General features: G+C 35.1%; 1 protein-coding gene across 2 annotated transcripts; it reads left to right on the forward strand.

Moving 5' to 3' along the window:
• The first annotated feature begins 14,218 nt into the window (after positions 1-14,218).
• LOC124222966 (odorant receptor 13a-like) lies at positions 14,219-59,218 on the forward strand. 2 transcript variants are annotated; one of them, XM_046634511.2, is made up of 9 exons: positions 14,219-14,258; positions 52,402-52,607; positions 53,037-53,435; positions 55,359-55,634; positions 56,677-56,960; positions 57,097-57,196; positions 58,285-58,392; positions 58,575-58,730; positions 58,813-59,218. In XM_046634511.2, exons 3-9 carry the CDS (start codon positions 53,127-53,129, stop codon positions 58,861-58,863), a joined length of 1,284 nt encoding a protein of 427 aa, XP_046490467.1. In that variant the 5' UTR covers positions 14,219-14,258; positions 52,402-52,607; positions 53,037-53,126; the 3' UTR covers positions 58,864-59,218. The 2 variants fall into 2 exon arrangements, with proteins under 2 accessions (XP_046490467.1, XP_046490472.1); XM_046634516.2 differs by lacking the exons at positions 14,219-14,258; positions 52,402-52,607 and having other exon boundaries at positions 53,326-53,435; positions 55,342-55,634.
• Positions 59,219-60,948: the final 1,730 nt, after the last annotated feature.

Here is a 60,948-nt window from a genome sequence, read left to right on the forward strand (position 1 = left end):
CGTATGATCCGCGCCGTAGCCATTAACACACTGAATCTAAAACCGTTCGATTTTTTTGCCCAGACTTTATTTCTCAACTTTTCTTCAACTACCATTCTCATGTGTAAAAACTAACTGAAATGAATTAAAAAAAATCTTTATATGTATTTCGGGAGTGTATTTATTAAGTGTAACAACTTATACATCGATATTTATAATATAAACGTAAAATAGGCTTTATTTAGCGCGTGTAAATTAGGTAGACCCATTTAAAACATTGCAAGATAAAAAATTATGTAACTTTCCACCTGCGATAGCGTCAAATTTCAACCGTTCAGCTGTTTCATTTTCAAACAGCGTCGGTTTGGGGATAACGATAATACCTTGTCATAAGGGAAGAACCACCATTCCTTTCTATTTATGTAAATATTATTCGTTTGCCCGTTGACAGCAGAGATTCATAATAACTCGGCTTCTACATCCATTTGTTAACCCGGATTCGAAGCGATCGCATTACGGTATGATATATGGTATAAGCTACCACCCGTTGAGATCGCTTTATTTTATGCTAATCAGATAAGACACTTGTCACTAGGCAGACGGTGAGTAGATTTTGCAATTTGGTACGAAATTTTTTTTACCACCTGAATTCAGTCCGCTTGCTTATAATATTAACCGCTATGCTCAATCTTAATTATTCTCGCACGGTGGGAAAGGAAATCTTGAACTAACAAAATAGATTTTCTTGGATTCCATTGACTTTGACCCAGTATCCCTGATTTGTTAGAAATACGATGACTTCAGTTCAACAATTTCGTACGAGTTTGTTTGTCGAAATTTCTTTATTCAAAAAACGACTTTCATAACGCGAGATTTTTACAAATTTTGTAAGATTTCAACGTGTAACAAGAAACTTCCAACAGACTTCAAAACTTTGATCTCATTTAAAAGAGACTAACGTGATTTAAAAAATTTCAAAACATTTCTTCCGACTCGGAAATATTTCGTGCGATTTCAAAAGATTCAACGCTGTCTGCAAACGATTTCGAAGTTTTAAAATATTTTCAATATTTCAGCCGATTACAAAAGATTCTTGCCAACTTTGAGCTCGTTGTAATTTTTTTCTAAGTTCACGACTCTGTTTACCGAGATCATACACCTTCGACTTTGGCGTGAAAAAATTAAATTTCAGATGATTGCGAATCACCTATATAAGTAAACTTATAAAATATGAGCTTCTTCGGGAGGTCGTTACTCTGCCAGTTCGCGTCTTTTCATCCCTCGTTTTTTGGGTTTATTCAATTAGATCCACAAGGGGAACGTTATACTAATTATCAAGCTGAACGGCGCTCACCTGAAAATGATTAGTGAAAGGCAATTAAAATGTTCACCACCATTCAGGCTACGTAACGCTTTTCTCAACTCCCTGTCATTTCTTTATTTTTGACATCGGTGTTACAAAACGGTCACATTATTTACCGCTCGAAGATATTGTGAAAATTTTATGTCGTTTTGACTTTGCTTTTATCAGAAAAGTATTAGTATAAAATTAATATATATATATATATTATTATATACAGAGTAAATAATTAATACATACACATTGAATTGCTAATGACAGAATGATCCGTCGTCCTTTATAGTTTGATGCGCATGCGCAGCATTCCGAGAGCAGCCAGGATGACCAACCGTCACAAATTTAGACGATAGTTAGCCGCGATGTATGTAACCTCTAATAATGACTAAAGATAATCGATTTTCGATTAAATCGACTATTTTTTATTATATTATTTTATATATATTATATTGTTATCAATTTACGTGATCAAAGTATGAATTATTATCATTGTCTTACTTACTAATTGTAAGTGCCTATTTGATATGACAGGTGAAAGACGAATGAATATTTTCACCTGAAATTGAAAAATATTTCAAATGAAACTATAAATCATGAAAAAACTTTTCCACCATTGAGACCACATACTGAAATTTACGAAATTTTTATTTCATATCCACCGTATCAAAAAAAAAATGCGATATGATCGATCGATTAATTTTTACCGATTCAATCGCGTCGTGTCTGATTATTTTTTTGGACTCGATTAATCGATCGATTATTTTTCGCTTGGTGACGATCGCTTAACCTAAAATAAGTTGACACTTGTAAGGGCGGAACACAACTGCCCAGAGACGAATGTCAAAATTTTAGAGGTTACGTTCATGACGGTTGGTAACCCTGGCAAACAACTGCTCTCGAATCGAAGCGCATTAGCCGTTAAATTTTAGCAGACGACGGAATATCCTGTCATTAGCAATTCACTCCGTATATTCTCAGTCAAGTTGAATCACCGTAGATATAATTAGTAAAACTAATAGCGATAATGTGCATAAAAATTAACGAAGATCACTTGAACTCTATCGCGAAGTAAGTCATAAATACCGACATAACTCCATCACTATCAGCCGATAACTTTTATCACGTGTGAATTAACGAGAAATTCTCACTCACGATCCTAATTCTCACGATTATGCGAGCAGCTGGGACTTTAATGAGGGTGATATTCGCAAAGATCGCTTGTGTTCTCAATGAAACGCTATAATCGCGTACTTTCATCAGCGTGCAAAAAATCGGAATCACGTCTAGGTATTAATTGAACGGAGCTGAACAATCAACGTCACACGAGCACGTAAACGAGCAAGAAAAAGCCGAAAACGAAAAACGTAACAAATGCAAAGAAGAAAAACAGAAGATGTGAAAAAAAAAAAAAATTCTGCCGAATTATATTTAATCACTAACATGGCAATGACTTCAGACGATTTTCTTCGTCAAACAATTACGTTGGAATCGTACGTTCGAAAACAGGATACGAAACGGACGACCGAAGAGTAAAATTAGATGCGGTTGTTGATAAAAAGAAAAAATAATGCTGTAGAATTTTTTAGACGCATACAAATAAATCCATCGTATGGAGAGACAGTTTTGTCCGCATGGAAATGAAGGAATAAGAAAAAAAAACAAAAAAAAAAAAAAAAAAAAACACTCACTTTTGAACCCTTGAATTTGTTTGTATTTTATTTGCACCAGAAATCAGATTCCGAAACGCGGTAAATAAATAAAAGCTGCAAGATCAGCTCCGGAAAGTCGTAAGGCCTTGAATTATCTCACGGGGGTTGTTTTTTTTTTTTTTCTCTCTTTTTACAGCTCGGTTTTAGCTCGGCTGTTAACCGGAGTGAAATCTTCAGGTTGAACTGAGGGATTTTGTGGGATGCGACCCCGCATAGTTGAAAGCTGTCAAAGTAAACGCGGTTCTCGTAAAGTGGGGGGATCACATGATTCATCGAAGATCTTATTTCGCCCGTAATTAGATCGTTACGAAGCTTCCCTAGTTTCAAAGGTCAGCAGCGAAGAATCGAGGGTCTCGACGTCTTACGTTGAACCTGGACGCATTTACTTCAACTGCGTCTAATTGTAAGATCCAGAGCTTTACAGACACCCTGTTTTACCTGCTGTAGTAAGCCGTCGTGATGAAACGCGGTCGTGAAAATGATGCGAAGGAAAAAAACGTAATCCCTTCGAACACCCTTACAGTCGCATCTTTGAACTGAGCTTTGTTCGCAGCTTTCTCAACATATTTAACCAAACGTTCAAAGGTGGGGATGAAATTTGGGGTTCTTAATGTTTCGACGCATTTATTCGATTTTTAAGATAACCGAAATTTGTCGAATTTAGAAAATGCGATCCTTTCAATTTTAATTAGTCGAATAAAAATCAATAATGCAATTTTTAATGGAATGGACAATATAATTTTAAGGTAAGTCAAGATACCTGAGATATGAATTATGTTTGCGTAGTGCGATCAACTAAGTATAAAATACAATATGTTACATTTGCATTTTGTAATCAGAAAAAACAAAGTCTAAGACGCGTTTGCATTTTGGATTTTTGTAACGAACTAAAACGGAAATAACATTTACAAGAATATTGAAATTCGTTCGAAATTTCAATTCGATTAAATGATTGATCAGGATGTTAAGAACTTTGATGGAATGAAGTTGTTAACTGCATTTGAAAATTGTAACTGAACCGAACTTAACTTATAAATAAATAATGTAACTTGTATTTTGTTTTTTTTTTATACAATATTGTGCGTCGAAACGATTTCCAGGAAACTGTGATAATGCATTGAGAAAAATCTCATTTGTTACAGTAACTAGAAAAATTCAGTAAACAAGTATCGTTAAAATAACCGTTTGAATATTGTTGGAATTAGGAAAAACGAGGTACGCGTAACCATTTTGCGCTATCGTCGATCCTTTTTTGGTAATTGCAACGCAAAATCAGTTTGTGAGGTTTACTCTACTTTTTTAGTTAAACAAGGCTTTAACGTCAATTTATTCTTGCACAAGCATTAAATTTTCGCAACAGTTGCAAGAAAATATAGCAACAGTGATCGTAATGAGAAAGAATAGCAACGGATACCAGACTTTCCGGTAACAGCTAGAAATCTAATTTTCATTTTCTACCTAGAACTATATTTTTTGATTGTGGTAAAGAATGAAAATCCTTAAAAACTGAGCGGTAACCGGAACTAAACATTTCTCTCAGTGTGGTTACAAATAGCCTCAATTTTGCCTCGCCGATTCAGATAAATTGTAATATTAGATCCATAAAAAACTGCGTGATAAATTATCAACCCGATTTAGTCGTCTGTAATAAACAACCGTAATCAATACCACAGCGGAGCTTACTCTGCCAGTCGACATTCTTGAGCTTGCCAAATTACATTCGTATATGTATAGTTTTGACAATGTATACAGGGTGGCCCATTTAACTCTGCCACCGCGAACAACTTGGTTACTATCGATTGTACCGAAAAGTGTCTTCCGAAAAAGTTGTTGCATTTCAAGGGGGAAAATGAGTTTTGGAAGTGAATGTCATCCGAAGGTCATATCTTATGAGCTTTCGGTGTTTGCGATGGTTTTTTTGAACGGGACTACCTATTTTTTTGCTCACTACAAGGAAGCTGACATCAAAACGCGTCCAACCATGTGCAACAACATGACCTTCTGATAACCTTCGGCTCCAAAATTCATGATTAAGTAACGGAGGTGGAAATTCAAGGAGAACGAATCGTATCGGCACATTCGATACTTTTTTCACGTAATTCATTTTATTAAATGCTCAAAATGTTGTCCGTCAACCTGAATACACTTGTCGATACGCATAACGAAGGATTCCCTGGCTTCACATATCATTTCAGGTAGTCCGGTTTAAAAAACCATCGCAAACACCGAAATCTCATAAGATATGACCTTCGGATGACATTCACTTCCAAAACTCATTTTCCCCCTTCAAATGCAACAACTTTTCCGGAAAACACTTTTCGGTACAATCAATAGTAACCAAGTTATTCTGAGTTATTATCTCCGAGTTATTATATAAGAGTAATTTATTCACGACCGTCTGAAATTATCCACGTTTTTAGTGTTGAACTGCAAACGATGTTGACAAGGCTCCCCGGTAATTGATTTCATCAAATCAATGAAAATTCCCTTACATAAATCACCCGGTTCGTAAAGAGTTCGAATCCACTCGCGTGTATGATTGATCGTCTGGCCTCAAATTGACTCGTACTACTTGAACGGAGAGTCAAATCGTAACACGAGTAACGGCATAAAAACATAATAAATAAAAGTATAACTGTTTTTTTTTTTTTTTTTTATTTATTTATTTATTATTTTTTTTTTTTGTTTCCGTATCAAGGCTTCTGAATGCGTTCCATATCCTTGAAATATTTACGATATTTATCGTGACACCTTTTCGATACAACTTTGGAAATTTTCGGATACCTGTAACCTAGATATTTTCATGGTTTGGTACAATTTGAATAATCGACGAATCATAATTATCAGTATAACTGTTATTCGAAAATTATTCAACTGCAAATACGCGGTATAATTTATTCGGGATGTTTTCAGTCGTTACTCTGACTTGATATGTATTGTATAAGTTAGATAAGTATTTTTCAAAGAAATATACAGCGCATTGCCTAATAAAAGGTAGAATAAAAATGAAATTTAAGTAGTCTTTCATATCGTCGTTTTTAAAATTTCATTTTTCTTAATCCGTCAATGCAGTCAACCGATCCATCATATTTTATATACTGTACGTAGAAATAAATCCAATCGGTTCGTTAGCAAACTATATATAATTTTTTAAATAAAATAAATGTTACAATACGCAATTTTATTTTCTAAATTTGTGGTGAAAAACGGAGTAAAATAAAAGGAATTAGTAAAATATTGAAAAAAAAAATAAATAGTAATAAAATATGACACCATCGTTCACCCACATCTATTACTGCAGTCATGTCAGATTATTGCAATGTGAATTCATAAATGCATTGTTCTGATAATGACGGCCCGTTACTTTGGTAATGATTATTGCAATTCGAATCCATTACTCGTTACTTTAGTAATGGTTAATGCTATTCGAATCAATCAATCAATACTTTGGTAATTATCAATTGTCAGAGAATGTAAATTCAAAAATTTTGGTTATTTTGAAAAATTAACGACGTGGCTTTCGTCAAAGTTGTGGAATATAATTATAAACATGTCACCTACGTACAGATATTCTATAATTGTGCTCTAAAGAGACGAATTTCTTAACATTATCAATTGCGTTATCATCTATTGTAAATTATTCAAGTAATTACAAATTGTAGTTTCGATGCATTACCCATTATTTTGGTAATGGATAAGGTATTCTTTTTCGATTAATATTTTTTCAATCCTGATCCGGGATGTTCACCAATTTCCAAAACGCACGTCGATCAGTTTTACTTTCATGTCACTTTCTCGAATCAAACTTTGATTTTTCAATTTTTGAACGTACACCATTTCCTGTCGTTCAAAGAAAATATGATCCCGATGTGCATTTTTTGTGTAAAAAATTCTGATCCTTCTGATCATGAAATGTAATATCAATTGCAGGCTCCTGGGAACTGTCAAAAAATATTTTTGTTTCGATCTTTTTGAGTTCTGCACACATGCGAATAACTGGGCATATTTTTTTTACGTAAAAACGTAAACAGTTATTCATTGAATGTGTAATTAATAATTCAGCAACGTCCCATTGTGAATTGTCAAAAAATACACAATGAGAAAGGAATACAATAATCATTCAAAAATTAATGAGTAATTAAATGGATGATGCATTAATAAAACAATGCATTTTTCACATTAATCCCAATTCAATCCGGACATGTGTTTCCTCAGTTTTGGTCGTCCTTTCATGCCTTGTTCGAAAATCGTGATTCCCGATCAGTTTCCAAAAAGCTTATTGGCAACATCTCGATTCAAATCTTCTCCCGCAGACTTCCTTTCGAAAAGCATGTAAAACGATACTCGATTTTTCAATGAATTTAAATCGAAAATTCTCTTTTTGTATTTTCTTTTCTCTCTCCCTCTTTCCCTGAATTTTACACCGGAAAAAAGCTCCACCGAATCGAATTCGAGGTACGTGAATAAAAGGCAGAGCGAAAGGAAAACTGGAGCCTGAATCTATCAAAGAAATAACATTAAGCGTAACTTTGCCACTTACGACTGATGAGAAATTTCCAAGAATTTACTCGAAAATCGCAATCTATCGGGTTGATTACAAGAACTGTGCAGTTTCAAGTGAATCAGTTTGATTCTCTTGAAAAACGAACAAACAAATAAAAGATTCTTATACCCTCAAATCGTGTGAAAATAAAATGTTGTTATTTTCGAGATGAAATCACGCGGTTGTTTAATCGTTGAAAATTATCGCATATTATAAAATATACGTCCCAAGAAACTTTTCTCCGAAAGATTACGACCTCCATTACTCGGTTTATAAGTATAAGTACATATATATATATATATATGTATATCTATAAAAAGAGAGCTTCGAAATGACATCGATATTTCAGTTTTTATTACAACGCGGAGAAAAACCTGTCCGATTATATTACGTGAGTTTATCTTTATACGATGATATTACAGAATTGCATAAGTCCGGGCGATAAAAGACGAGCCTTGCGTAGACTGGATAGGAGGGCGAATTACGCGAAAGGAAATGCGATTATTTTAATGACTCAATCGTGATACGAAACGCCTTTCGGTTTGCGTGAGGGCTTTCCCCATGATTTTCCACACGACGCCATATTCGTATTTCGCTTTATTATGGCCTTATATTGAACGACCATAACTTTTCATGCATGCGCAATGAAACGTTTCCTTCAACTTGAACACAGGTTTCTCCTAATTTCAACTCACCGAGAAACTTGAAGTGAAATATTATGATGCTTCGTCATATAACGAGGCATATCGTGTAGAGAGAGAGAGAGAGGGGGGGAGGGGGGAGTAGCAGGCATGTGATTCAATTTATGACGAGACACGCGTAGGGCTTTGGAATTCGCATGATCGTGACTCTCAATTCAAACTCTATTTGCCACCGGAAGCTTGCAAGATCCTCATATCGATTTACGATGATACCGTGCAGATGTTGCTTCGCGTCAACGATGGATCGGGTCTTACGGTCTAGACAAAAAGTTTGGCACGAAACGTAATTTTTTTAACACGGTGGGAGTGAAAATGTAAATCGATAGGAACGAACGCGTTTAAGGGTAAAAATATCGAATTGATAAAAATACGCCAAGCTTTTTTGGAGAATTTTTGAAGTGTCGACAAGTCGAGAAATGTGTGGAAAAATGAAATGACTCTTGGATCTTTTGAATATTGAAAGATCGGTAAACAGATTATAGAAGAGTCGCGGTATAGAGTTTTGAAAGATGCTAAAATCTGTTTTGTAGAATTTCAAAGTGTTGAAATAATGATTTTCGACGTTTTTTTTTTTCAAATAACATAGTGTAATCATACAATAATTTATTTTTTTTGTCTTTCAATATTTTTAACCCTGTAAACAAGTCGGTTTTTCTGGAATAAAAGTAGTTACTAAATTTTTGTTACTACGGCGTACCGTTACGAAGATTTTGAAAAAAAAAATGACGCGACTTGTTGACTAATCTATATCGAATGTAAAGATGATCGTTTCAAAATTTTGCTCGAAAAATATCACAGTTTAAAATTAAAGTTTGAGAGAAAGTAATTTTTTCAAATATGAATTTATTGAAGTAAAAAAGTCTGTCCGTTGTTTCCATAAAAGCTCTTGACTTCCTTGATGATACATAAAATTTTTAGATAAATCGGTCAAGTCAATCCTAGGGTGAAAATTATTTTATCTTTGTTTCGTTTTCTTAATTTTTTTTTTTTACACAACTAATTTAGACTGAGGTCTGATACTTGCAGGATTTTAATACCTTGCCAGTATCTACTTATCCATAAAATGTCATCAGGATATTCGCAAAAGGCATTTTCATCCTTTTTTTTTTTTTTTTTTTTCAAGGCACAAGTATTCGTAACTAGAATTTATTTATTAATCAGAGTTTGTTTTATAATTTTTTATCTCTACACTATTCTTAACCTAACGATACTAAATCTATTTTAAATACCCGCTACGAAAATTTCATCGTATGTTTAAGCTTGATAATTTAATTAACCGTAATACTTTACTGAAAACATAATATATGCAATGAATTTTACCGACGATTGATTTTTGCCGACTGATTGCTTTGAATTGGATAGTATTTTTTTTTCTCTCGAATACAGATCAAGAAAATATTCGATTGTTAAAATGACACGATTAAATTCGGATCGAGGGGAAAATAACTGTGAATTGGCGTGTCAATAGATTTGTGAATTAATTACAATTCACCTGAATTGATGAGAATTAACTAAATTACTAACAATTAACTGAGACGTTGAGAATTAATTGAGAAACAACTGAATTATAGAAAAATAAGTCAAGTTGAGTTGAATTAGTTTGCATTCGTGCCAGAATTATCTGTTCACGGAGAAAATAAAATTATATTGAAATAAGATATTAAATTGAATTAAAAAAAAAAAAAATAATAATAATTCGTATCAACAGGAAACACGAATGAACGATTTGAAATTTGTTCGAACTAACTTCAATTAGAGTGAATTATCGCTGATAGTATCGAATGAATTAAGTTGAATTGAAGAAATCTATCTGAATTTAGAAAATTAACTTGAAAGAAGCAATTGAGTTGAATCAAACAAAAATAATAATTCAAATGAACAGAAAATACAAAAAAAAATAATTTAAATTTTTCTAAAATCACTTCAATTGAAGTAAATCATCGGAAAAAAATTGAATTCATGAATTGACGTGAATTGACTTGAATTGAAGAAATCTGTCAGAATTATAAAAAATTTATTTGAAACAAGAAATTAAGTTGAAGTGAAAAAAAAAATAAATAAATAATAATTCGAATGAACAGAAAATACAAGAGAATTAATTGAAGTTTTTTTCAAACTCACTTGAATCAGAGTGAATTGTTGAGAAAAAATCTAGTCTCATGAGTCGAAACGAATTAAGTTGAATCGAAGAAATCTGTCTGAATTATAAAAAGTGAATTTGAAATAAAAAAAATTCTGTTAAATTACATGAATTTATTAAAATTAATTCAACTCAAAGAATTATTGCGTAACTGAAATCTCGAGTTATTTCCTCCCACGACGATGACAGTATCGTTATTCAATTCGCGATTGGAAACTTCACTTTTCCGTTGTCCGACTATTTTTCCCCCAACTTGTACGTCCGATGCATCCTCATAAGTGCATTCCTTACGGATCCCCTCGATCTTTCCAATCCTCGGAATGTGCTCCGTCAGCTTCACATACGGGCGAGCGCAATGAGAACGAAAGCTGCAATCTCTCAGGGCGAAGCTCCTGCGCTTGGCGCAATTCGCAAAGCTCCTTGGGGTCTTTTTCCCAAAGTACTTCATGGCATAAAGGGATTTTCATTCCGTGTAACCAAGCCGGTGGAAACATGCGGTATAAGGTGTGCGATTCTCCTTCTTCCACTCCATAATTTCTTCAAGTATAATAACATGAAGTAAGCGTCGGAGGGACGAAAGCTCCGCGGATACGGGTTTTATTTTTTAACGCGTAAAAACCCCCGGACGGCGCACGAACGACCCAAAAACTTGAATGAGAATTCCGTCGTATATACGCGGCAAAGTCGCGAGGACGCGAGAGAAACCTTAAATTTATGGCGGCCATCTAACCTGGATAATATGCGACGCTGTGATATACAACACCCGCATTTTCATAGTTTGTTATAATTCCGCGTAATCTTGCCCTCCGCGTTATTGCTCTTGACTCGTGATTTCGTCGCGGATACAAACTTTTCATTCGTTCGTTCGTTTATTTATTTTGTTTATTTATTTTTTATTTTTTCAAAGGTTTATTCGAGTCAAGGTGACATTCGTTTGATTCGAGTTAACGTTGCAAGTCCAATGTGGCGAATACAATACTTACTTAATTCAACAAAATACTTTTGTTGGACGAAGCTTGTGACAAATTGATATGGAACTGAATCAAGCCTTTTAACGATCATGCTGATTTTCAATTTACTCGAGATAAATCGACGTGAATTCCTTGCGATACCGTGAATTTTGTAGCAAGAAACTGTGTCATTAAAATGACTAAAAATTTTATTGAACGCACCTCGGTCGTTTTATTTTGAAAATATGAAATTCCTGTATCAAAACGAATTAAGCTCGTTCCCTTTTGTATATTGTCGAGTGAAGGGTTCAATGGTTGTGAGAGCAGGTTACAAAAATCTTTTGCATTGACTGAACATTAGAATTATCCAAGCGTACAAAAAACATTCTTCGAACGATGTCATTTATTATTCGGTTAAATGAATATTTTGTGGGATTTACTTGATATTTAATGGATAAAACCCGAAAACTCATTGTTGTGTATATAGAAGTCTAAATTGAACTTGTGCCAATAGTTTTTATTTATTTGTAGTCAACATCAATTTCGATTACCCATAACTTGGTATTATACTCTCTTCACTTGTAACAGTTCCGATGATAACTTTATATCACATTATCCGTATCTAACTTCTAAGCCGCCTACCCGGTTTTATAACTATCTCTGAAACTAATTCCGTAACGAGAAAGTTCACCACCTAGTGGCCCTTCATAGTACTAGTATACCGATGTTTACGATAAATATATTCTCTACTTGTTTCAAAGCATGTGACGTTTCTTTTACCTCTTGAACAAATCGGTGCAACTGATTCAACGAGTTACGCCAAAAAAGCTCCGATTGGATCAACAAAGTATGGCATTCCATCGATGTAAGTTTTTGCTGGCTAGATTCGTGTACTGATTTTATTTGAAGTACCTAATTGTTTCTGTCAACGAAAATGAAATTTGCAGGAACAATACACAAACTTCAAATGAAATGATATTCAGTTGACTCAGTTCCGGAAACACATTAAAAGATTCACTCGAATCAACACTTCACTCGATCGCGACAAGAAAGGCTTTCGTTGGAACAAGGAATTCGCTTGGCTAAATCATTATGACAAACTCACTAAATCGAAATTGTTGAATTGAAGTCAGCGTATTTGGAACAAGTATGGGATAGCAGATTGAAGTGGATGGATTCCAACAAATTCTGTTTCGTCGGTTCAAGCATTCCTTTACGTCCGTGCACCGGAAATTGGATGCAGCCTTCAAAAATATCTTGTGATCGCAAGTCCAAGACTCGATTATCTGTATAATTGATTTTATATTCACGAGAATAACATGCTGATCCTTTTGACAAAATTCAGAATCACTGAAACCCCATAAATTGAATTTTTGTGCATTCAAAATTCTATTTTGTAGTTATTTTATATTCAACCAGTTCCGAAAAACAAGTTTTACCGACAATTTTCACGGGCCTTACTGAATTCAAGAAGCTTCGGGTGAAAATATTTCAACTCAAATCATATTCAACTTCCTTTCAATTTATGTTCTACATACGACACAAATATTATTGCCTTATATTCGTTCGCCTGCAATTCGTATTTTATTTCTTCTGAAATTACAAACCACAGATTCAATTTCTATTCAACTTTTCTAATATCTATATTTTCTAATATACATACTGGGACAATGTCTCTAAATTTGAAAATCAACTGCGCATGCGCGAGTTTTATCAGCTGTTCGTGCAGGCTGGCCATCCCGAATTTCAGCTGTCAAACTTTTTCTAGCGGCGATGCAGTTGATACGAATTTTCGAGGTTAGAATCTCAAATAATTGAAGTAGTGACTCGGAAAGGATTGGGAAGCGTTTGTTATCGAGTCGAAAAGTTGGAAAAGTTGATTCTTCAAAGAACGGTCGGAATTTAATGCTTATGCTCTTTGAAAATGCAAACGTACACATTTTGCGTACGTTGGCCCCCTGCATCGCAGACAAGAATACCGCTGCGGGAACATTTCGCCGACCAATGAGATTGAATTATTTGGCGCATGCGCGGTTGATTTTCAAGATTCAAGAGGTTGTCCCTATATATATATGTATATATATATATTTTTTTTTGTTGTTTGAAAGGAAAAAAATTTAGAATTTTTCCTAACGCTACCCGATAAAATGCCTGTTTGGGACCTAAAAAATAACCTCTTAAAATTTGAGTAACGTAGCTTACGCGTAAGAACTGGCGCAATTGATTTTTAATTTTTTTTTTCCACTTTTTTCTAAAAATCTCCCAAAATATAACATATATGACAAAAAGTCTGAGAACATCGTTTTCATGAAATTTAATTTACCGTGAAAAAAGTCTCTTGTGATTTTTTCATAAATTACGTATTTATCAAGATATTTACAAAATGCAAAATTACGACTTCAAATATTGACTTTTCTTTTCCAAAACAATTTTTTTTTTTTGCCAAATCTTCTTCAGATCTCATATATTAATTTTCAATTCTCAATAAAAAAAAAAAGAAATTTCATATCGAATCCCAAATTTTGTTGATCGACTCTGAATTGACAAAAAGTATATATATATATATAACACTAATGAAACTTGTGTTTTACATTGCTCTAATCTAAAATTAAAACAGAAATCATTGCAATCTCAATGACAAATAATATTTGTTATTTGAAATTCGTAATCAGTGAATCACTATTTTTCTCGTCACTAAATCCAACCCCTATATTTTGCAGCAGATGTGCAGGAGTTGCAGTTGATCGGTGTTTTTGTAACAGCTTGCAGAACGTCCTTAGATGTCGATCACAGGCACGAGGCCAGTGTTCAAGATCGTCGCTGTGACCGAAATCGAATATCTCACTCCCTGTTTCCATCCCTGGACGTCATTGTTCGAGGTAAGTGATTTGGCAAGGTTCGCCGGCCGCGCAGCCACCCGTTTTTTCGCCATTGTTTCATCGGCCCAATCATTCCTTTTGGCAGAAATCTCGCGTCTCATCCGTCGATCGCAGCTTCCCGGCTTTCCGTTCCTGCGATTATCGCATCTGTTTTCCAACGAATCGATCCGATCGAACCCAATTCAAAGTGCCCAAGAAATTCATCTGGGATTGATTAAGGGTGCGTGACAGTCCTTTTTTATCGACTGAGTCGGCTGTTTTCCATATTCCGCTATCATTAATAAACCGACGAATGGAATTTCTTGGCATGAATAATACATGAAAATATTTCAACAACTCCCGTTTTACTCTTCATTATTTCAATAACGGTGGAAAGTTTCTCGCCCGTGGACTTTATCGTTGTCCCAAAACTCAGTGAATAACACATGTCAGAGAACCGCATTTTTTGTTTTTTCCAGCAATTTTTCCAACTCTACAATTAAAAAGTTCCAGAATTTTGTATTTTAAAACAAAAAATAAGAACTCGCCGACTCGGTCGATAAAAAAGGACTACATTAGATGTCCTAATTATTGACATAGAAACTATCTATACTCTCCTGCTATCGGCTTGGTGTGGAGCTTGTTCCGGTGCTCAAACTGCTTCTAGAAATGGTTTCAGGCGTTCTTCGGAGCAGAGGAGAAGCTTAAAGTGGCTTCTTTCATTAACCTCAAAGCTGCCCGGCTTTTCCCTTCACTGTCTTTCTCTGAGGTCTTTCTCTATCTCGGAATTCTTTCAGTCGTTTCTCGTTACTCGCTTCTCGTATCTTCTATGGATCCTTGATTCACCTTCTACGAAGCTCGCGAATACCTCTGGGTCGGAAAAATGTCCGCGCAAGTCGATGATGGAAGCTCATGAAAGAAAACCGCGACATTGTCAGTGCTTCGGAAGGAAGACCGAAGTCGAGTGAATCGAGTTTAATTCTAAAGAGTTTCTCGATGATTTTGAAAAACTTGAATACCGTAAATTTGCTAACAAAGAAAGTCCGTCTGCTAATCACTTTGGAACCGTTAAATAACTGTTCTTACTTTTCTCTATTTTTGTGTTAAAAACGTACACTTTGAAAAATTTTTATGAACTCGGCAAAACATCTCTCAGCTCAGATTCTGTATATCGTTGCTTTGTTATTTCATCGAGTATGACATTTTATCATTTCATACCTATATACATCGTTTTTTCGATTAACCGTGGAGGTTAAAAAAATTTCAATTTTCATTCATTTAAGAGCGAAATTTATAATCAACATATTCGATTGGCGGTAAATGTTTTTGATATTGTAAAATCCAGCGAATTAAATTTAACCTCTAAATTTATAAATAAGCAATAATTTTACTATCCAAACAATTCTAAAATATATACGAATGCGTGTACTAAAAAGCAAATGTCTCATGAGTTTCTACATATTGTTTTCACGGCATTATAATCGTTGTATGTGTTTACTTTTGATTAGTATCAAGTGATACTACTCGCAACTTTTTTAATACAAATTATGCACAATACGAGGAGAATACGTTTAAAGTGAGGAAAAAAAGTCAAAGGTGAATGATTCAACAAGAATTACATTTGTTACCGACACTTTTCTCATACGAATCATCGATTTTTTGATGAGAAAAGATAGGTCACCGAAACGGTTCGATCAAAAACAACGAACAACAGTTAATAGAATAAAGTGATAACAAAGTAATTACTACTCATGAAATTTTGAAAAATCGAGGAAATTATTCAGCAGAAGTGATCTCGGATCGCAAAGAATGCACCATAGACGAGCCGTATTTTAGGGGATTGCTAATTACGCCGTAGAAAAAGAGACGAGTTACAAGATAATTGCAGAAATCTGTCGCAGCCGTTTTGCGTCCGAAATTATCTCCCCCTTTTTGCCAGTTTTTGTGATACCGTAACACGGATATTATATCGAAGCGTTTCGCGTTCACGGATCCGTTGGTTCTCGGTTTTTTTCCCGGGGGTGCCGCAGGAGCCTCGCATCCTGCAGGATTGCTCCGGGATAACGGGGAACGGGTTCGGAGGCGTGAGGCCGGTTACAATATTGAGCCATTTCCGAGGGGCGCTTTATTTATTTATCCTTTTACTCGCGCAGGGATATCTGGCAGGCCAGCCGATAGAAAACGCGAGGATACGCGGAGAGAGATGATGTATAGAGTTCTGTATGGACCTCCGTGACGTATCCTCGTATCCGATGTAATCAGGAATTAGGGGGATTATGTTTTTGTACCGTTGCTCTTCCGAATACGGACCCGAAGTATGGTCGAAACATTTTTCGGGAGGTTGAACTTCGTATTAATTTCGTTAGAGTAGATAGTCGTAAATTGTGTATTTTCGACATGGTATGCGTGAAATTCAATTTTACGCACTGTATCGGAAAGTGCTGTTTTACGTGGTGAAAGGTAACAGTGAGTAAAATCAGATTCTACGCATGCATACTAATCGTCCACCTGGAAAAGAATTTTCTTCAAAATGATATTTAATTTTCAAATTTTGGCGCACATATTAGAATAGCTCGTTATTCGATTCAAAAAAAAAGATTCTTAGTACGTAGATTTTAAGGAATACTTTTGCACAAAAAATCGAAAGCTGAAGAATTTTCGGGTAAGCCCGCGTTAAGACGATCCGGGAGTGCGTAAAATCAAATTGAGTATTTTCGACATGGTATGCGTAAAATGCGATTTTACGCACTGTATCGAAAATTGTTATTTTACGCGGTACCAACATTGCGTAAAATCGGATTTTACGCATACCATGTCCAAAATATTCAATTTGATTTTACGCACTTCCAGGTCGTCTGAACGCGTGCTAACCCGAAAATTTTGCCGCTTCAGGTTTTTTGTGCGAACGTTTTCTGTAATCTAAGTATTGAGAATCCTTTTTTTTTCAATCGGATAATCAGCTATTCTAATCTACGCGCCGAAATTTGAATATTAAATGGTCTTTTGAACAAAATTATTTTCCAGGCGGATGGTTAGTAAGTTTTTGGATGGAAAATTAATCTAAGACAGTGAAAAACATCAGAAGACTGGCATCGGTCAAAATAAAATTTAAGAAAAGGGCTGTTATTAGTAGCTCGTATTATTATTATCAACGATCCGTGCACTTTTATCACTGCGTATAATGGCACTTTTCGATACAGTGCGTAAAATTCGATTTTACGCACTTGTTGCATAATATATCATTACCGAAGTGTATCGTATTCGTTGCCGAATATTTAATCATTGAAAGTACAGAAATTATATTGAAATTGAAAAAAAGCCTCAAGTATATATTAGATAATTGTTGAAGATCTAGTTTATTCATTTATTTCATACATTTCATTCAAAAGACTATTCACTTAAAACTCGCTGGGACTGATTTCTTTTCAATAGTTAATTTAATATTGCCATTTATTGATCGTAACGAGAATCGATGTAATATTGGAAAAGTAAGTGTATTAAACGATATTGCTAACACGACAGAAAAAAATATGCGTCTGTGAATTCATAGAAAATATTTTTCTGAATAAAACAAACCGTCATGCAGTGAAATCGAAAGAATCTACTAGATTTTTAACGATTTGTAAACATCGATATCTGAGCGTCTGTTCATAATTCCGTTATTTCCAATATTTGAGTTATTAAATAGATCTTCGTTGCTCCGCAGGAACGCGATAATTTGTTAAGTACTAGATGTGCGGCTGTCTCGTAATAAAATTGATAAAAAGCATCGATTTTTGGTTAACTGTGCAACCAGAAAAGAATCTATAGAAGAAACTAAATTTCTTCGGTACACAAACATACCAGAAGATTTATCTTATTTGTGAAGCTTTTTATCCTCACTAATTCATGATTTTTCTTTTTTTTTCAAATCGAATGAAATCCATTTCCTGTAACTACAATTTTAGTAAAATAAAAAATTTAGTTGCACCCTATTTTTCTAGGTGCTATACCCGTCAGCTCTCCCACGTCACTGAAACTCAAAACTTTTTCAATTTACATCAAATTTCCAAGTTTCACGAAGAAAGCACTTTTCTGCTACTCTGATTTATCGTATTCAGCAAGTTTGCAGGAATTGGTTGAGCGAATGCAAAAAAAGCTTCTCGTGATTGACCAATATTCAGATAAAATCTCAACTAAAATAATATAATTCTGATACTGAATTTCAACACGTTTGCGCTGTTTAACGCTTCCTTATTCAATACTCATCGTAAATCAATGTTCCAATCAACTGTCAAAACTCGCTACATAAATTGGAAACTTACAGCGACATTGTTCTAAGATAATTTTTATAATCAACATTTTTCAAGGTATTCTTTAACCAAGATTGCAGTGAATTTTAGACAAATTTATCGAATCCTCGGTTCTCTTTAATAACGACACGATCTCTGACTGGTTTATTTTCCCTCATGCACGTGTAATATAATTCATTGAAAGCGAGTGTCCTTTTATCGAGCGGAATATCCTCATGCAGACAGAATCACGAGTTCTATTGTGACTCGCCGGTTCAATTGCCCGGGAGATAAAATGGGGTCAGTCACTGAATTACGTATATATATATATAGATATACAACGTGTGCGTATATAATTTTACGCTATCCGACCAAATCCGAGAAGAACATGAAATTGCCTGCACTCAAGAATCTTAGCGAAAAGAGATAAAAAAAAATAAAAAATACACCGTTCAATTTACCTCAAGAGAATTGTGCAGTAAAAGACTTGTATAATGTTTTTTTTTTAACTAGACCCAATCATTCATGAGTTCGTAATATGTTCGAAAATATCAGTCTCACTGTGTTCGGTAAAATCATCGTAATTCGGTTGAATTATAAGCAGAAAGCATGTGTCAAAATACAAATTTGATGAATTAAAATACTTTTTACGGCAACCCAAGTCGTACCGAATTTCTGTGCCAAATTTGTCAATATTTTGTTATTCAATCAACTTTATCCGCACAATTCTGTCTGATAAAGAAACTTCGTCGAATATGATTAGTCTGTTGTTGGTGGGAAAGGTTTCACGTTTTACCAGTTGAGGAAAAAAAATTCGGTTACATTTTTTCTTCATTCATTTGAAACAAAGCTAGAGCAAATAAAATAGGTCAATAGAAACGTGACGTCACACGACTCTAAAGTATATCTATACGCATACGTAACAAAACTAGTGAAATTCAACGAATTATAACTTTTGCAATTATCATTTTTAACCTTCAGCCAGAATTATTTTGACTCTTTTTCGAGATTCATTAGCGGACAAAGTCAGTATCTAGTGTTTTAAGCTATTGGAATTTTTTTCTATAGTTGTGTATTATTCGTTGTTTCATTATTTTAGATATCGCATTATCAATCTTCAACTTTTCATTGTGAATTTTTCATTGTGAATTAATATAAAAACAAGCTTTTCAACCGATTTCCGTGTCAATCAAAGTTTTTTTCAACGAATAAACGCTCATCTTCGAAAACAATAAGTATTTTTTTAAGTATGGATTGGTTCTTTATGGGCTGCAGCTTGACTTAGTTCTGAATGGTCTGAAATCTCAATTTGTTCTGCGTTCTTTGATGTTCAATTTAGTTCTTTACTTTCTTGTGTCTTAAGAAGATTCTATGCTGCATTAGTTTGGTTTAAAAGTGGGAATTTTGGAAAGACATCTAATTGGTCTTTAGCTACGTTAGTGCAAAACGATTGGTCTTGAAGAGGTCAATCGGTGCGGTGCTGATCAGGAAGTTAGTTACAAGAATGCGTTTTTGAGTTCTGAGAATGATACTTTGTGAACTTATCTTTTACTACCTCAAAGTGAAAAATTGTTCTTGCAACCTTTTTTATCTTGTAGAAGTGACTCAAGCGAATACACCAAAAGAAATTTGATACCAAATATTAAATGACTTCGTTACACTGTTTTATCACTTTAATCCTTTTTTACTTTTTTTTAATGAAACCTATCTACTCAACGATAACAGAATGTGCAACTTAAGTATTTTTCAAGGAGGTAATTGAAATGTACTTGAGTATAAAAATACGACGATAATAAAGCATAACAAACGGTGATCGAAAAATGTACCGCATTAATTGTTGACTCAAATCAGACACTGTGTAATAACGCGTTTCAACGAAAATCGGTCACAGTTATTATTTTATTGTAAAGAGAGTCTTACTGTAACTTGCGTGTGGTGAGCTTAATGGGCTTGCAAAGGCGGGAGACACGGCCAGACTTTACGCTCACAGCTATAATACCTACTATACAAACCGCAGAGTTTCTCAGAGCTTCGCAGAGCTTTCGAGACGACGCGAGCTTTTGATCCTTGAGCGGGTTTCTGCCACGAAAACGCCGACGAGGAATTCTACAATAAGATAATATCCGAAGCTGGGTGGATCGACGGGAAAAGGAAGCCAAGAAGTCGAGGTACAAGCAATGGGCGGATTCTCTGATTCGGCTGAAAACTATACGACTTATACGACTTGGCTGCACCGAAATTTGTCCTTGATCAAATATCCGAGGATATTTCCAATCGGTGCAATAAATTATACACACAATTGGTGTAAAATTAGTGTCACAATTTTGTACGTGTTGTAAATTTTTTAAATTATTATTTACGAACTTATAACGTTGATTAGTCTGCAAAAAACAATAGAAACTTATAACAATATGTTGATAGGAATAGGTATTTGAAATTTACGAAAATTAAAGTTCAACTTAACCGCCCCTGATTGAATAGAAATTTTTCATTATCAGATAAAACCAGTAATTAAATTAAATTTTACAATAAGTTCATAGAGATAAAATTATTGGACAGTTTCTTTGGGTGAGCACCAAAAAAAAAAAAAATTAATGATTAATATAATTAAAACGAATGATTCAGCGGCTTTAGATCCAGGAGCTATTTACTCGGATATTGAACGTATACGATTTCAATTCGTTAGCATTGATTTCTGATCGACCGTGTGAGTTTTATTGAGTGTGAAATTAATGGAATATTTTAAAAATGAAACTATTTGGCGATCATGGTAAAACTTGAAACGATTTCCATGATTTCCAACGCAATCATTTATTTTCAAACGACTCGCTATGATTTCCAACGATCTCATTTTCCTCAATTAATTCCCCGTTATTTGAAAAAAAAAAATTTCCGTCATTTCAGTTCGCTTGAATTACAATTTGATTTTTGAGTGTTACATTTGTAAATGACTTCCTCGAGTGAATCGCCCACGCGACAGTGATTGAAATGTAAAATACAGAAAATCGATTTGGAAAAGACGAACAATTTCAGTAAACATGCATGTTTCAGGCTCTACCGTAAATCTAGTCTATACTTTGTGAAGAATTACGATAGGAAAGTACAAGTGAAATTTGTCCAGTAACTGTAACGTAATAAAGTTCGAGGAAATACGCCCGACGATCCGCCCAACAGTAGCAACTCGGCTCCTCGAATCCTTTTGAACTCATTTCCCGGCGGTCCAACTTTTTCGTTACCAAATCGTAAACAGCGAAATCCGTACACAAGCCGCCCTCTCCGACCCGCTTACGAAAATGCAAATGTTTAAATAGCCCTGCCATGCGTCAAACCCTTTGAAACCCGAGTCTCGACCTTTCTGAGGCCGCGGAATTAACAAACTTCCATATTGGCCGAAACAATGTTGTTTCGTGCTATATCGAAAGCCTCAAATCAACGAAATTTCAGCTCAGCAATGGTGCCCGTATAATCAGTATTGGGCATCAGCTAATTACAATTTGTAATTTTTTCATGCTGTCTGATATTTTTTAACAAGAGTGAAATAATAGTTACGTATTGCAATTGGATTTGTAGCGATGGGAAAAATTGTAACTAGCCAAACAGAAATGAGAAATTACAATGTGTAATCAGTATTGGGCATCTGCTTATTAAGATTTGTAATTTGTTTATGCTGCGTGATATTTTTGTAATAGGAGTGAAATAAGTTACGTATTACAATTGGATTTGTAGCGATGGGCAAAGTTGTAATTGATCGAATAGAATTGAAAAATTACAATGCATAACCAGTATTGGGTATCGGCTAATTACAATTTGTAATTTATTCATGCTGCCTGATATTTTTTAACAAGAGTGAAATAATAGTTACGTATTGCAATTGGATTTGTAGCGATGGGAAAAATTGTAACTAGCCAAACAGAAATGAGAAATTACAATGTGTAATCAGTATTGGGCATCTGCTTATTAAAATTTGTAATTTTTTTATGCTGCGTGATATTTTTGTAATGGGAGTGAAATAAGTGAGGTATTACAATTGGATTTGTAGCGATGGGCAAAGTTGTAATTGATCAAATAGAATTGAAAAATTACAATGCATAACCAGTATTGGGTATCGGCTGATTACAATTTGTAATTCATTCATCCTGCCTGATATTTTTTAACAAGAGTGAAATAATAGTTACGTATTGCAATTGGATTTGTAGCGATGGGAAAAATTGTAACTAGCCAAACAGAAATGAGAAATTACAATGTGTAATCAGTATTGGGCATCTGCTTATTAAAATTTGTAATTTTTTTATGCTGCGTGATATTTTTGTAATGGGAGTGAAATAAGTTAGGTATTACAATTGGATTTGTAGAGATGGGCAAAGTTGTAATTGATCGAATAGAATTGAAAAATTACAACGCATAACCAGTATTGGGTATCGGCTAATTACAATTTGTAATTTATTTATGCCACATGATATTTTTAATAGGATTGAAATAAGTTACGTATTACAATTGGATTTGCAGTGACGGTAAAAATTGTAACCAGCCAAATAGAATTGAGAAATTACAGTAGAATACAAGTTGCATTTGGATTTTATAATTGGAACGAAGTGAGGTTCAGATTGAATTTCATTTTGTAAACAGAATTAAATGAAATACACATCACATTTGTATTTATAAGAAGGGCAAGATGAAATTGAAATTACATTTTTGACGAAGTAAAAATTATATCTGTAAGTGTTTATTAATTTCGGTTTAATCAAGAGACTTACAAGTTATTGATATCTTAACCCAATCTAATTACAATATTTCGATGTAATGAATCATTGCATCAAACGTAAGGTCTCAACAAACGTCAAAATTGCTATCAATGTGATTTATATTTTATTTCAGATCAATTACAAAATACGATGTAATCATCAGATGTGATTTTACATACGGACGTTTTTGATATTATATACAGTCATATGCAGTTAAATCCAATTAGATTACAGACTATATTTCATCAGATCTAGTATCTGGTATTCGATGAATTGAAGTAATCAGATGTAATATCAGATCTGATCATCCATACCTAAGCGAATGTAATCGTATGTAATATGATAGATGATACAAAATTTGATCTGATTATGCATGATTATACAGATACATCCATTTTTCCGGGAACAGACGTCTGTACGATATGCAAATCCTGATTTTACGGTCGTTAATCTATGCTTGCGATAGCAGAAAATGGGAAGGATAATTTCATTTCCCGCATACCGTTATAAGCAGGATGAATTGTGGAGCTTTGAGCTTTATTTTGCAACGTATATAGATACGCGTATATACGCATATATGTATGTATAATGTACGCGATATGCCGCAATACGGAAACTCCCCGTTATACATTGAAACAAATTGACCGAAATGAGAACAAAAAAAGAATAGAAACGAAAATAAAAAGTCGCAGCAAATATGAAAATCGTGCGACAAGCGCACGTATTTGGGTTACTCGGAGGCAAACAGGAAATAATTACCGTGATAAACAATTAATTTGGAGTCGTTGTCAATTACAATTTCAAAATGTAATTCGTATTTTTATTTGACTCAATTACAATTTTTTCAATATAATATTACAAATTACCAATAGACATTTAAAAAAATGCGATTTGAATTTTATTTAATGTGAGTTACATCATGCGAATGTAATAAAAACGTAAATTGAATTTTGTAATTCAGATGAAATAAAAATACAAATGTAATGTAAATGCAATTTGTATTTTGTAATCCAGGAGAAATCTAAATACAAATCTAATGCAAATATCATTTTTATTTTGTAATTCAGAAGAAATAAATGTACAAATTCAATGCAAATGTAATTTATATTTTGTAATTTAGGAGAAATGAAGATACAAATTTTACTTTGTAGTTCAAATGAAACAAAAATATAAATTTAATGCAAACGCAATTTGTATTTTGTGATTCGGGAGAAGTAAAAATTCAAATTTAATGCAAATGCAATATGTATTTTGCAATTCAGGAGAAATGAAAATACAAATTTAATGTGAATATCATTTTTATTTTGTAATTCAAATGAAACAAAAATACAAATTCGATGCGAGTGTAATTTTTATTTTATCAATTCAAATGAAATAAAAATACAAATTTATCGATACTGCAATTTTTTTTTCATTACAGTTACAAAGTATAAGTGTATTTTGTATTACATTTTGTTCAAATTACAAAATACCACGTCATTCGTATTTTGCTTCATTCCGATCACGAAATAGATGTAATTTCAATTACAAGTTGAAAAAGAAAAAATCTTTTTTCCATTTTCTCGTCGTTTCAATTGCAAACTGTATTTGTAAATTTCACTCGTAGTTTGCAATTTTTACTTATTACAATTTTTCCGTTCACTGTTTCAATTATCGACTGCAATTAAAGTTTGATTTCACAGTGTCTTTGCAAACCTGTTGCTGCGGCAACGAATTCCTCCCGGTTTACGTGAAATACCTCGAACAATGTGTACGAGGATGATTTATCACGAGATCGTTTTTCCTTTTTTAGCTGCGACATATTGCCAAAGATCTGTCTAACTCGAACTCACATCCAGCCAATGGGCGAACGAAAGTTCGAAAGAAGTTGGAAAAATGAGAAACGCTCAAGTATGATCAGCTAGACAAACACAAGTTTCATTCGGTTATTGGACCTCTTTTCATATGTTTCCTTCGGGCAGAAAACGGATTTATTGGATAATCAGCTTATCCGAAGTTTCGTGGATGCCAAATTACACGAGATTTGCCACAGCTGATCCCTGATGATCGAAACAATTATTTCTCCGTCCCTCGTAACGCGACGCAAATCGATACTCGACACATTCAGAATATTTGGTTTAAATTCAATAATATTTCTTATAATCAGAGATAGTTTTCCGGTATTACATACAATTGAACAAATTCTTATTTAAATTTAAAGAGCACCTAATTCCTTACGCTTCTTTATATTCATTAGTGAAACGGATTTTTGTTTCATTAAAATACATCCCAACAAATTGTTTGTTTCGGAGGTCAAATCCACATGCTTGAATATCAAAAATGTAATTTCACTACGGTGTGCCACTTTTTTTTTTATTTTCAAACTCGCATTGCAATTTCGGTAGAGCATCTCGAATAGAATATCTCAGCCAAATATCAGTTCTTGATATTGATATTTATGGGTGACTATTTTATTTTTTCCCTTTTTCGGAAAAAAACGGAAAATTTTTGAATTTTTTTTTGCGTCAACGCCTTGACTTATAAACTATCCAAATACAGATTCTTATAGGAAATTTTACGCTCTTGAAAAAATTACTGAGATAAAATTTTCCTAACTCTAAGCGATTAAAAGATATTCAAGATGACGCAATGTTTATAGGCGAATATATCTCTTAATCGGTTGGAGTTGGAAAAATTCTATCTCAGTGCTTTTTTAGAGCGTGAAGTTTCCTATAAGAATCTGTTGCTAGATAGTTGATAACTCAAACCGTTTAGGAGAAAAGAAATTCAAAACTTTTTCCATTCTTTTTTTACGTGTTATTGAAATGAGAAATGGAAAAACTAAAATAGCCACTTCTAAATATCAATATTAAGAGCTCATATTTTGCTGAACCATTCTATTTGAGACACTGTACCAAAATTTTGATGAACAAAACAATTTTTTCATATTTTTAATGCTCTAAATTTATATTCATTAAATTGCTTTTGAAAAAATTGTGCTTTCATCCGAAAAAACTTGATTCGGTTACATTTTATGGCATCAGAAAAAAAAACCTTGATTACTTTAGAAACATTTTTTCTCCAGATTAATCAAAGGGACTTGAAAAAAATGTTTCGTAAAGATGTACAAGATTTATTTTCTGAGTGATCACAGATTGCTTATTTCGGAAATTTATTGTTGGAACTAGTTTTCGTACTGTACAATAGAAATTTCGCTTTCTTTCCCGATATTTAAAAAAATATTCGTTTGCATTTTTACTAACAATGAAATCTTAACGTTACTTTTTCAATGAAGCAAGAGTGAATTTTTCATCATTTTCAGGGTCTTTTGTACAACTCAAACATGGAGAAAAATAACCGGTGAAAATTTAAAGCCTTACCGAGAAAGATTAGGCAGTTTTATAATGATACGAAAGTATTAATTTTTCCTTCTGAGTTCGTTCATTTTATGTTCTTTAGATTATAATTATCGTAACTGAAAAAACTTTCTTCTTAGAATTTTGAAGGAAAAAAAAAAAGATGAAAGTTCTGGGATTTGAATTTGAGAACAAAGAAACATTTCGAACGCTTAGTGAGCACTAAAAAATATTTATGCAGACTGTGGCTTCGGTGGAAAACTTCGTTGGAAAGTCGACCAGTTTTTTTTTTTCAGTTTTTTTTCGTGAAAAATCTGTTCTCGATTCAAAATAAGGAGGACGTATAATATCATGTTTACGGTATATTTACTCATTTTTCAAATCAGTACAATTTCTTTTCTCGATCTCATCTCACAAATCTCTTATGTCCGCGGTCAAAGATTGATCACCCTTTCATAATCTCGGCACGAGCAAAAAATTTCTCAAGAACGACGAGACGCGATGCCTCAATCGACTTACCGCACCCCTATAATTTGAATAATACTCAAAACTCGACGCACCCTTTTCCCTCCTCACATAATTTTTCCATAATATGAAATAGCACAAAGAAATTTCAATTGAAACATTATACGATCCCTTCAAATTTCCTTTCTCTCATACTTGACCCAAAAAAATTTCTTTTTGTTTCTCGTAAAATTCTCTGAGAAGACGATTCTGGAACTTTTTTTGAGGTATTGAAATCAATACCTTAGCTTAAATCAGCTTTCTTCACGGTGGAAATTTGTATGTCTTTTTTGAGAATTCTGTAACAAAAAAATAAGGTTACGAGATATTGTTTCCTCTGAATTTTCAGTATTGTCAATAATCCGAATTATCGTTCTGATCGCTTTTTTAAATAAAATAAAATCGGTTTGAAGTAAAAAGAAAAAACTTTCCTTGCCTTATTTGATCACCGTGTTTGTATGTGATCAAGTGATTAATGGAATTCATTATTCAAGGACCTTTTCGCCGATGTTCATTACGTCCAGGTCGACGATCAATTATAATAATCGATTATTCAACATTTACCCCCGTAGTGATGTTCATTAGAAGAAGACTTCACAATATTCCTTTTTCCTTAGATTTTGTGACAAAGTTTCAGATATACCGAGTTAAAGAGAAAAGAACAGTACCTACTTATAATTTCACCCGACGATCAATCAGTTCTGAGTTTTTCGGTGCTTGTTTCAAATAGTTTCGAATATTCATTTGAGAGATTGGTTTCGCAGAGAGTTAGAAAAAGAATAAAATCTTCGATCAATAAATTCTGTACCTATAATTTCAACCAGCGACAATCAATTCTGAGCTTTCCGGTGCTTTCTTCAAATAGTTTTCAATATTTATTTGAGAGATTGATTTTACGAAGAGTTAGAAAAAGAATGACTTCTTTGATCAATAAATCCTATACCTATAATTTCAATTAACGATCAATCAATTCTGAGCTTTCCCGTGCTTTTTTCAAATAACTTTGAATATTTATTTAAGAGATTGATTTCGCGGAAAGTTATAAAAAGAATGACTTCTTTGATCAATAAATCCTATACCTGTAATTTCAAATAACGATCGATCAATTCTGAGCTTTCCCGTGCTTTTTTCAAATAACTTTGAATATTTATTTAAGAGATTGATTTCGCGGAAAGTTATAAAAAGAATGATTTCTTTGATCAATAAATCCTATACCTATAATTTCAGCCAGCGATAATAAATTCTAAGCTTTCCTGTGCTTTCTTCAAATAGTTTTGAATATTAATTTGAGAGATTGACTTCGCGAAGAGTTAAAAAAAGAATGACTACTTCGATCAATAAATCCTGCGCCTGTAATTTCAAATGACGATCAGTCAATTCTGAGCTTTCCCGTGCTTTTTTCAAATATTTTTGAATACTAATTTGAGAGATTGATTTTACGGAGAGTTATAAAAAGAATGACTTCTTTGATCAATAAATCCTGTACCTATAATTTCAGCCAGCGATAATCAATTCTGAGCTTTCCGGTGCTTTCTTCAAATAGTTTTAATTATTCGTTTGAGGGAATGATTTTGCGGAGAGTTAGAAAAATAATGACTTCTTCGATCCATACACCATTTCCCCGTCAGGAGATTGCCTTTACAGTGAAGTTTGGAATCCACCATATGTCCACAGCCTAAAATAAGTAGGTATGAGGCAGCGATTTTGAGTAGGAAAATTTTGAAACTATAGGCAAAGGCGACCAGGATCGAAAGTAAACTTTCCTGTTCTGCTTTACCGGAATAAAAGCGCAACGTCGGTTATTAATGATTCCGGCAAAGGCAAATTCAAAGTAGGAGGTATGTATAATATATGTAGATATATAGGGCTGCTTATGTATTGTTATGGCTTATAGTACATTGACCGCATTAAATGGGAGGATGGTTTATATGATATTCGTAGACCAGGATTGGGAGGAGCCGATGCAAATTTGAGCGTCATCAATCACCGGAAGATGGGCCGCGCTTTCGACCACTCGGTATAAATACTCTTTAATTCCGCTCACTCTAAGCTCACTTTCTGATTTCTATTCCTCCTTCTGCACGTCTCAATTTATAATCCTTCTCGTATCCTTTATACAGATATAAAGATTCCGTTATCCATCGATCGATGAGACGATATTTTGCTGGTATTTTGCCTGAGTCAAAATTTTTCACGAGTCTTTATGGAAAGGATATCAACTTTGGGCAGGAAATTAATTCAAGCGATGCACTCAAGTTTTACAATTGAAAAACAAAACACTAATTTGAGATAACAACTGGATTTATCTCGGATTTCTGTTGTCCCGATAAAAGCCAGTAGATGCGACAGCAAATTTTCATGCGCAAAGTTTTCAACTTTGAAGTATTCATAATTGCAAAAGAAAAATTCGAATAACTTTTCAACAGCTCCGCAAGCTCAGAAACTCGTTGCAAAATAACTTGCTGAAACGTCTTTTGGTTTCTTTGACTTTTTTTTCTTTCTACAACATTTTTGACTATGAACTTAAAACTGCATCCACATTCTGAAATTTATTTCAGATGCGTTACATGAGTTGAATTCAATACGGGAAATTCTCTCTCCGATATAACTTTGGTAGTAAAGTTACAGAATAGTTCCGGCATACTGTCAGGATTTCTACGAGGTTCTGCCACTCGGTTATTCCCATACAAACTTGCTATTTATACTCGAACATTACAAGCAACGTTATGCGGCAATGCCGGAGTTTTCACGCACTGTTACAGATGTTCGTGAATTTACTACACATTTACTACACAAAAGTGTAGCCGACTGAAAATTGTAGCGTTTTAAAGCGAATTACTAAACATTTTTATTAAATTTGCCATAAAATTTTTCAATCTTGTTTAACTTGATTGGAGAAACGCAAAAGCGTATTTTGTACTTACTAAATTATGTAATAAATGTATTATATTTGTAAATTTACTATACATTTGCTGTACGGTATTTAGAATTTGCAAGATTTTTTCATTCCATTCGAAGATACTTTGCTGTAATTGTGGGTGTCGAATTGATATAAACGACTTGTTGCATAAATTTTAAACGCTGTAGCTAGTTTTTTTCCTAAGAACAGCCATCCAAACCGCTAGACGACGTGATTTCGCCGGCGGTTCAATTAAACCATACAAGAATTATGTTACAGGAATATGCGGGCTCCTCGGATGGATGAACGCGGTGTTCACTTTACGGTGAATCAGAATCATACACTGCTGATGCCGAGACTCAAGTGAGACATTTCTTGTTGTTGTGTTATTTTCTTTTTAATTATATATAGTATTTGACCACACGGAGGGATAAAATTTTTTGAATTAACAGAACAGATTCCATTCACTTTAATCTGGTATCCCTTATTTGTTCCAAATACGATGACCTCGATTCAACAATTTCGATTTAGATAGTTTGTCAGAACGATTGAGACAAGCGAATTCCTTGTTCCAACGAAAGCCTTTCTTGTCGCGATCGAGTGAAGTGTTGATTCGAGTGAATCTTTTAATGTGTTTCCGGAACTGAGTCAACTGAATATCATTTCATTTGAAGTTTGTGTATTGTTCCTGCAAATTTCATTTTCGTTGACAGAAACAATTAGGTACTTCAAATAAAATCAGTACACGAATCTAGCCAGCAAAAACTTACATCGATGGAATGCCATACTTTGTTGATCCAATCGGAGCTTTTTTGGCGTAACTCGTTGAATCAGTTGCACCGATTTGTTTAAGAGGTAAAAGAAACGTCACGTGCTTTGAAACAAGTAGAGAATATATTGATCGTAAACATCGGTATACTAGTACTATGAAGGGCCACTAGGCGGTGAACTTTCTCGTTACGGAATTAGTTTCAGAGATAGTTATAAAACCGGGTAGGCGGCTTAGAAGTTAGATACGGATAATGTGATATAAAGTTATCATCGGAACTGTTACAAGTGAAGAAAGCATAATACCAAGTTTCGAGTCACCGAAACTGATGTTGACTACAAATAAACAAAAACTATTGGCACAAGTTCAATTTAGACTTTTATATACACAACAATAAGTTTTCGGTTCTCATTCATCAAATATCGAGTAAGTCCCACAAAATATTCACCTAACAGAATGATGAATGATATCATTTGGAGAATGTGTTTTGAACGCTTGAATAACTCTAATGTTCAGTCAATGCAAAAGATTTTTCTAACAACAAATTTTGATACCTGCTTTCAACCATTGACATCTTCACTCGACAATACATCAAAGAGAATGAGCTTAATTTGTTTTGATACAATAATTTAATAGTTTTAAAACAAAACGATTAAGGTGCGTTCAATAAAATGTTTAGTCATTTTAATCTCACATTTTTTTTTGATACAAAATTTTTATTCAAAGGCTTGATTCAATTCTACGATTATATTAAGTTTTCGGAATTAAACGAATATCACGTGACTAAAATACTCCTTTCTCTCCGTGTATATTAATTTTTCAGCTGCATCACTGAAAAGTCTGTAATTCCAGGTACGAAATGAAAATTAGTTGTTACGGCTGTAATCAAAAGATTTAATAGTCGACAATGAAAATCACACTAAATAATAACCGGTAACACATTTTCTTGTAATTTCAACGATATTCAAACTGTTAACGTAACGACAACCATTTTACAAAGATGTTCTAGTAACTGTATAAGAAACAAAATTTCTCTCAGCGCGAATACTTAAGTATAAGTACTTTTTTCCCGCTCCACATTGTACCTCTCGTCTTTGAGTTTATTGTACGTAACACGAAAATACGTCGGTTGAAATCCCCCGGTTCACAATTTTCCCGGAGATGATGAATTGGGCGTTGGCAGCTTGCGACAAGCTCCTGTAAATTTTCATACCGAAAAGTGAATACGGAGATCGAACGGAGCCCCGCGAAAACTTTCTCGGGTAAATTACACCCCCGAATTTTGACTCCGGGGTAACCGGACAAAAATAGTCGATGAATAAAATACGTGGGAAAAAATTTCATTATTGGCGGATTTCACAGTCATTAGAAACAAAATACTAATCTATTAGTAACAAAATTTTACGGATAAACGAGTCAATTTTTCGGTTACATTTCAACGCAGTTTTAAAGTCAATTTCAGAATTGTGATTCTCTCGAGATGCTAAGGGGAAGGAATTTTTTAAATTACGAAAATTGCATATACATTATTGATATTTATTATTGAGGAAATTCGTATTCTGCGGCACGCATTTAACCAACAATGTTGCTTATGAGAGGAAAAACGGGGAGATGAATAGCGGAACGAGTAAACAAGCATGTAAGTGAATGGGCAGCATATATTTATTGCACCCTGGAGGATAATTTGAAAAGAGGCAGGAAAAGGTAGGGCACATTAATCTTATAATATAACAACGACTCGGCTGTTGAGCATGCGAAATAAAATGAAGATAAATCACCGAAAACATGAAGTTTTAAAAGTGTGGAATAAGTTCTATATTGTACGTTTCACAGATGATATGAGTGGGAAATTTTCATAAATTCAAATGCAAATAATAAAATCGATATAAGGAATGAGAACAAATTCAAAAAGGAAAAATTAGAAAACATCAGAGCTCAATCATTTTGAATTTTCTAACAGCAAAACTTCTTCTCAAATCGTTGATTCAAGTTTTTCCCTAGATTTTTCCCTAGAATTTCAGGCCTAGGGACGTTTGAACAGATCTTTTTCACTTCCCCAGCAGGTTTTGTGCTTAACGCTCTATGGAAGTAACTGATATTCAAGTTGATATCAAATCGTTGATATTTGAGCTAGCGTAATTCGAATTTGCTCGGGTTCAAGTTTTTCCCTAGATTTTTCCCTAGAATTTCAGGCCTGGGGATGTTTGAACAGATCTTTTTCACTTCCCCTGCACGTTTTGTGCTCAACGATCTGTGGAAGTAACTGATAATCAAGTTGATATCAAATCGTTGATATCTGAGCTTGCGGAATTCGAATTTGCTCGGATTCAAGTTTTTCCCTAGATTTTTCCCTAGAATTTCAGGCCTAGGGATGCTTGAACAGATCTTTTTCACTTTCCCTGCACGTTTTGTGCTCAACGCCCCCTTGGAAGTAACTGATATTCAAGTTGATATCAAATCGTTGATATCTGAGCTTGAGTAAATCGAATTTGCTCGGATTCAAGTTTTTCCCTAAATTTTTCCCTAGAATTTCAGGCCTAGGGATGTTTGAACAGATCTTTTTCCTTCCCCTGCAGGTTTTGTGCTCAACGCTCTATGGAAGTAAGTGATAATCAAGTTGATATCAAATCGTTGATATCTGAGCTTGCGGAATTCGAATTTGCTCGGATTCAAGTTTTTCCCTAGATTTTTCCCTAGAATTTCAGGCCTAGGGATGTTTGAACAGATCTTTTTCACTTCCCCTGCACGTTTTGTGCTCAACGCCCCCTTGGAAGTAACTGATATTCAAGTTATTACGCGCCTCCGCGAACTTGCTGGCACTTCTCACTCGAAACTTATACCAACTGGGTAATACTAGCCTTAGCTGTAATTGCAACCTAGCCAAATTAAGGGTTAATGGGTGCTAGAGGCTGCGAATCTCGTTGAGAGAGGCTGTGTTAACGATTTTCCTCACACACAGAGCGTGCAGTACCAAGATTCTGCCTTGTGTATTACATAAGGTAGGGAACTGCCAGGCCTTGGAGAACATTTACACTCTCTAACTCAACTTCGAGTCGCCCGGCCGCCACGCAATCCGTAATCCGTCAACGCGTCAGACGCAGTTTCTCGGGAATAAATTCAAGGGAGGAGGGTCGAAAAAACGGGTCACAGACGTCGCAGCTGCTAGTTGATCAATTTAACGGAATTCTCTGGAACCTCGTCTGTACTGCTTTTCACAAGTATATATATTCACGTGTTTCAAACTGAGTTTTTTTTTTCATTCATTTAAGACGTACTAACAATAAAATATCATTCATCTACATAGATCAATGCAACGTTTGCAATGTTTGATTATCTAATTAATTTTTTTCCAACAAGAAGTGAATATTTGCCAAGGACCATTCAAATAATTAGGGTGATTTGAATTGTCAAAATATTTACTTCATTCATATAAAAAGGTTTTTATTTACGTCAATTTTATTCTAATCGGTTGATTATTTTAGGAATTTGGAAGATGCCTGAAATTCTTTGAATATACCTTAGCCAATGTTTATTTTTTATCAGGTAAGGAAAATTAAATCGGACTTTCATTGCATTGGTCATGAGGACTTTCAAAAATTCTAGTACGTTTAATTTGAATTAAACAAATTATTAACAAACAGGTACATGAAAATACGTTATGTAATTTACTCTAAATACGAAACTAACTAGTCTCTTGTCAAAAGGTGTCGTTCTGTCATCTATGACACTCTTCTTTACTCAATTTGAACGATTTAAAATTTTTTCTACGTCAAGTTTCGATTCATAAATTAAAAAATGACAATTTACTGGGTTAAGTTGTGTTGTGTTGAGTTCTTCTGGCTTTGTATTTGTTTGGGTTGTGTTTGATTCGACGAATTTTCCGCAAATCGTGTTCAAAATAACTATTGTTTTACTTTACAGTTTCAAAAGTCAAAGCTGTGACTCATGATCGGACTGTACGTTAAAAATAAAAACTGTCATGTTCGTGTAAGATTGGAAGGGAGAAGAGTAAAAAAAAAAAAAAACAGTAAAATGCCAACGTTTCTACGTATTTATTATATACTCTATTTGATTCGAAGTGCACGCCGATTTAGTAGGAAAATTCTTAATCTCTCACGATGTGACGCTATTGTCTAGTACTAAACGATAACTCACTACGGCAACACTGGAAGATACGCGATAAGCAATTTAATCAAAAGATCCATCGTGTATTGTTTGCGCCCAAGTAACCCAACGCCGTGTAATTATTCAGGAAGATTTTCTTCTCGGCATGATTTTTTACCTTATCTTTGGCACGAATTCGCAATTCCAAAATCCAAATCGGTATAATTCCGATTGGAACAACAACGCTACCCAGCGATAGGGAATATCCGCAGATGAGAAAACGTCGCCGGAGTCTTGATCCTCGGTTTCGTTGCAATATTCTCGTGACCCGTCCGACAGCCAAGTCTAGACGTAGATCGGCATTCCGGGGATGCTGGATGAAGTATCTAGGGTCGGCCTACTTCAGCTGCTGCCTCTCGGAACGGGGAAAAACTACCGCAAGAACGAACCAGCCAGGCGCGCGAACACATTTGCACAGAACAGCCATTTGTCAGCCTTTTCAATTTGCCAGCTGCCTTGATAAGATCTTTCCGTAATCATTTTTCTTTATTTTTTACTTTTTTATTTTTTTATTTATTTCTTTTTTTTCGTACATCTTTTGTCTTATTTTTTCTTCCCAGAAGACGTAACTAGACAAGAGAAACGCTCTTACAAATAACGCCTAAAGATACCGAAGTTTTTAAATCTCAAGGGCGGAGCGTTTTTTCAATTTCAATCTCCACCTTGACGGTATTTTTTATACTTTTGGGTCAAACACCAAGTGCAAAGTTTCGACCAATTCTTTCCTGTTGGGAAAGATTGTCAGTTAACAATTTTACCGAAGACAAACAATTTCTGGTACTATCTATAAAATATTTTATACTTACGTACGTGATAAGTTATTTAATATTATAGATTTATTTCAGATACAACTGTGCTCAGTCTGTCAAACTTATTGAACTAGATCCAATTTCTTAACTATGCGTCGCGTTGGAAATTTCTAAACGTATGCCAAATGTAAAAGTGTCTTTAATTTTCGCAAAACCTTTGAAATACTCGTGAAAGTTTTAAGTTTCCGCTGATGATTTAAGTCGGAATGAACCACAGCAACGGTTTTTCCCCTTTATTCACGTCGTGAATAATTACAACCAGTAAGTCATGCCGTGAACGTTCCTCACGTTAAATTCTCCAAGAAATTTAAATCTGGCACATAAAAATTGATTTGTCGCCACTCTGTGCAGAAAAATATCACCTAAACGTTAGTTTTTTTTATTCCGTTTTCTGCCGAAAAACAAGGTATGTTATAAAGTTAAGTTTTCACGATCTTTTAGTTTATATTTCATTTCTATATTATACAAAACTTTTTTTTACGAATAATTTTTTTGAGTCGAATAGACTTTGCGTAAAATTTACGCGATTCGTTTATTAAATTAAGAAGCTTTTTATTTTTATTAACTGACTTATCGTATCATTCAAAGCTCTAAATCTATCGACCAATATTAATTCGTACTATTTCTGAGTCGACGATGACTTCTGAGAAAATTTTCAAAATTTATTGGTTAAAAAATGATGCCGTCACTTTAACTTTATAAATTCCCTGAAATTTCCACGTTGGCTGGACGTCCCGCCATTTTTTTTGTACTCACAGCGGCAACAAATCACTCCTCACAGTCCTAATTTGGAACGTCTAATAGAATTTGATATAAAAAAGCGACTCGAATAATTCACTTGTATAACAATTCCTGTCATCGGTTATGAGAAATAAAAAACTACGTCTAAACTGCGGTTAGAAACTGCAAGAAATTTATAACCTCCTCAAAAATGGGTTGAGAAAAAAAGAATCACACCGTCAGATCCGAATCGAGTTGATCAGAAAGCACAAACTAATGACGTATGAAAAATACTACCTTCCTACAACAATTAACGCATCGAATGATTCAAAATCTGATTATAAATATCGTAAAAACAAAAAACTGAGAGATGCAAATGTAAATATTTTGGTACACTGTAATTCACAACTTAACGTGTTCGATGAATTCCTACACCGTTTTTAGGAATAATTATTAATTGGCTTGTTGGATGAAATATTCATGGGCGTAGCTTCGACCGTTGAAAAATGTCTCGCCAAGTTTCTTGCACGAAACTTTTTTTCCTTATATCTACGTGTCCTGGCGTTAATGAGATTTCCCCGAGATATTTCTTTTATGCTAATATTATGGGACAAATTCCTGATGCTTTCCACCTCGCGTCTCTCAAGCTTGTCCTCTGTATCTTTTTCGCGATGCTGTTCAAGATTGAAGCCGAAACGGTGGACCTACCTTCTTATCGCAACTTGTCCTCCCCCAGAGCTGTGCAACTAGCCGGCTATATATTCGAGGATTCTGATTGGATGAAACGAAACCTCCGCGATGAGATTCAAAGCTTGCAGAGACTAGCTTTGTCCCCCGTTTATTCAGACCAACCTTTAATGGATTATCTTGCTCTCGGCATTCAGAGACTATGAAATCAACGCTCGTAAGTTAAACATTTAAGTATCTTGCTCAAGGGTCGCTTCGTCGAATTTCTCTTGAAATATTTCACCCTCTTTTCAAGGTTGAGTTACGGGGAGGAAATGCCATGAGAATAGGCTTTTAACACTCCTGATAATTAAGCCGTATATTTGAGCCTGATTTTTTCACGAATAATATTTTTGACACACCGATTGAGCTGCCGAATTAGTCATAAGTGAAAAAATTCTACATCCTTTATTCGAAGGCTCCTGTCGTTAAAAAGTTTACTGCGATTAAAGATTTGTTCAGCTTATATTTTTGAGATGAAATTTTATTTCGTGCCCAAAAAACAATGGATCAATTATTTTTACTTATAAATTGATAAATAATACATATTTTCGGTGTCACGTTTGATGAATTTTTCAAAGAAATTTTTTTCAAACATTTCAAGCCACATTATTACGTTTTCACGAATCACTGAAATTGATACTTAAACATACTTTGCGGAATTAAAAATTGTTGAACACTGAGCTTTCGCCTAATTCAAGCCCAGGGAAAATTTAAACGGTAAATTTAAAGAACAAATGCACGAGTAAATATTTCAGTAATATACAAATTGATGTAGGAAATGAACTTTTCGTACATGAATACGGAAATTTGGAACGAGGAATTTAGAAATAGGAGTCCTGTGGATCAATATTGATAAGTTGATTATTGACAACTGGAAAAGCTGCAACAACTTTGAATTTCACTAAGTGGTACAGCACACACGATGCGAACACGGACTGACAGACATCAAACCGAAACTTCGAATCGAATTTAAACTGCATGCAGAAAAGTTCTTCAAAAGCACATCCGTTGAGCTTTCAACCGATGTTACTAGCAAAAAACAGTCAAAAAATCCGAGAGGACTGAAATCTTCATTCGTCAGAATGAAATGATTAATTTACGATTTTTTTTTTTACATAAAAATCCACTCAAAGATGCGTAACAAAAATTCAATAAAAACTTATATCTGTGGAAGAAAAAAAAAAATTGTTCTAATTTTAAAGCCAGAGCCTCGATTTTACCTCGAAACGAATCCCCAAATTCCAGAGTTTTCAGGCTCTTGGCCAATAAAGTATACAGACGATAGCCCTAAACCTATAAGAGGGCGTCATAAATTTGTCGGATGGTGCTTCAGAGTGTTAATGCCAAAACTTTACTCTGTAACAGAGTCGTTTCAGCAGCAAGGGTTTCACATGAGGTAGTAAAAAAAGGAAGTCGAAATGACAGTGTACACATGTGTATTTATTTTTTTGGTTTCTGTAGCTTAAACTTGCAAAGCGCTCAGCTTTTCAGACTGTACCGTTAAGTTACATATATAATTATAGAGTAGATTAAAAAGCCAGAAGGCAAATAAATCTCTTTTGCGATTGTGTAACAACGTGAATTTAATACATGTTTAGAGATTTGCTCGTGAAATATTTTGAAAGAATTCAGCATGCAATTTATTGCATGATTTATCTTGTAATTTCGATAAAATAAATGTGAATGAACTGTGTGATTTTTGATCCGGTATGTCTGATGATTCGTGCTTTTGTAATTTGCTACGTGATTTTTTATTCATTTTATCAAATTTACAAGATGAATCGTGTAAAAAATTAAACGCTGAATTCTTTTAAAAGATCTTATGATTTGACACGTGAACATTTTCAGTGAGGTAAATCGTTGGTTACAACTCTCGAATTCAGCTCTGGTATCAGAATAATAGACCATCCTTAAGATTTAAACATCCGATACGAAGGCCTCGCAATTTCCGGTTGATATCTCTCAATCAACAATCAGCGTACAGCTAATTCGCAAGATATGTTGTAGCAGAAAGATGAGTATAGAAATTAATTGATCCTGCAGGTTTGGATGATTGAAGGATGCTTATTTCAAGGCAAGTCACTTTTAGACAGTGATAATTTGACGGAACAAATCAGATTTTGTGAAATAGTTTATTGTACTTGCGCGTAATATAAACAGAATGTAGTGATTATGCAGGATAAAAAAACCGCAGAACCTATTCAAGGTGAAATATTTTGCGAGATTATTATTTCTGTAGAAAACATGCCGGAAAAACAGTTTTATCGCGATACTTTTCATCATCGTGAACAGAAAAGAGTCTATCGGTCTATCCGACAAACTTGTGCAATGATCTCGAAAATAGCCGAGTGAAAAATTTGAAACCGACAGGACTTGGCAGCGTAATGGAAAAGTTTCGACATTTTTCTTTCTGAAAAACAAATAATTTATAAATTTTTTTAAAAATATATGTACAAACTGGGATAAGCATAGGTAATCGATTACTTAGAAAAAGTAATGAGGAGGAAAAAGTATACATTTTTTCTGGAAAACACTGAAAATCGATTTATTTCCGATAAAATCGGCAGTTTAAATTGAATTGCCCATCATTTGATTGTAAAATCCTGTAAGTTTCAGTTCTTTTCATCGCACCGTTTCCGAGATCATCGCGGGAATTCGTCAGACATACCGACAGTTTTCTAAAAAGCTTTTTGTTCGGATTACAGTAGTTCGAACACGTGAAGATTCGTTGAAATTAGTAAAATTGATTTTCGACTAAAATTAATACTTTTCTTATATCACCAAACGTGATGAAAAGCAAAGACGTCAAAAGATTATCCGCAGAGGGAACGTTTCATGTTATTGGGAAAATAGAATTTTCAAATCGTGTGATACGTCTTGATCACATTTTGTTGCATGTGTATATTGAGTCAATATCAATTTTCGCGCCAACGTTCTGAGACACTCAAATTAAATAGCAATCTACATATTTCATCAACGTTCCTCGCATAGCTTTCTACACATCGGAACGGAAATCTCGTACGTAGAAACCGTCATCAATTTGTTCTTACGTGACATTTCAGACCCGATAATAACACCTATATTAATTCATAGTATCGTAATGCAGACATGTAAAGCGTAAAATGTTGCTAAACTCGGTAATTCAGCTGATCGTGACCTGAATTCCTAATTACCTGTGGCATGAAATAAAAAAGGAAAACTTCTGTGATTCATCAGAATTCGATTAAATAGTGAATAAATTTTTATTCAACGAAACAAATTGTTCCATAGCTAGGTTTAATACTATTTCACGAATTGTTTAGGTACTTCAACTGAAGCCAAATCATTCTCATTTCATCAATCAAATTATGATTTATAGTTTTATGTGATTTCACAGCCACAATGTTAAATTTGCACGTCATTTTATTAAAAATAGTTGAAACACCTTCAATAGGAAGAACTAGTGTGACACACTCCTTTGGATTCAACAACGCTTAGTCAATGCCTGGCGTTTGAACTCGCAGATTCGCATAGACGAGGTATTCATCATAAAGATCTTCAACGGAAGTTTGGTTATGGCGCGTGAACACACGCAAAATGAGCAGTGAATACAGGCGATAGGCGATAGGCGAATTCTTAGTATTTGGGCTTCCATCAATGTTAAAACTAAAGCTAAACTATTCTTGCTACTTTTCTCTTCGACTTCGAACAGCACTCGATGACTGGGGAATCCTGAAACTAATCCTGTGATCGAAATAAATTGCCAGGTGAGTCAACAGCGGCCATGTTGAATTTGTACTACCGTTTCAACTGTAAACTGTGCAAATGTTTCAGACACTTTTCGCTACTGCCATAAATGCAAGTAATTTTAATAGCTCACCTACGTGGACCAGTTGGATCTAAAAACGTAATTTATTGCCACAAGCTCGATGATTATCTTTCAACCTTCGGGAATTCATCTTTCGTAATCCACTTGCACGAATATCTTTGAATAGATTTGTAGAAAGGTATTGAAGGGGCATTGACAGTTAATTGCTAGTATCATCGTGTGATTTTTACGTGGTTTCAAAAGTTTGGGTAAGATTGTGCGAGACAAATGGAATAGAATCCGGTACGAGGTGATTTACTCGTATTTCTTTTCGCTACTCGCGTCACAAGTCTTACGGAGCGTTGTAAGAAAACTGGTAGTGCAATTTCGCGGTAATATTTCGACAGAATTCTTAGTTATAAAGCCGTGTAACCGATTCGTGCCGTAAACATATGTTGTTATAAAGAAATTCTAGTAAAATGTGTGCACTTCGCGTGAGTCGTAATATCGGTTTACACTTTATCGGCCGGGTAATCGAATGCAACGGTTACGCCGCCCGTTTCGTTAAGCCAAGAGAACACATCGGTATGTATACCTATACGCTTGGTATAGCGATGAAATATACTAGCTAGGGTCTGGAAGCGGGCATGAATGTTAATGCGGGGACGACGAAGGAGATGAGAATTGAGGAGCGGCTGGAGGGTCGGTCGGACGGCGTGCTGAAGTTGAGAAGAGAAAGATGATCGGATTAGGGGTAAAGACAAGGGAGATTACCCGATTACCGGAATTATCTCGCTGTCCGACTGGGTGACGCGCCGTTTAAGATAGCTGCGAAAATCCCCGGCTCACCACCATTTCCTACCCCATTTACTGCCAGGGTGTATCGAGGCGCTATTCAAGTATCTACAGGCACGTGGCTCGAAATCGTACCAGGTAAATAAAAATTATACAAACTGTTCTCACTTTGATTTTAAACACCTGTGTGCAATTTGAATGTGATTTTCTGAACCGTACCGGAGTTATTTTACTTGTGATTTTTTACTGGATTTTACATTGATTCTTGTGGAAAACTGCAAGGTTTAATTTAAAATCTCGAAAAATTGAAAGTAAAATGAATCCGGTATGGTTCAGAAAATCGCTTTCAAATTTTACGCAGGTGTTTCGAATAAAAGTGAAAACAATTTTTATCACCTTCATTGCCCTGGCACGATTTTGACCCACACGCCTGTACATCCTTAAGGATGTACCTACTGGCTATACATTCACGATCAAAAGTGAGTCTCCTCGACAATATTGAATACTTCCAAATAAGATAAAAATCTGAATAAAATTCAACCACGATAAAGACGATAATAAAATTCGATTCAAGTAATAATAATGCCCAGAAGTTGTCAATGAATTTTTTAAACAAAATATTGTTTAACAAATTTTCAGGGAATGTTTTCTTCTGTCACGTGAAATGAATTCGTTGATTTTTCTGAACACGGATGAATTTTCAAAGAATTTTTGCATTATTTTGAAACTTCAGCTTTCGAAAATTGTAAATTTTGAAAAATGGAAGAAAAATCGTGAATTTTCGATCCGATTTCGTAAAAACATTAAAATTACAAAGTTTCCGGGGCATTGAACGAAGAGTTTCGTGAATACAACTTTTACAAATTTTCGAAAACGGAAATTTCAAAACACTTATATAATTCTGAAAAGATACACGTGTATTCAGAAGATTTAGCGATTTAATTTTACATGAAAGAAAAAAAAAAAAAAACGTTCCTAGAAAATTTGTTGAGCAATGTTTCGTTTAATCAATTTATCGATAACTTTTGGGCATTATTATTATTCAAATTCAATTTTCTTATCGTTTTTATTACGTTTGATTTTTTCCGATTTTTATCTTAACACAAATTATTCAATATTTACTTACTTTTGGTTGAGAATGTATAGCCAGTAAATCCTTAAGGCTGACGATCACAAGGATATAAGGTACGATATGTCAAAAAGGGTTTATTCCAATTATTTTTAATTTAAAGATAGTATTCTTCGATAGTTTATTCTCTTTTTCACTATTCAGATTCCGAGAAATAATTTTTTGTACAAATTGTTGGACGTTTAAATTCGATTTCCTATAATTCACAATCGACGAATTTTTCATTATATGCTTCATGAAAAAATGTGTTGATCTTAAAAAGTGATCTCCGAAATTTTGCATCTTCTATCTCCGCTTATCCACCAACACAACGTTAGTCTTGCCATTGCCTCATAGCTTGGGATTTGTGAAACCGCAAGACCAGCATCGTACTGTTTGTAGAAGCAAGCAGAGAAAAGATACACAATTTCAGCGAGCATGGTGGATTATTCAAACTGGCAACGTAACGGGTGAGAAAACAGTTCAAAACAACATAATCAGGGCCGTGCCTACCACGCAGGAAAATTTCTATGCGCGTTGTAAAAATTTTTTTAGACGATCTGTGAAGACTTTTATGCTGAACAAAATAAATCCAACCAAATTAGAATCGGGTAAGAAACACGAGAGTTGGATCATTTTGACCGTTCTAATTATGAAATCGTTTTTGGGAATAGTTGACATCTTAAGTTTTGTCGTTCGAATTTGTTTAGATTCATTGTTATCACAAAGTACGGATGTTGTTTTATTTTACGATCACTATCATTGACGCGAACAACATTGCTGGAGATATTTTAAACGGTTTTCACGCATCCTAATGCACGTTTTATCCTTTAAGTGGGGTTAGGGGAAAATCTCGTTGAAACAACACTCACGCCCTACACATACGGAATACGTAATGGCAAATTAAGTCTTTCGCTGGTCCTTTAAGTGAAACTTGGTTGGTTAAAGTTTTGTCTAATTACATTAAATTAGGTATATCCGAGTGTTTAAATTTCGATTAAAGGATGATTCGATTACCTTGAGTAAAATTTCATCCTCCCATGATGACCGGACGTCGAATCTTTCATGGCTACTCTCTTCGTCCCTTGTACGCACGGCAAATACGCAGTGCTTAATTGAATATATTCTTTGAACGTGTACCTACTTCTCCAATTTCTTGAACCGTGAAGTAAAATTCCCTGAATTTTTTAGGAGGTTGCAGTGGTAAAAGAATGAAAAGTTGATATTTGTTAAAATTTGGCACGCTGGTGAGGTTTTATGGCTTGAATGCTTTCCTGAAGTTTAACACCGATTCACAACTTCAGAGCCCAGTGGTTGTAAACTAAAAATTCCAGCTTCTGGATTCGATTAAGATGGCTTCTTATGGAAATTTGTTCACCTTCCAAAAGTTTTTTTCTTCTAGCGAGATAAAAAAATGTTAGTAAGAAAAGTTCAAATTAACGATATGTGTGAAAGTTTTGGAACATGAGTACTTATTAAATGAGATATTGATAATTTTATATCGAAAAAGACATAATTTTACGGTACCTCAAACAGCATGATAGATTTGGCAATGTTGCACGAGCTGCAGGGTTAAGTTGGGTTGCCATCGGTTTCTGCTATTTCGGTTAATCCGCACAATGTTGCCAAATCTCAACGGATAATACGTGAGTCAAGTAATTGAAAGATTCAAATTTTATTCCAATCAATTTGACTATCGCACTTCCTGTAGAACCTCCTTAATACTAATCTACATCCGTATCGACATTACAATGATGAAACAGTTAAATGTAGAAAGTTAAACATTGTCTTGTACATGGAAATCAGAGAGAAACCATTCACAACAATAATGAAGAATATGGAAATTCGAATATGGTGTTTCATTATTTCTTTATGTAGGTGTTTTTATCGTTTTGCTTTTTTGCACAAGAAACTATTCCAAATGAGTGTAAAAGCTGTGCACTTTTATACTCGTTCGTTAGGCCAATAACTCACAATCAGATGAAATGGGGAGAAACGTATAAGAACGAGAAAAAGAGAAATAATCCGGTCATCATCGCAACCGCCACTTATAACTTAACCTTATAACTATAACGAAAAGCAATTCTTCCTCGGCCTATCGAAACATCGTCCGGGCGATACGAAGACCGGCTTCGCCTTACCTGAAGACAGCTGCGTACCGGTGTAAACATATTGGTGAACAATAACCGCAAGTAGAATACTAATGCGATTTGGAATAGTTATGTTTCTTTGGGGTATAGCGAGTGGAGAAGGCTTAACGCGAATATCGGCAGGATTGATAAAGCAAGGCACGTAAGACGTTGGGGTCAAGTGATCCTTTCGGGGCTTGGTGAAAGAAACTTTGGCAAAACGCGCGTTTTTGCGATTCGCGCGTGCAGAAATACTTCTTTCAAATACGGGTTGCGATATTTACCGGTTTATATTTTTTTTTCGCCTGAACAAAGGGCTTTCAATTTTTCGACTGTAAGATTTCGACGACGGATCAAATGAAATCGACTACATTTACTGCCGTTCGAAAAATGAAATTCCCGCGTAGGCACATGCAGAGTGGTTTACTAACGACCACTGATATCTAACGACAGAATATTTATAGCATAATGCGCATGCGCCACAATCCGAAAGCAGTTATTTGCCAGGGTGACCAACCGTCGTGAACGTAACCTAAAAAATTTTGGCAGTTACCGCTTGCAGTTGTTTTCAATACCGACAGCTGTCAAAAATTTTGAGGTTATATACATCGCGGCGATATTTCGTCTATAGCACCTTGCAGAATCCTTATAGAAATTGACTTCCGGTAGAATCATTTGAATTTTCAATATGTTATAGTACATGACCTCCTGATCAAAAGTTCTCATGAATACAAGTCCCGAAAATCAGTAGTTTCCGATATACAGGCATCGGAAGAAAGGTGTTCAGATTTTTTGATGTCTATGAATGTAGTGATTTTCACGAATAACGCTTCAAGGGGACTTGAAATCAAAAAAATTACTCGAAAAACTGAACGGTTCATTCTCAAAAATAGGCAGGATCCTGTGACTTATTCCATCCATGCCTTATTTCCATAAGGATTCTGTGGGGTTCTTTATGACAGTTGGTCACCCTGGCAAACAATTGCCGCCTGATTGTAGCGCATGCGCATTGAAATGTAACAGACAATGGACCATTTTGTCGTTGAAAATTCACGCTGTAGGTATAAATGCACACGAGGTACAGATAATCGGAAATCAAGAACAAGAAGAAGAAATGGAGCGAGCACCTGACGTGGATTAATACTCACGAGGATCCCGGAGGCTACGCGAAGTACCTACACAACTCTCGCGATCGGCAGTCAAGCAAGGTATATCCCCTGGGTAAGTATCGGCGATACGTCACCCGAGACATCGACCACTTTCCACGAACGATGCTGGAAAACTTTTGACACCCGGCTTGTATTGGCAAGGTGAGAAATGATTACGTTGTCATTCGTCACCCACATTTCTGAATTAATTGAGATTTTCGATCCAGAAAAATAGAAAATATTGGCGCTTTCAACAACATGCAACTTAGACATTGATGCTATTCATTTCAAATCACTTACAAACTTTCACTTACAAAAAAATATAAGCAATCTCGTGCAATTTCACTCCACGATGGCTGATATCATTTAAACTTTTTTTTACTCCGTTGGCATCGTTAAATATTTGATTTTACAACGTTGAACCGGTATTGATTATGAGCCTTGATTGGTTTGAATAAAACGAGTCATTGGTGGAATGAAATCAACTAAATTTACTGGATTCTTCCCCATTTCTGAAGCGTTTTGAAACTATGCATCGATATCTAAGCTTCTGTTTGTAATTCCAGTATTTTCTACCTTCGCATCTAACGAACAAAATTATTTTATCTCTACGCAATGTGAGCACGCCTCGTACCAAAATTAATAAAAAAAATGGGCATCGTTTACAGGGAAACCAATCTTGTTAGCTGAAATTTACTGACGCATATTACGAAAGTGTCAGTAAACTGAGAGTCGAAATTTAATTACAATTTTCACAACGTCGCGTCGTCGGTGAAAACACGCACTTGGGATTCCAGTAGTCAAAGCCGCTGCAGCAGGAATCCAAGACTGCAGACTCGAAGTTGGACTTGCAGTGGAAACGGGAAGAACGAGAAGCAATCTTCGAATAACTTGAGCGGAAGTGGATATTCTTCGTTTCATCGTATACTTGTGTCGAAGGCCGCAACATCCGGATTCGAATCAGTTCCGACTGCGGGTTATTTGAGACGAACCGGTGCAGAGAAGGTTGAACGTCGACGTGCCAACCGTTGTGAAATGGAGTCGGTAACAGGTAGAGGGCTGTAAAACTATAGGTGAGCGAGAATGGATCTCAAGTGGAGCCGAGAATTTTTCCCCCTTTCCTCGGTTATTCACTCGGAGGAAAGTTCTTCGAACCTTTCATGCGTACATTTTTCCTTGCACGCGATTCACTTGAAATTTGGCACGCGCGTGCTTTTAGGGTCGCTGATTATGAATCTGAAGTTGAAATTGTAAAATTTAAAACGGCGGATCCAATATGGCGGACAAGCAAAGAGAAGAAGAAAATTTTTTTGGCGTGTATTAAGTTTGAGCAAAAATTGGCATTTGGATTCTCACGTTAGATTATCAGGAATTTTGACCATTTGTTTACATGTGTTATTTTTGTAATAAATAAATAAATAAACTTTGTATATATATATATTTTTTTCTTTAATTAGGCATATTTCAAGGACTATTTGGAAACAAAAAAAAATTGGCAATTATTACCGAAAAAGTAGTCCAACGAATAAAAAGCGGCAGAAAAAACAAAAAAGAAGACCAAACGCTGAGCGTTGAATTAAAAGTTTCAATTGGATAAAATTTCTTACAATCCAGAAAACAAATTTTTTCATTCCTACAATAAGTTAACGAATGCTTTATTGGATTTTAATTCTTTATTTATTGGTACGGGTAAATAGTTTTTTTGTTTCAGCGATCCAACTCGTTAACTATAAATATACACAGTCGCTCGTTTCAGAGGACTGGTTTGAAAAAACTTTTTTCAAATGTAAAAAGCTATTTTCATGTTTTTTATTTTGCAAATCAAACAAAACTTTGCTCGGTTTGAAAAAATTTTCGTTTCAGATTTGATAAAAAAAAAAAAAAAGAATTTTTTTCTCAAGAAATTCTTTCTCCAAGTGTCAAACTCCCGACGGTTAGTCGTCGAGTCTTTGAAAAAGTTGTCAAAGCCGTTGTACTCGCAACACGCACATTGTTCGTTTCGCCCTACGGATTTTAAACACGTTATTTCGTTACTTACTTATCGTCGCGTAACTTCCATCGGCTTCGCGCTGGTAATTCAGCCCTAAAACGCCTTTGTGTAAATTCGTTAGCCGGCACACCCGGCTGTGAAACCCGACAGCGTTTTACAATTTGAAAATCGCAACCCCCACGCTGCGTTACGCCAGTCACCGAATTTAAGTGTATGTATTTCATAAATTAGACGCGGACAGGAGCGTCATGCTGCTTACCTCCGTTGTAAAGCACTCGAGAACCATTTTTCAAACAGATTTTCTTTCGCCCGCATGTACTTGATCATCAGGCCCTGAGCCTTGTATTATTATTTGCGTTATTAATTATCGCCGCGTATTATGGTAACATTATTGATAACTACCGATACTTTGAATCCTTAAAGGGATTCGTGCGAAGATGAGATCAGGCTCCCTTGCCGAAGGGATGAGAGAGTCAAGGGTGAAAACCCTGAGAGATAAGGCAGGGAGACTCGAATAGGTTGTGGCCGGATGGGACTGAGGGTGTTTTTACTACTTTCTTTCGCACAGTTACTTTCGTAGCTCCTCGTGTATCCGAATAAACCAACTCTGTTTCATAAATTTCATCCCCTTTAAGCTGCGCAGTCGCAGCTTTCAAGAAACCTGGTTAAGGATGAGCCAAGGATCAGAAAAAGAAAACAAAATACGTTCAAAAAATCTCCAGTGGTGTTGCTAGTGGCGCAAATGATTATAGTGAACTAGAATAAATCAACTTCGCCTTGAAGTGATGTGATTGAAATGAATCTGAACGAAATTTTAAGAACGCAAGCTAAAATCTCATAACAATTTGAAAAAGGCTTTGCAATCAGAACGTTCGAAGTGATTTAACTCTGGTGTTTCATTTCCGAGTCCGATATTTCTGGGCTAATTTTATTCGCCATTCGGATCTCTGTATTAAGATTGTTTGACAAGTTTACCAACAGTCATGAATAAAGTAGGGTAAAAATAAATTTGTGCTAGTAGCCTAGTGGCCTAGCCAAAATTATTTTACACAAAAAATTGTTACCATACAAAATTGTAAATATTCATAGTTTATCATAAAAACTTGTATTTTTTCTATTAAAAAATCTACAACATACTACGATTTTTAACGAGGTAAATACGGTAAAATACTGGTTTGTTAATGATCACATTTGCACAACACAACTTTACTATGTGATGCAAAATTTCTCAAACATCTTTCAGTCCATTCGAGGAATCTGATTAGCGAAACGAGTCCAAAAACATATTAAAATAGGATCAAGAACACCGGAGGTCAATGATTTTGTACGTTCAAATTGTATCGCATTGCTTCAATTTTTTTTGAATCGTTATAAATTGTGTTCATTCGAACGAGCTTATATTCATTTCTGTCACATATGTGACAGTGTTTTTTTGTTTTTCATTCGAATTCACCGTATAATCGGCGCGACTAAAATTGATGAAGACTTTTTGAACAGCGGATGTGTAATATCGCCGACGTTTGCATCGGCGAGTCAGATGGATTTAAACCATGGTTTGCAGGTTCTTATTAACTTCCGTCGACTGTCGAGGAACGTTTCTATACACACTTCATGCAGAATGCATGGATTCACCTGAAGCGATATTCTATTCATATAAGTTTCAATGCTCGTTCGACATGTTCGCTTTATAGTTTCACGTGTCTCTTTATAGACCGGTATAAGTAGCTAAGGCGATCAGTGTTCAACACGAATGCATAAGACAAGTTGAAACAAGTATGCGGGAAAGCCTTCAACTGGAAATCCCGCTGTAGTAACAGCACTCGATGCTATTATTCATCATTATATACTGCACGGTATCGGCGTTTTGTGCCATTTCAGAATTCGTGCATCTGTACATTGAATATAATTACGTATGCATAAGTTCCTCAGACGCGTCGGCAGATCGAAGATTTTTGTGAGCCTGTATACACGGAGGGAAATGAATTCTTGAATTAAGAAAATAGATTTTGTTAGAGTCCATTTACTTCGATCTAGTATCCTTTGTTTGTTCCAAATACGATGACCTCAGTTCAACAATTTCGATTTAGTTAGTTTGTCAGAATGATTGAGTCAAGCAAATTCCTTGATTCAACGAAAGTCCTTCTTGACGCGATCGAGTAAAGCATCGATTCGAGTGAACATTTTGATGTACTTCCGAAATTGAGTCAACCAAATATCATTTCATTCGAAGTTTGTGCATTGTTCCTCCAAGTTTCATGTTCGTTGACAGAAACAATTGGGTACTTCAAATAAAATAAGTACACGAATCTAGCCAACAAAAAATTTACATCAGTCGAATGCCGTAATTCGTAGATCCAACCGGAGCTTTTTTGGCGTAACTCGTTGAATCAGTTGCACCGATTTGTTTAAGAGGTAAAAGAAATATCACGTGCTTTGAAACAAGTAGAGAATATATTCATCGTAAACATCGGTATACTAGTACTATGAAGGGCCACTAGGCGGTGAACTTTCTCGCTACGGAATTAGTTTCAGAGATAGTAATAAAACCGGGTAGGCGGCTTAGAAGTTAGATACGGATAATGTGATATAAAGTTATCATCAGACCCGTTACAAGTGAAGAAAGCATAATACCAAGTTTTGGGTCATCAAAGTTAATGTTGACTACAAATAAACAAAACTTAATGGCACAAGTTCAGTTTAGACTTCTATGTACGCAACAATAAGCTTTCGGTTTTCATCCATTAAATATCGAGTAAGTCCCACAAAATATTCACTAAACAGAATGATAAATGACATCGTTCGAAGAATGTGTTTTGTACGCTTGAATAATTCTCATGTTCAGTAAATGCAAAAGATTTTTGTAACAACAGATTTCATCACATGTTCAAACCATTGAACTACCGACTCCCCTAAACATGTATTGAAACAAGCTCAATTTGTTTTGATAAAAAAATTTCAATCACACATTTTCCTGATCCAAAATTCACATTATCACCGTGAAACTCACGTCGTGTTATCTTGAATAAATTGACAACCAGCATGATCATTCAAAGGTTTGATTAAATTCCATATTAGGTTGTCACAAGAATTTCGTCCGAAAAAATTACTTCGTCGAATTCAGTAAGCATTGTGTTCGCCACACTTGACTATGGCATTTAGTTGAATCAAACGAATATCCCTTGGCTCAAATAATCCTTTCCCTCGGTGCGTATACACTGTATATCACAGTCGTGTTTTGGTCCGAATTCATTAGGCACGAGCCGGGGAAAGAACAGGGAAGGGAGGCTTAATGTATTCGACAAATAAGTGGTAATCGTTATAATAACAACGCAGTGAGCACCTTGTATAACCTAATGAATATTGCCTAAAACCTGCTTCACTCAACCATTGCCCTTTCAAAACCCGAGATAGTGTGTAACAGGTATAAAGTCTATTATCGTTGTTGCGTACTCATCGCACCGTGGCGAATCCCCCGAGCATTAAAGGGGCGAGAGAGGAACTGCTCTAGAAGCTCGACGATTAAACGGGTAGGAAGGTACTCGTCAATTTTTAATCAAAACCAGTCACGGATCGCTTCGTTTTCAGTACCGTTCGGTATGTTGGGGCTAAATTTTTGATCACTTTCTAAACAGAGAGAGAGAGAGAGAGAGAGAGAGAAAGGGAGAAGGATGAAAATGGAAGAGCAGGAAAGGGGAAAGAAAAATTGGTTTCGATCAAAATTTCCAAGGATCAATTGCCTTTCTTCAACATTTATGCACGTATGCCGAATTTTATGAAAATCCTAATTCATCGAGCTTACAAAAGAGGTTGGAACATTGAATCATCGAATACTCAGATGATTTCAATTTCACAATGGTCAAGATTCGGGTTACTTTTAATTCCCAGAAGTCGATGTTTGGTAATCTTTACTATTCAAAGATTCGTTGGTGTGTTTGACGAAAAGTTTGTTCTCGACACGTTGAGCCGTTGAGAGATTTTCTCCGACTCGAAGTTTTGTTGAACTGAAAAATAGTTCAAGATAATGGTTGATCTATATTTCAATGATTCGTTCGACAGTTTTCCTTGTGATGTCAACTTTAATCGTGCATTAACGACCTGGGAAACACCCACTTGGGCTTATGAATATTCCCAGAAGGTTGTTCGACTTGTGAACAAGTTGTAAGAACATATCCAACGCTCTTTCACGATCCAGTTGGAAAAGTTTGAAAGTTTTTTTTTATATGTATCTCGGTGAGTGCATTTATATTCTTATTATTGTTTTTTAGATGTATATATACAGGCGAGAGAGAAGACTCGACCTTCTTGAGAAAATTACGAGTGCGCCAACGTCTTCGCCATTATGCAGACAAGTTTCAGGCTTGACTGCAGAGAGAGTTTAACTCTGCCAGAATATCGTTCTTTCTTTTATCTTCCGTTGTGTTGTTGAGAAAAGAGTGTCGGTCATTTTCATTTAAAGGGGTCGACTATAAAAGTGAGTGAATTCCAGAATTTTTCATCTCTACAACAGATTATTCGATTCTATTAAGGTTTGTTTCACTCAAAAGTATGTTGATCGAGCTTTGCTGAAATACTTTCTTCATTTACGCCAGTCCTTTTGCTGGATGACATTGTTCTTGGAGGGTTCAACCTCTTTTCTACGATCTGGTTTTTTCCAAATGATCATGCTTTTTTCTTCACTAAATTAAAAAAGCCATCGACTTTTTCAAGAAAAATCAAATTTCTACTGTTAGAAATATTCTCGCAAGGGTTGGTTTTATATTTCAAGTTGGCAACACTTGTTCAACATTCAATCAAAATCAGTCGAAACACACTATACAAACATAAGCAGAGATTAATAATCTTAAAATATAATCCACACGTAATATTTTAATCTGTGTCTTTTGTTTTAAATAAACCTGAGATACCAGCATTGACTTCGTATAGTCGCAATTTTCTTGGTAAAAAAAAAAAAACCAAAAAAAAAAATCAACCGGAACTTTGCCCGTAAAAAATGGATGAAATCCGATCGTCGAACGAGGAGCATTTTCGAAAGGAGTTGATTTTCGAGGGTGTCAAAATGTACGAACGATACGTAACGCTGCATCGACGTTTGCTGCAACCGGTAGGACTTTGGCCGAGAAAAGCTCGTTGGAATAACTTGACTTGCTGTATCTACGAAGCAAATGCGTTTGTTAATATTTCCTGGATGATTCTCGTCTCGTCGAGCCAATATTTTTCCATTTGGGATGCTCGAGATAACTTCTTTGAGGTGATGGAGATCATCAGCGCCATGACGACAGCCTTCTTGATTATACACAAGGTGAGCTTTGAAAGTTGTAAGCTGCATTTTCGATCTTTTCAAGATCTTAGCGACCCTAGAATAATTATGCCTATGCATAGTAACAGTAATTTGAATTAATAACTCGGTCATATGAAAAAGTGAATGCATTTTTTCAGTTCACGAAATCAATTCAACTATCTAAACTTAATTAAACACAATTTTTTACTGAGAAACAATGATCAACTTCTCTGAAAAGTTACACCTTATGCGGTCATTATTATCAAATCACTGAAGAAGTTTCCAAAAATTTTCAGAGCCTGTTTTGATATTGTGTAAAATTTTTTAATGTACAGCATCTATTCAATGAGTTTCAAATTTGACTAACAGCCGCAAACGTGATTCGGATATCGAAACGTTTGTCAGTCAGTCGATTTATCGTGTGATATAAATAATCGATGAAAAACAACCACGAAGTTGATATTGAGTATTAGGTATTTATATTTACGGAACGTCGAATTAAATCTCGGTCAATTGCTATTTCCTGCCTGCTTTGTAAAAATCGGAAATCAGAACGCGCCTTTGAATATTGGAAAAACATTAAACTGCGATTACCTCGAAAACAGGAGAACTTCAAGTGATTCGGAGCTTAATGTTTCATATCCTCTCGACAGCTCTGAATAACTTGAATCCAAGGATATATGTATACTGCTAGCAGGGAATGGATTTGCAGCTTCATTGAATTTCGATAACAAAATATGTATATCCAGTACACCGATTGTCACAACGATCAAAATTCGTTTCAATTAAATGCCTGACAATCGTTAAAGATCAAAAACTATTATTATTATTATCTGGAAAAGTAGAGGTTTTTTAGGCTTCATTTTTCCGGAATTCTTGGCTTTATTCCACGCGGTTCTTAGTCATAAGAACTATTACAATAATTTATGAACCGAAAAACGAAGTAACTCTTGGTCGAAGAATCACTTGTCGGAGTGCAATAAATTTTTTTTACGGAAAACAAAACGAATCTATAGCTCGGAAAAGAGGGGATAGTTTTTCTTATGGCGCAACACCTGAGGAAGTAAAAATTACGCCGATAAGTGAAAAAACGTAATTCTTGACACAAAGAATAAAAGTTTCCGTTAAATTGAATAGAAAACTTGTGAACTTAATGTAGCAAAAATTCTAGATCGAAGTCTGCGAGAAAACAATCGGCATTTAATACAACAACTTCGGCAAATATTCAAACGCGTCAAATTTGCTCGAGCAAATTATTGTTTGTTTTGAATAAAAAATTAGTATTTGTCAACAACTACTCCGGATTCACCGTGTGTACAATAACACACGTCTGCAAAGAAATCTTACTTCGGAATAAAAATATTACAGATACGAAGGTTTTCAATATGCCGAATCCATGTGTCTGCTTTCCATTTTTTTCTATCACGTATATATTAAATGATATGATTTTTTTTCTATTGTTCAAAATTCAGAATTCGTTGTGTTTTGTTTTTGCATTTACACTACTTTAAAATCTATTTAAATAGTAATCCCAGGACACATTGCAACGGAAAATGGTCAGACGGAATGCTTGCAGATTTCTTTTTGATCGATTCGCCGTGAAATTTCCAATCGATGATACATGAAAAAAGAACGAGAGTTTTTAATAGTTGAACATTTTAACTTTATAACTTTTCTTTCTTATGAATGTTATTGCCATCTTTGTTGACAACTTGTAAGCAAAAATAGGGTTTTATTTGAGAAAAAAAAAAAGAAATAAAACATTACACGAAAATTATACGTGATACATATTTTTTATTACTATATTTCGATTCGTGAGCATCAAATCAATTATAATTACACTTAACGACAAGAAGGAGAAGGAGAATATTTTTTTTTTTTTATCTTTTTATGCAGATCTGTGTAATCAAACGCAACTCAAAATCAGTATGTTTCGTTCCGCAGGCTTTCACGCTGTTATTCAAACGTTCAAAAATACGAGAAATCGATGATACAATTCGCGAATTATGGATCGACGGATGGTGCAGACACAATGCGTCGGTTCGCCGACAGATGACGATGGTAGCCGGCGTGACGAAAACCCTGACGCTGATTTACCTCAGTCTGATAATAATCACTGTAATAAATTTTGCCGTTTCACCAATGGTTTCGCTTTATACCCAAAGGGCGGCAAATCTCTCCGAGGATGAAATCGTCTACGTTCTTCCATACCTGGCGCAGGTGCGTTATTTTCATACCTTAAGAAATTTTAAGAATTCATGTCTCAATAAACAAATATTCAATTTGATTGGAGTTTGTTTCGTTCGAAAGAATGCGTTTTTTTTTCTTTTTTTTTTTTTTTTTTTTTAGAATCAATTAATACGAAGCACTGTTATCGAAAATCACGTGTCAAATATTTCGCTCTGTGACACGTTTTGCGGCCAAATCGATTTACTTCAAATTTGGAGAAAATATACGTGAAGTTTTGACCCTCTGTGCCACGTTTCAACAATTCTACTTCCTTTCTGTTCATCGTATTTCTATCTTTGTTAATTAAATTTAAAACAATCGCAAGTTTTTATTGACAGATGAAATTGCGATTTCAAACGGTCGTAATTGCGATGAGAAATAAAGGGTAAAATCGTTTCTTGACGAAGAGGCTAAACTGTCCAAGAATGCTGTTCCCAAATTTGAAGTTAATCGGTTTAGCCGTTTTTTAAACATGTCACCGAGAAAAATCGTCAATTTTTACGGATTAATTCTATTGAAGAAATACGGAAATAAATCTCGGTCCAGGTCATTTTTAATGAGACGAACTCCAATCGATTGAATAATTTTTGTCAACGTGTAAGTTCTCGGAACTCACTTTCTTTTTTAACCGTCACTCTACTAGTCGTCCCTAACACGTAAATTAATTAATCTTCCAAACTATGCGAAATCCCGTGTGTCGAAAAACCGTTTCCACCCCTTATTCGTGTTTCTTGCTCGTGGAACTTTTCCAGAGTTCGAATTAAACTGAAAATTTAGACCATTCGAAACTTTGTTTTTTCGTAAAAGTTCGATTTCTTTACTTCAAGTTTCGCCACCAAATAATTCGGAAATAGGCGCTTTGAAAATATTTGGAATTCGGAACTTCAACCCCGCCCTGTCAATCAGTATATTTCCAATCCACTTACTGCGATGTTTCTTCAACTTGTTATCCATTTCCGCACATGATATGAAGCATTGTAATAATCATGTTGAATAAATCAAATGCATCAACATCAACGATGGTTTTATACAGTTTCCCGGTGTGGACATAAGAAACCAAACGAACTACACGATGTGTTACATCGCCTCCAGTATCGTCAGTATTCCGATTATTCTCTACGCTGCTGGAACGGACATTTTTTACATTTCATACATAACCCAGATATCGCTACAGTTCGATTTACTGACGCTGGAAATCAGCGAACTTTTCGACGAACAGAAGACTAACAAATCGCCATCACCCAGCAGAGTCGAAAAATCAAAGATACAGAAGTTTGCCTTCAAGAAATGTGTACAAAAACACCAGAAACTGATCAGGTCAATTTATTTCAATTTCTTCAGAACCAATATCTTCCATCTAAAAATGAAAATTTATCTCCATTATTCGGACGTGCGATTGACCGTTACGCCAATCCAACTGAGCGTATCGACTTTTCTCTTTTTCCGTTCGCAGCTCGGGCCGGATAATGGAACAGCTCTTCTCCCAAATTCTATTCGGCATATGTGTCGTCAGCACTGTCTCGATGTGCGCAGTTATGTTTGAAACTGTAGTGGTGAGTTTCTCTCCTTGAACTGAAACAACGTATTGTAGCTACAGAGTGAATAGACCAGATAGAAGAACGACATCATATCGTAGTGACGTTTTTTTTTCTGTTTTACTTTTACTTGTTCAACAAAGAGCGAGTAATAGTCCAGTCAAAATAGATCTGTATTCGAGATCTATTTTTATGAACAGGGGTTTTCACCTTCAGGAACTCAAATCTGAAATCATGTTTCAACTGCGTAGCTGGCGTTTTTGAAAAACAGCAATACGCTAAGAGAAATTTTTAGTTCCGGTTAACGCTCAGTCCTTGACTATTTTCATTTTTTTACCAGAATCGAAAAATATAGTTCTAGGTAGAAAATGAAAATTAGTTTTATAGCTGTTACCGGAAAGTCTGGTATCCGTTACTATTCTTTCTCATTACGATCACTGTTGCTATATTTTCTTGCAACTGTTGCGAAAATTTAATGCTTGTGCAACAATAAATTGACGTTAAAGCCTTGTTTAACTAAAAAAAGTAGAGTAAACCGAAGAAACTGATTTTGCGTAGCAATTACCAAAAAAGGATCGACAATAGCGGAAAATGTTTACGCGTACCTCGTTTTTCGTAATGCCAACAATATTCAAATAGTTTTTTAACGATACCTGTTTTACTGAATTTTTCTAGTTAATTTAATAAATGAAATTTAAATTTTTCTCAGTTTTCTGACGTTTTTTGGATTTTCCTCAAAAACTGATATTGTTAGATGAAAAATGGCTTGACCATCGTACAGAGTGGAAAATTCTACATGGAATTATGTTGTCATATGTGAGAAACGGAGTCGGATTAACGAATTAAGAAAAAAGAAATCCTACTTATCGACGGCATCTGGGAAATTTTGGTGAAATTTTTCCTTTTTTCTTATTTTGTTAATCCGACGCCGTTTCCGACATGTGAGGACATAATTCGATGCAGTATTTTCCACTCTATACGATAGTCGAGTCATTTTTTATCTATAAATAGCAGTTTTTGAGGAAATCCCGAATATTTTTAATTCAGACCTTTTTTGACCGGCCTATAATACGGAAAATACAACTCATCTGAATCGCGAATTTCAGGCAAGTCACAATCAGCATGGAAACACCACGCAGTTCGTGCTGTACCTAATTTTCGAAGTAACCGAGGTCTTCATCTATTGCTGGTTTGGAAATATTTTAGTGGACAAGGTAAGAATATCAAGGTCGCAGATAGTAAGAGATAACCTTTTGACATCCTAATTTTGTCGACGAATCTTCAGCTTTTATCAACTTCTCTTGCGTGTCATGTCAGCCATTAATTACCGTCAACCCGTTCAACGAATTATAAAACAAAGTAAATTTACTTGAACTTCACTGTTTTTATACTTCAGAGTATGCTGCTATGTCAGGAGGCTTACTGCACGAAATGGTACAACGCAGATACGATCTTGCAGAAGGATTTGATGATGGTAATGACGAGAGCTCAACAGCCGGTCTACGTGAGCGCCTGCGGTTTTGTCGTAATATCGCTGAATGTCTGCACAAAGGTGAGGCAACATGCACATCCATGATATCGTGTAAGAAGTATAAGAAATAAGTGTACGTGCATAAATGATCACATATTTTCAGATACTGAATACCGCAGCGTCATATTTCACACTTATTCGCAAGATGTACTAACAACCCAATTGCTGCACTGTTTGGAAATCTGTAAATTGTTGCATGAAAATTTGTCCAGTGATTTTCTATGCGATCAATTTTCATGGTCTTTTCGAGGATAGTGAATTGATGTTAAGGAATAGCGAAAAAAATCAAAGTCTTATTTTAGTATTCACACATTTTGCGAGTTGTTTGAACATTTGAATAAAGTATGAAAGACTTGAATAAATTATAAATCTCAATTTCATTACCGCTTATGACGACGCCTGAATCTGAAGAAAGTTCGTTTTTGGGATGGCTGACTCCATCGATACATCGGTCAATCAAGTTAAGTGGCTAATTGTTGTGCAACAAAACCTCTTTAACTAGTTTCAAGTTTTTTCAGGGAACCGAACTGTCCGCTAAATGGTCGCTCCTGTCAAATAAGTTGTAAGTATTTGCGATCTTCTGATTCGGAGTATAATCCAACAAGAAATTCATGCATCTACGAGACCATGTCGTTTTTTGATATCAATCTGTAATCAAAAAATCCGCAGAAACTATTAAGACTTGGTATTGATGCTCCTCATTATCGCCATCATAGAGAAATTTTTATTTGTGTAAAATATTGATGGTCTGTGTAAAGTTGAAACTTTTTTACTTTACAGACAATTTCAAAATATCACACACGTGCGCGCAAAAGTTTACTTTGGCACTTGACACGAATTTCACTCGCAGGGCTTGAAAAATATTGCAAGCAATTTGGGCGTGAACCTTTTGAAATCACTCGTGAAAAAAATTTTCTCGTTACGCCCTTGTTGCATAGACTTCTATTATTGCGTGATTGAAGTTTGGATGTATCTCTAGAGAAATGTTCCATCGTGATTTTCGCATTGTCAAATAGGCATTGCCTAGTGATTATTCAACTCAATCCTCACTTTACCGATCAGGGGATCACATTTCAGGCCTTTGTCTGATGACCATAGTCAGCTAATTTTTTACACTAACAATAAGCCTAACAATTCATGGCTCGGATGAAATCAGCCACATTGTTGTCATTACATGGGCTAACAATTATTTCCACTATGTAGACAAGGAACTAAAGCCACGGCGAAAATGATTCAAAAATGAACTGAAAATCCTCATCTGTCTCGGTCACCGTCCGAACATCGTCAGCCTCCTTGGCGCTTGCACTAACAATGAGAATCATGATGATGGTAAGTGTTTCTACCTATTGAAATTCCTTATGTGGATCCTGACCGGTTAGTTCTTATTTTTAGTCATCTTGGAATTTTGGCGCTTTGGAAACTTGCACGACTACAGTGGTGGTGCAGGTAAAAGTTTGTCGAAGAATTGGATACCGACTCTGAGGAAATCAATGATTCCAATTCTGATGCCGATCCGATCGACGTCAAATTCCATAGATGAACTATTCCGATACGCGAGTAGCTAAGTCTCAAGTAAACCCAAGAATCATCTTCGAGTTTTAGTACTTAGTTCATGAAAATGTCGACGATATGAGTCACAAGTGGTGTTTGGGAACGTCCTGGCCCTGCATTTTCTCGTCACGGGTAAATCGTTACAACAATCAGTTACGCTTGCTCGTGAACACTATACTCATATAAATACTTTCTTGCATACATGTATAATTGCGATGGTAGAGTATCTTATTTTGATAGATTGCCACGTGCTCTTTCCGAATTTTCACTTTGCCACCTAGTATCTGTTCAGTTCGCGCCACTATGTTGAAAAAAATGGCACCGCAAAACAGTTTTTTAACGATATGTCATTTCTGACTCATTTTGAAATGAAAACTTTTCTTAGTTTATAAATATTTTCAAAAGAAAGGTGAGCTTTTTTTCTTATAGGATCACCAATTTTCAGAGTAGAACAATTCAGCCGGTTGATTGTTCAAACTCTGATGCATTTGCTACTCTGAAAATTGGTGATCCATTGGGATATATTGTCTTGAACAAAATATTTGAAATACCATATCAGATACCGATTACGGTAGTTTTTGAAAGTAGTCCGAGTTTTTACCTGCGTACAGGTGCAACACGTCTCTGCAGGATACGATATATGATATATGACATTGCATTGTCACTATTTCGTGTAACCTAGATTGGA

The sequence above is a fragment of the Neodiprion pinetum genome, chromosome 7 (genome assembly GCF_021155775.2).
Source record: "Neodiprion pinetum isolate iyNeoPine1 chromosome 7, iyNeoPine1.2, whole genome shotgun sequence".
NCBI classification, from domain to species: Eukaryota; Metazoa; Arthropoda; class Insecta; order Hymenoptera; family Diprionidae; genus Neodiprion; species Neodiprion pinetum.

Bases quoted from the DNA above. Each gene is read 5' to 3' on its own strand.
- LOC124222966 (XM_046634511.2), top strand. From the start codon at position 53,127: ATGGATGAAATCCGATCGTCGAACGAGGAGCATTTTCGAAAGGAGTTG. The intron at 56,961-57,096 runs GTCAATTTATTT...TTCCGTTCGCAG, and splicing joins AAACACCAGAAACTGATCAG to CTCGGGCCGGATAATGGAAC. The intron at 58,731-58,812 runs GTGAGGCAACAT...ACATATTTTCAG, and splicing joins CGCTGAATGTCTGCACAAAG to ATACTGAATACCGCAGCGTC.